The 71,467-nt window shown below is 48.4% G+C and overlaps 1 protein-coding gene and 3 long non-coding RNA genes across 4 annotated transcripts; 3 read left to right on the plus strand and 1 right to left on the minus strand.

Annotated features, from left to right (window-relative positions):
- The first annotated feature begins 11,316 nt into the window (after positions 1-11,316).
- LOC148715754 (uncharacterized) lies at positions 11,317-14,594 on the plus strand. Its single transcript, XR_015995871.1, has 2 exons — positions 11,317-13,859; positions 13,955-14,594. It is a non-coding gene; the product is annotated as an uncharacterized LOC148715754 (long non-coding RNA).
- Positions 14,595-16,602: 2,008 nt separating this feature from the next.
- Positions 16,603-21,358, plus strand: LOC148715755 (uncharacterized). The gene is made up of 2 exons (XR_015995863.1): positions 16,603-16,744; positions 21,065-21,358. It is a non-coding gene; the product is annotated as an uncharacterized LOC148715755 (long non-coding RNA).
- Positions 21,359-21,634: 276 nt separating this feature from the next.
- Positions 21,635-27,151, plus strand: LOC148715756 (uncharacterized). Its single transcript, XR_015995865.1, has 2 exons — positions 21,635-22,694; positions 26,856-27,151. It is a non-coding gene; the product is annotated as an uncharacterized LOC148715756 (long non-coding RNA).
- A 2,310-nt stretch (positions 27,152-29,461) lies between these two features.
- Positions 29,462-33,516, minus strand: LOC148715757 (uncharacterized). The gene is made up of 2 exons (XM_088746541.1): positions 31,482-33,516; positions 29,462-31,268 (listed from the first exon to the last, which is right to left on the minus strand). The coding sequence occupies exons 1-2, from the start codon at positions 33,258-33,260 to the stop codon at positions 30,525-30,527; spliced, it is 2,523 nt and encodes an 840-aa protein (XP_088602667.1). The 5' UTR covers positions 33,261-33,516; the 3' UTR covers positions 29,462-30,524.
- Between the last annotated feature and the right edge of the window lie 37,951 nt (positions 33,517-71,467).

The raw sequence follows: 71,467 nt of genomic DNA on the forward strand, positions 1-71,467 counted from the left end.
AGAAGTGATGTTGGTACAATTAAAAAGCTAAAAGAATTCTACCTGTAGAAAAAGGTTATTTGAAAAGGCTGCTTTGAAAGGATTCATTTGTTTTTAAGACATCCTTGAAGTTCATGAATGGCAACGCTATTTAATGGAAACGGCGCAGAAACGTCATTTATGCTCGATGCGAGAAAACTCACATCTCTCGTTATATCGAGGCTAGAGAAACGATTTCCATATCCTTACAAAGCTAAATTAGTGCTGCACTTAGGAAAAATACATTGCAACGCTCGCGTTGGATCAGTCACATCAAAAACGGGCCATTTCAAAGACCACGGGACATTTGCAGGCTAGAGTCGGGTCGGGGAGCGGGGAGGAGGTGGGGCGACTGGTAACCAGCCAGACCACCAACCCCTTCACGCTACATGAAGCTGATTGTTAAGTGGTGAGGTTCACCGTGCTTTGCTTGCTCTAAGAAATTTAATTTGCTTCGGGCCAAGGTTAGCGTTCTCTGTCTCCGCTCAAGCTCCCGCATCCAGAACGACCAGGGGGGACAAAACACGCACGCACGGTGGAGGAACTCCTCCAGGCCCTCGCGCGGTGGCTGACTTGGTGAGTGCCATTAGATTGCCACTGAAAGCCCCATTAGTGTGATTTAAAGAAAGCCTTGGGCCCCTCTCGCTATATGCGCATTCCATTCCATTCCATTCCATTCCATTCCATTCCATTCCGTCGTGTATGGAAAGCCATACTGGACAAAAGTGGGCGAGAATAGTTTTGTTGGCCGAGAAATCATTTTGTCACGCGATCAAGAAAAACATTTCAGTGCCCGGTGATCGACCCCATTTAATATGGCCTTTCATAATTATAGTACCTGTCCAATCGATCTACGCACTGCTCGCAAAGAGCAATAGATATAGCTTCCCCCGCGGATTCATGAAAACTACTTTTACAGCAACAAATTAAATACCAAACTGGAGAGCCAACTCGAGAGCCAGTTCAAATCCTGCAAGCCTAGTTACTCTTCATTCAAGGCTCACTGATTCAGAAATTCTCAAAATGCATTGACCAAATCGCTTTTGGCACAACCTCTACTCCAACCAATAAATGTATCGATGAATTGATATATTGTTAACGTTCACTTTATTAGCTGTCATCGTGATTGGTCTCCCCTAGACCTTTCATTTGCATAATTATTATTGATATCATTGTATTTATTCATACAGTCATTTCATGCTAATGTCTTTATTTATGCATTATCTGTATTTATAACCATTTTATATTAGGATATATTTTTAAATGTAAGTGTATTATAGTCTACTAAGTAGATAGCAGGTCCACATCAGCAACTGATGCCATCTACTCAACCTGCTTTAACAAATCAAGAATGTATGTCTGTGTGTAACCAATTTTTTATCATATTTCATTCTCATTGCATTGCTTGCTCACCAACTCCAAATCCTCTTCAGCCCTAATTGAAACCCACAACTCCATCAAAAAACTGCATGTCTTATGTGACCATGCCTAGCTGCTAAAGATACTCCTTGTTATACAGCTAGGCTATCCTTAAAAATTCATCCATAAACAGAGCAGTTCTTAACTCCATTCTGCTGCTGGCTAACCCATAGCCCAGAAACTATCACAAGGCTTCTCCGGTCAGTGGTCTTAGGCCACAAATAGTCTGCAAGTAGGTCTATTTCCACTGCAAATTCAACCTTTCATCTATAATTATCATCACAGTGACCCTCACTCCTCCTCCATAAATGCTAAAACCAAAGCAATCCTCTAATATTTTGGACGCGCGAGCACAAAGAGCGCCGCCCTGCGATACTCACAAACAGTCTCCGACCTGTCCTCGTGCCTTCTCAGGCGCGTCCTGCCCAAAACCCTCTGCCAACCCCTTACTCTTTCCATCTCTATATTCTTATAAGCAATTCCCACTCCCTAAGGCCTGGGACCAAAGCAATCCTCTAATATTTTGGACGCGCGAGCACAAAGAGCCCCTCCCTGCGATACTCACAAACAGTCTCCGACCTGTCCTCGTGCCTTCTCAGGCGCGTCCTGCCCAAAACCCTCTGCCAACCCCTTACTCTTTCCATCTCTATATTCTTATAAGCAATTCCCACTCCCTAAGGCCTGGGACCAAAGCAATCCTCTAATATTTTGGACGCGCGAGCACAAAGAGCCCCTCCCTGCGATACTCACAAACAGTCTCCGACCTGTCCTCGTGCCTTCTCAGGCGCGTCCTGCCCAAAACCCTCTGCCAACCCCTTACTCTTTCCATCTCTATATTCTTATAAGCAATTCCCACTCCCTAAGGCCTGGGACCAAAGCAATCCTCTAATATTTTGGACGCGCGAGCACAAAGAGCCCCTCCCTGCGATACTCACAAACAGTCTCCGACCTGTCCTCGTGCCTTCTCAGGCGCGTCCTGCCCAAAACCCTCTGCCAACCCCTTACTCTTTCCATCTCTATATTCTTATAAGCAATTCCCACTCCCTAAGGCCTGGGACCAAAGCAATACTCTAATATTTTGGACGCGCGAGCACAAAGAGCCCCTCCCTGCGATACTCACAAACAGTCTCCGACCTGTCCTCGTGCCTTCTCAGGCGCGTCCTGCCCAAAACCCTCTGCCAACCCCTTACTCTTTCCATCTCTATATTCTTATAAGCAATTCCCACTCCCTAAGGCCTGGGACCAAAGCAATACTCTAATATTTTGGACGCGCGAGCACAAAGAGCCCCTCCCTGCGATACTCACAAACAGTCTCCGACCTGTCCTCGTGCCTTCTCAGGCGCGTCCTGCCCAAAACCCTCTGCCAACCCCTTACTCTTTCCATCTCTATATTCTTATAAGCAATTCCCACTCCCTAAGGCCTGGGACCAAAGCAATACTCTAATATTTTGGACGCGCGAGCACAAAGAGCCCCTCCCTGCGATACTCACAAACAGTCTCCGACCTGTCCTCGTGCCTTCTCAGGCGCGTCCTGCCCAAAACCCTCTGCCAACCCCTTACTCTTTCCATCTCTATATTCTTATAAGCAATTCCCACTCCCTAAGGCCTGGGACCAAAGCAATACTCTAATATTTTGGACGCGCGAGCACAAAGAGCCCCTCCCTGCGATACTCACAAACAGTCTCCGACCTGTCCTCGTGCCTTCTCAGGCGCGTCCTGCCCAAAACCTTCTGCAAACCCCTTACTCTTTCCATCTCTATATTCTTATAAGCAATTCCCACTCCCTAAGGCCTGGGACCAAAGCAATACTCTAATATTTTGGACGCGCGAGCACAAAGAGCCCCTCCCTGCGATACTCACAAACAGTCTCCGACCTGTCCTCGTGCCTTCTCAGCCGCGTCCTGCCCAAAACCCTCTGCCAACCCCTTACTCTTTCCATCTCTATATTCTTATAAGCAATTCCCACTCCCTAAGGCCTGGGACCAAAGCAATCCTCTAATATTTTGGACGCGCGAGCACAAAGAGCGCCGCCCTGCGATACTCACAAACAGTCTCCGACCTGTCCTCGTGCCTTCTCAGGCCCGTCCTGCCCAAAACCCTCTGCCAACCCCTTACTCTTTCCATCTCTATATTCTTATAAGCAATTCCCACTCCCTCAGGCCTGGGACCAAAGCAATCCTCTAATATTTTGGACGCGCGAGCACAAAGAGCCCATCCCTGCGATACTCACAAACAGTCTCCGACCTGTCCTCGTGCCTTCTCAGCCGCGTCCTGCTAAAAACCCTCTGCCAACCCCTTACTCTTTCCATCTCTATATTCTTATAAGCAATTCCCACTCCCTAAGGCCTGGGACCAAAGCAATCCTCTAATATTTTGGACGCGCGAGCACAAAGAGCGCCGCCCTGCGATACTCACAAACAGTCTCCGACCTGTCCTCGTGCCTTCTCAGGCCCGTCCTGCCCAAAACCCTCTGCCAACCCCTTACTCTTTCTATCTCTATATTCTTATAAGCAATTCCCACTCCCTCAGGCCTGGGACCAAAGCAATCCTCTAATATTTTGGACGCGCGAGCACAAAGAGCCCATCCCTGCAATACTCACAAACAGTCTCCGACCTGTCCTCGTGCCTTCTCAGCCGCGTCCTGCCCAAAACCCTCTGCCAACCCCTACTCTTTCCATCTCTATATTCTTATAAGCAATTCCCACTCCCTCAGGCCTGGGACCAAAGCAATCCTCTAATATTTTGGACGCGCGAGCACAAAGAGCCCCTCCCTGGGATACCTACAGACAGTCTGCGGTATCTCCTGGCATCTCGCCAGATGAGTCCTGGCAAAAAACCTGTATCCTATTCTGTTCTGTCCTAACATACCAAACTGCTACTGTGTCACTGCCGAGATGCCCTTGGTGATTCTCCCTACTCTGTTTATTTTTCATGTAACAATGATTGTTTTTTTTTAATTATGTCAAAGGGTACAAATAAAGTTGTTGGTGCTTGATATTGTAAGGAGGATTTCTGCCTTGGTCGCCTCTGGGAGTTAGAGGGTTCACCATGTTATCACATTCTATATGACATGAATTATCTGGTACATCTTTCATCTTTCATCTTTTTTTGTTTACAGGACTTTATTTCAGAGGACCAGAATCAGAAGTTATTACAAGAGCATGAAGGTATGCATAATACTGAATTAGTGGAATTATATCTCTTGAGTTTTCCCAAAATTCCCAGTAATTCTTAAGCCTTTCACTGCCAAGATCTCATTAGTAATTCTTCTTTCTGTCTGCCATACAATCTTTTTCATGTAAGTTTGGAAAATTTGCTATTGGATCCACTAAAAATCCCCTTGACTTGCCTGCTTCAAATGGACTTGATATCATGAGCAGGAAATTCTGTCTTGGTCACTCATGGCAGTGAAATGGTTGATAAATTTCAGTTTGCGGGATCTACAAGAACACTGAAACAGTATACAGTAACATAAAAATATGCTGCTTGACAAATGACATTTGAATTGTAACACATCCAAAGAAGTTACAACCACATTAAATGAACTCAAAGCCTGACCCTGGAAGGAAAGGCTTAAATACCACTTGTATTATCTTACATCCATGATTAAATGACTCATTGATTGGTATTCATGGCAACACACATAATTCAAGCAAGTCATTGTATTTCATGGAAAAGCCAATTGACAGATTCTATTTACATTTGTGTCAAATCCATTTGGATGATTTATTTGGACTATTTTCAATGAGTGGCCATAATGGAGGATAATTGTTTTAAAGTTTTTTTTCTAGTCAGTCAAAACTATTTGACATGTAAAACTGAGTTGAGCATATAAATCAATTTCACTGACCACTTGAATTCTTACTTGGGGGTTAGTGATGCCTATATTTATTTCATACTAGTTGCCTCCAAGTTTTCCTAAGCTTCCCAGTCATTGTTAACACTTTCACCAAGATAGCATTAGCAGTTCTCCTTACTGTCTGCCATACAATTCTTCTCTAAGTTGGAGAATTTGGTATTGGATCAACTAAAAATTCTCTTGTGGATATTTTGTAAGGAAAGATTGAAATGACTTATGTGGAGCCCGACCTTAATCACTCCATGCCTAAAACTATTTCCTTATTTTTTGGTACAGTGTGAACTCAGGATAATCCCCTAACAGATTTTTCCTTCATTCTCCGCCTCACATGTGTGCTTCATATGGAATTCATCCTGTGAGAAGAGAATTTCCTTGTCACTCATGGCTGTGAAAGGGTTAATTATCTCTCAATATTAACAGCTGCCAAGGCCGCCTGCTGTTTGCATTGCGTTGCCATTGGTTTTTTGTAATCGGATGCTTTGGCGTCTTGGCGTCTTGCTTCGCGTCAACAGATTTCGTGTGGCTTTCAGTTTTGTCCACTTTGCACTAAACCTTGCGTTCAAGCTTCACCGATAGGTAAGTACCTTTTTCTCATTTTGTGTAGGCAGTGTCAGATTTATAGTTAGGGGCGGAAGATTGCCGTGAAGATTATTTCGGCTAAGGCGGTGAACTGATTTATAATAACCTAACTGGAAACGTGCTTAACACTCGAGTGAACGCCCTCCGTTTAGCTTGAAGAGCCTCGAGAACAAACTCTTAGGCTTCAAAGGAGATCGAACGTTTGGAGCAGTTAATTTATTTATCACGAGTATATCTGCGTTACTTTTCTAATGTACATTTTGTCGTTGCATTTCTGTTGTCATGGGGCTGACTGTATAATCGCACCCTTGAGCCAGTGTTTAGGCCGTTTACTTTGAAGAGCCTCGAGGCTGTTCGTCAGCAAGTGAGAAACTATAACTTAGATTTAAAAGGACGTGGCATATAGGCGTACTTTTTTAGCACGTTGTTCTGCTTCATTTTTTTTTATCATTACATGTTGGCGTTGCATTTTTGTAAACATGGGGCTAGCTGGTGTAATCGGAGCCTTGAGCGTCCCTAACGCCACCGCGGTTTAGGCGTTTAGCTGGAAGAGCCGAGAAGCTGTTTGTCAATCGGCTCCTTTTCCTTGAGTGAGAAACTGCGGCACACTGCGTTGGTGGGGGGGTCGTGTGAGGCCGTTGCTATGAAATGAATGCTTTGCTTGGAACGGAGCCTCTAATTGATCTTTCGGGAAAAATAGGGTTTGGAAAAAGAGCGACAGAGTCTAGTTTGGAACCTTTCTCAAGATAATTTTGGCTGCAAATTGCGTAGGAGACGTTAAGTAACATGGTAACCACCATTTTGATGTCCAATTGAGTCATGCGCAAAATGAATAGCTCGTGGACTAGTGTTGATGAACCGAGGCAACCATTTGCGTTCAAAATGTCGGAAACTCAATTTGGCCTTCAAAGCTTTGACGCTTGTGAGTTGACGGGATCTCCTTCAGTTTAGTTTCGCCTTGAATACGGGGTTCAAGAGAGTTGACGAGGCATTTGAAGCCGTCCAAAGAAACTGTTTCCCTAGGTGTAATCGTCCTTTTCATTACACTACTTGACACATACCCTGTTAATGAATGTACTTTCCCACTTAGCTAAAGCACCGCACTGAAGTTCATTTACAAAATGGCAGAGGGTCTTCCAAAGTTCCAGGTTGTTGAGTACGACGCCACGTCAAGTTCAGAGGAACTGCCGTCAGACAACGAGGCTGGGTGTTCCTATGTCATCTCCTCGCGCCACCTGAGCCCTCCGCGAGTTCCGCAGAGCTACAACAGCGACAAAGGAGGTGCTAACACCGCACTATATCAACGCGCAAGTAGTGGTAGCGACTGGAGGGACAGTTTCTCCTCTGAGAGCGACACCTCCCCTGAGTTGCCGCCGCCACCACCGCCGCCTAGTCTCAACCCGCCAAGACCACCACCAGAAAAGCGACGAAAACTGGTCAAAAAACGTCACCGCCGCTATAGAGGAGAGAGGCCCTCTCCTTCCCGTAAACTAGCAATGACAAATTATGCGGAAACTGCGGATCAGCCTGCGCCAGTCTGTCAGCAAGAAACACAGCCTCAACGCCCCCCTGATAGGGAAGTGGTCCCGGACGCTCTTGCATGCCAGCCCGGACCTCCGAGTACCGGAAGGTCGCGAAAATATGCAGTGGGCGAATCGGAAATGCCCAACGATCTAAAAGAGTTCCTGCGAAAGGTTGACCATTTTTTCACCCGCAAACACTCACTCGCGCGTCAAGGCATGTACGTGTCAGAAACAACAATGGTGAAAAGCCTTGAAAGGATCTACGGTGAGTTTTATAGTTCGTGAAAACAATACAAACAAACAAACAAGGCAAACAAACGGAGGCCTTTTATTGATGACGGCACTAACCCAAATTTCCCTTAAAATCTTCAGGCTTTCTGGGCTATTGCAAGAGCCGCGGGGAATATCTGTCGCGCAGACTCTTTGAAAAGCGCTCCTTGATCGAGTCATATTTGGACTATCTTAGGGTAGGTGTATGTAGGTGTATGATAAATACTTTGTAGACATAAAGAGCAGCAGAACACCAGGTGAGCTCTCGCACAACAGAAAGAAAAAAATTAGAGAGAGCAAGCACCTGGAAAACAAACTCAGAGCAGCGGTCTCAGCTGTTGCCTTTCCTTTTTCAACAGGATGAGAGAGGTCTTTCGCCAGCAACTATATCTAACCACGCTTCCTCGCTTCTGTACCCGCTGAAGTACATACACCGCCGACAGGCCCCAGATTTCAAAAACGTAGAACTCATTCAACAGCTGCGCAAGATGGCCACTCTTCTTCAGAGACAAGGAGAGCTCGAGCGGCCAAGAACGCAACAGGAACTGGCGGCCCTCAATCGTTGGATTTCATGGTAAGCAAGCGAGTGTCTTTTTTTTTTCTTTTTTTTTTTTTCCGTGTCTCGCCTGGGGTTGACATCTGTCCTTGTTTTTTTTGCTCGATAGGGAGGATGTTCTTAAGGCGCTCGCCCTTCAGCGCGAGAAATTCGAGGCTTGCCTGGTTAGGAAAGCAAAAGCACGCGAAGCCAGTGACTTGGTATTGTTATCGCTGTACGTCCACATTCCGCCAAGTCGTTGCCTAGAGATACGGACTCTGGAGGTAATGAAACAAGAAGAAATCACAGGCCTATTCCAGGCCGCAAGCTTCAGAGAGCGAAACATTCTCCTCTTGAACACAGACCGCTCAGCGACGCTGCATCTCCAACGCTACAAAACTTGGCGTCACCACGGGCACGAAGAAATTCCAATTCAGGTTAGTGGCGAGTTTCTTCTTTGATAACTTAAGTACCTTTTAAGAATCACGCGAGGCTGCCAAAGTCTTAATTGCCTAAGTTGTATCGACAGACAGACAGACAGACAGACCGATAGACAAGTTGCATGAAGAAAAACATGCGAGGGAGCAGTTCATCTAATGTTCTCCTCTCTTGTTTTCCACCTTAGGCGAACAGCGAATTGGCCAGACTGTTGCACAACTTTGTCAAAGATTTCCGACCATTGCTGTCCGACCCTTCACAGAACAGCACGCTACTCGTGGTGAGTTCACCGCACTGCACTGCTTTATAGCTATTCATACCGTAATCGTTTCTCTCTTGTTTCTGTGCTGTTTTTGTCGTTTCAACAATCCTAGGAATGACAGCAGTAACGATAATACCTCTTTGTTGCCTGCAGAATGCCAATGGCCAGCCCTTCACTAGTAGTTCGTATACGTCTCACATCAGAGGACTCTTACAGAGGTTGACTGGCCGTGCGGTCTCAGTCAACGGCCTTCGCTCCGCATTTCTGACCTGGGCGCTCAACCGGGGTGATTGCGATGAGCAAATGAAAGACAGCCTAGCCAAGGCCCTCAGACACACTCGGAGAGAGGCTGAAGAGACGTACGACCGGCGCACTGCTGCCGAAAGGCTGAACTTAGCGCTTGACTTAGCACGTGGGCAGGCGGAGGAGAGCCTCTTGCCAAAAACACTGGAGGCTCCACAGGACAGTGAACAGCACGAAGCGGACGACATTCGGCCAGGACAATTTGTAGCACTGGTAGAGCCGGAAAGCACGCTCCAGGCTCCCAGAATACTGCTTGGGAGAGTACAAACCATACTGGAGAATAGAACGGCTTCGTTGCTTTGGTACGAGGCGGATGCTTCGGGTAGTTATTCGCTCGCACTGGACGGGTCGTTCTGGACAGAGAGTCTGGATGCATTGGTGCCTGTCCGGGTCCAGAATTCCAAAAAGCCACAAGCGTATAGACTCAAGGAGACAACGAGGTCCATTCACAAGAAAGTTCATGATTCCTAGCCCGGAAAAAGAAAATAAAAACAAAAATAAGAGACGATAGACGATGCATGTTGTACTAGTTTCTAGTAGTTTGGTTTTTGTTCGCTCTACTCACTCTAATTAGCCCGTTTGACCGGCAGATTGGAAACCTTACCAAGCTAAATCAGCGGTATATCTGTAAGCCAAGCGTGCCGGTTCATGGCAAAATTGAAGATTAATTTTCGGATTAACAGGAGTGTGGCGTTTACAATATACGTTTCTGTTTTTCTTTTTTTTATGTTGTTGTTGTTGTTGTTTGTTTTCCAATCAATACGCTCAAGAGAGTATTACCGTTACACCATAGATTAGTCATAGCTAGGGGAAACCCCACGCTAAGATGATGAATTTGAGCAAGTTTTGCACACCATCTATTTGGGTAAGCGCAAGTGCTTGGTACTAAGTAATTTTAACATGAACACGCTTTCTAAGAGCACTAAACCGAAAGAGATATCTTAATCTGATCCATTCAGAGGGTTTTAATCGCTTGGTATTCGAGGCAACGTATATAGCTGAAACAAAAGTTAGTTGCTTATATCATGTCCACTCGAATTTTGCCACTTCAAATACAAGTGGAAGTATTGCAGCGGAAATTGCTGACCAATTGCATGTTTTTAGCCTTGTGTACGATCCACATTGTAGCCCCATTCCTGATGCAATGGACGTTAGAGATTCTAAAAAGTTTGACGCGATTTCTTTTCCAAATGCGTTAAAGAACGCAAACTGGCTTCCCGTGTAAATAATAATAATGATACAAATGAGAGTGTGTCGAGATTCCTTCGCATTTTCAACAGAATTAGCAATGGGCATGCATCTTTGAAAATTAACAAAACTAAGAAAAAGTCGGCATTTAAACCCTGGGTAACTGGAGGTTTAAGGAAATCAATTAAAATTCATAATCAGCTTTGTAAGAGAATGAACATGATAAATACAAACTTTATCATCGCAACAAAATAGTGGCCATTAACAAAATATATCGCGCACTTTATGATAATAATAGGTAGTTGAAGATTCCACGAACTCTCAGAAAATGTGCGATAACACGAATGTCACCAAACACAAGTTGCAAGTAAACGACAAAAACTTTGAACGGCCGTTCTCAATATCAAAAGCGATCAAGAAGTACTTCTGCAATGTTTCCGCCGAACTTGCATCTCAACTTGCTTGCCAAATTAAATCGCCGCTCCCCTTCTTACGAGCACAGGGGAACCCTAACATTGAGACTCGTTCCGCTTTATCAGAGTAAATTAAGCTTAATGCGTATTAGGACGATGAACAATTATATGACTCGGATAAAGACCCTAGATTACTGGACAAGTGGCTAATGCATTAAGGTAATATTGCAAGCCAATGGTACAAAAGCAACGGTATGATTGTCAATCCCAAAAAAAAACCAAACCAGCATAATAGGAAAGTTACATCATGTATCCTCTTTTCCACTACAAAAATCAATTGACTTGTTTGGAATTTCTGTGGATGACACACTTTGCTTTGATGAAAACGTCTTTGACGCAGTTAACCATTCCATTCTGGCTTTCCAAACGATCTTTCTGGGTGGAATTTTAGTATCCTAACCCTAACCCGGCTTTTGTCAACCTAGGGTTCGGCTTAGGGATGAACCCTAACCCTAAAATCTAAACACTAACGCTTAGAAAAGCTTGCTATATGGAGCGATTCTATCCTAACCGCTCAAAGCTATCAGTGGGATTTTGGTTCAATACTGCACCACCCTTCGTTAATAGAGGTCAGATCTACACGATTTTTTCCGTAAGTTTCTTTTTCATGGACAAAAAGGGCCTGGGAAGAACTTTTAACGTCACGTGACGTGACCTAACTTCATTAGTTCTCTGAATATAGAAATCCAATAGGTTTATTTCAGTGCCTGCCATTGTTTTCGTTGTTTTATGTGTGTGTGTGTTCCGCTCTCCTTTTTAACCTTAAGTACTTTGTACCTAAATAACGCCAACAAACCTTTTTTCAGTTGTGTAAAATAGGAGAAGCCTGTAGCTCGCATAAGCCTCTTCGTTTCCCTAAAGGTTCCTCGCCTTATTCTAAATCTCCAGTTATTTACATCAATGTATAATCATTTCATTCATTTTGTCTCTACTGAGGTATCAAATATTACAATACTGGCAGAGACAAAGTACCTTATTATCACTTATTTTCGCGATACTTAATTTTCGTGATTTCAACAAATTCGCGAAATGAAAGTCCCGCGAATGAAAGGTGCCGCGAAAATTAAAGACGCCAAGTTTAGAGACCTTTATTTCAAGCTTTCCGTCTGCTAGGAGTTGGAGGGCTCAAACTTCAATTCAAGGCAAACCCTTCTTCCTCATTATGTGACTAATCTTGCTTGTATTGGCTTCTTAAAAAGATGTTACTAAGTTGCTGACATTGTTGAACACTTCAGCCAGTTGTTTGTTGCGTTTAATGTTTCTATTCCGTTGTGGTTAAATAAAATACAGAAATGGAGGTTTATAAAACCAGCACTAGTTACTTGATTCGCAAAATTTAACTACCTCGAAAAATGATGACTCGTCAAAGTCGCAAATATTAAGTCCGCGAAATATTTTTGTTCCAAATATGCGAAAGTAAAGTGGCGCGAAAATAAGTGATAATAATAAGGCATGCAAGAAGACTTAGAAATCAAATGTATAAAAAACGGCTGACAAGCAAAAAATGTTATTTAACGTAGAGCGCATTCTTGTAATTATTCGTTAGTTTCTAATTTTTTTGCAATGGTTTAAATAGAAAAATTACGAAAACAAGGAAACATGATTGTGTGAACTGCCTTGACATGCGCTTCCCGACAAGGGCAGGAGGCTCGGGATGCTTGGGACTGGCTGGCCTTAATTGATTGGCAACAATGACGTAAATAAACGATAGCCGAGCGTAGGGGGTCATGGCTGTTAAAAAGCTACCGAAAAAAGCGTTATAAATTACAAAACACGAATGACTAAATGAATGTGGAACCCGACCTTAATCACACCATGCCTAAAAATATTTCCTTGTCAGTTTTTAGCCCCAGAAATATATCCCTCCCTGCCTATTAAATGTATGAAAGCGATCTTTGTATTTGTTTTTGCGCGATATTTGTACTACACAAGGCACCGCTGGATGATAATTCTCGTCACTCTCTGTAGTACAATTCTTGTGATGTTAGTGCAGAGAAGTTGGTAGAGGATGAACTCAGGATAATCCCCTAACAGATTTTTCCTTCATTCTCCGCGTCACATGTGTGCTCAATATGATATTGATCCTGTGACAAGAGAATTTCCTGGTCGGCTCATGGCTGCGAAAGGGTTAATTATTTCTCAACATTAACGGTTGCCAAGACCGCCTGCTGCTTGCGTTGCATTGCGTTGCCATTGGTTTTTTTGTAATCGGACGCTGTCACATCCCGACGCTGGTATATGAGCTTTGTTCGCGTCCCCATCACGTACAGTTGCGGTAGATTTCGTGTGGCTTTCAGTTTCGTCCACTCTGCACTAAACCTTGGGTTCAAGCTTCACCTATAGGTAAGTACCTTTTTCCCATTTTGTGTAGGCAATCTCACAGTTTTCTAGTTAGGGACGGAAGGGTGCCGTGAACGTTAATGTTCTAGGGCGGTGAACTGATTTGTATTAATCTAATTGAAAATGTGCTTAATTAACACTCGAGTGGACGCCTTCCGTTTAGCTTGAAGAGCCTCGAGGAGAAACTCTTTGATTTCAAAGGAGATCGCACGTTTGGCGCAGTTAATTTATTTATCATGAGTCTATCTGCTTTACTTTTCTAATGTACATTTTGCCGTTGCATTTCTACTGTCATGGGGCTTTCTGTACGTGTGTAATGGGAGCCTTGAGCGTCCCTAACGCCAGTGCGGTTGCGGTTGAAGCCGTTTAGCTTGAAGAGCCGAGAGGCTGTTTGTCAATCGGCTTCTTTTTCTTGAGTGAGGAACTCTTACTTTTCAAAGGAGATCGCATGTTTACACATTTTTCCATGCTTGTCCGGTTATTTTGCTTAATTTTTTGATTTCGTTTTCTTTTTTTTTTTCCAGTTTATCATCATTCAAATAACAACTTTGAACTTCATTCAGACAACATCTTTTAGATTATTGTAAGATATCACATAGCAAGATAAAGATGGCCAAAAGTTTTTCAGAAAATCCGAGGCCTGAGCAACTCCGTAAGTAATTTTTTTTGGGGCAAGAGGTACTTCGCAAAGTATTCGCAAATTTGGTAATGTGAAAACTAACTATTCCAATGTGTTTGATTGTTTAGAAACACGCTGTTTTATCTGTTTGGGTGAGGAAAGTCCTCTACAGCGGACCAGCTGCTGTAAGCAGCTTAGTCACTTTGAAAGCTGCTTGAAGGAATGGTTTAGAAGACAACTGGGAAAAAGAGAAGTCGTTTGTCCACACTGCAAGCAACCAGTCCCAACAGACACCTTACGAAGTCTAAACTTACACCTCATACCAAGTGGCGCGTCAGGGAGATGGCAATCAGCAGAAAGTTGGGCTCGAGATACTGTGCGACAGTGGGATGAAACTACAGGCTATTGGGAAGACCCAGCGTTTTGTAGCATTATGGCGCACCGCCTTCCTGAGGGCGTGAACTTTTTTAGAGATCCAGAAGATCGTTTTTTTATCAATACCTTTGACATTTTAGAAGGCCGGCAAATTGAAATGTTTCTTGGATCTACGAAAAAAATGGCATTTCAGAGGCTACATTTTGCGTTAAATAATTTGGCAGCAAATTAAATTTAGTTGTATTTGTTACTTAAAAGAACTTGTGTACCGTATTTCTTTCATTTTCTTGGGCGCTCTACACTAGGGAGAGCACAGGTCCCAATCAAAAAAGAAGGTGTTCTTTTCTTTTTATTTTTCTAATAAAATAAGTATTATGTTGTGGGATAATATAATTGTTGATTGATTATTTGAGTGGGCGTGGGTAGTTTTATGTGTGTGTGTGTGTGTGTGTGTGTGTGTGTGTGTGTGTGTATGTAAACTCCTCGCAACCATTTTTCCAAAATAGAAAGTAAATAGCGAACTTCGCCGCATGTCAGCTTAGTTTAGTCATCCTTTCACGTCACTATATATATACTTTTTTTAAAGAAAAATTTTACGTTTCGAAGTGGAGATGAGTTCCCGTGACACTTCTGCGGTCTTTCCTTACACTTAGGTGGCACGGAAAGCCGTAAAAATCTTGAACAAAAGCTCATCTTTCAAACCGGCAGTCTAAATCCCACTGGGATCAATGAACGCTTTTCATTCCACTAATTTATTCATGTTTTTCTCGTTGCCATGCACTCACCAATAACGTAGCTCCATTTTCTGCCTTTAAAAGCACACACAACCCACAATTCCTCTATTCGCTCCGACGAAGGGCTAACGCTCGAAACGTCAGCTTTTGTAATCATTACGGTGGCGAATTTACCATTTCAACTTTGTTGATATATCCAAATTATCTCGTTACTCCCACCGACGCAGCCCCAAACAGTTTCTTTCGAAACGATCAGACTTTCTTTTAGACACGAAAGGCACTGACGTGTTATTGCGCAATTTTATTTTTCTGGGAAAAAAAAAACAAAAAAAAAACAGGTATAGGACAAAAACTAGTTGCGTAGATGATGTCCATTCGAATTTTGCGACCTCAAATACAAGTGGAAGTATTGCAGAGGAAATTGTTGACCACTTGCCTCTCTTTAGCCTTGTGTACGATCCACATTGTAGCCCCATTCCTGATGCAATTGACGTTATCAAAATTTCATTCCCTATCGATTGCTTGGCAATAACAAAGAAATTAAACCCTCAACCTAGCCCCAACTTAGCCTTAAGGTTAGACATAGAGTTGGGGTTAGCCGCACAAGTTTCACGGAAGCTTCCGTCGGCCTGACCCTAACCTTAAGGTTAGACACAAGTTTCACAGAAGCTTGCGTGAATAACGAAAACAGCTGAACCATAACCCTAAAATCTAAATAATTCGGATATATCAACAAAGCTGAAATGGTAAATTGGCCACCGTAACGATTACAAAAGCTGACTTTTCGAGCGGTGGCCAATTTACCATTTCAACTTTGTTGATATATCCAAATTATCTCGTTACTCCCACCGACGCAGCCCCAAACAGTTTCTTTCGAAACGATCAGACTTTCTTTTAGACACGAAAGGCACTGACGTGTTATTGCGCAATTTTATTTTTCTGGGAAAAAAGAAACAGGTATAGGACAAAAACTAGTTGCGTAGATGATGTCCATTCGAATTTTGCGACCTCAAATACAAGTGGAAGTATTGCAGAGGAAATTGTTGACCACTTGCCTCTCTTTAGCCTTGTGTACGATCCACATTGTAGCCCCATTCCTGATGCAATTGACGTTATCAAAATTTCATTCCCTATCGATTGCTTGGCAATAACAAAGAAATTAAACCCTCAACCTAGCCCTAACTTAGCCTTAAGGTTAGACATAGAGTTGGGGTTAGCCGCACAAGTTTCACGGAAGCTTCCGTCGGCCTGACCCTAACCTTAAGGTTAGACACAAGTTTCACAGAAGCTTGCGTGAATAACGAAAACAGCTGAACCATAACCCTAAAATCTAAATAATTCGGATATATCAACAAAGCTGAAATGGTAAATTGGCCACCGTAACGATTACAAAAGCTGACTTTTCGAGCGGTGGCCAATTTACCATTTCAACTTTGTTAATATATCCAAATTATTTCGTTACCCCCACCGACGCAGCCTCTTTAGAAACTACCAGCCTAAAATCTAAACACTAACGCTTACAACGAATTTGTATATGGGGCGATTCTACCGCTCAAAGCTACCAGTGGGATTTTGGTTCAACACTGCACCATGGTCGTTCCGTGAAGAGAGGACACTCCATTACGACACCTCCCGTGACTTTTTTCCTAGAGGAAAAGGGCCTGGGAAGAGCTTTTGAGGTCACGCGCCTGGTACTTTTAAATACCAGAGCTGCCATATTTTATAGTATTCGAAGTGTTGGCGTCTTTCCTTCAAGTCTTTTCTTATTTCCTTCGCTTGAAAACAGATCAGATGTGTGGAGAGAAAGAGGTAAGCTCATTTTCTATCTTTAGTTACAAAACACCAGGCAAATGTCGCTTGACCATCCGTTGGTTGGCCACCATCGAACCGCGCGCGCTCGTCGGAAACCATTATTTTTCTCTCGCGGATGGCTTTCCGACGTTCTTCACTTGCAAGAATCCTTCCAATACTCGTCTCTAGGGTGAATTGAGCGGAATATTTGCCCATTGACCGCAACCTGAAGAATGAACTTCTCTTGAGTCGCGGTGTTAACCATAGTTTTCCAAGTGCCTTGCTTATTTTTGGCGAATGTTTTGACTGTGGCGTGGATGATTCCAAATGGCTTGCTGCAGTTTGCGAAACGGAACGAAATGAAAATCTGTGATTTGCAAAAGAGAAATCTGCTAAAAAAAGAAAAAGAAAATCGTACACAAGCCTGAAGCTCAAGAGAATCAAAGCGCTTGGGTCAGTTGCGACATTTTCAACGCGACGCGTAGAATTTTCTGTTCGAATCATTTTTTTGAACTTACATTTCTAAACCATTGCAAGGTTCTTCTGTATTTCTGCGTAGTAAAATTGTTATAAGAAAGAGCTGCATTTTGGAAGAAATGTATGTTATCTGCAAGATGACCTTTGTGTCGATAGGTCCATTGAATGGAATATTAAATTTACCATCATGATAGTTTGTTCGAGTTTTTGGAACATAAATAGTATTCCTAGCTGCACAGCGAGTTTTAACATTATGCTTATCTGAAGTTTTAATAAGAAACGCGTCAAAAACCTTTGTTAATTCGCCGATCAAGAATTGATGCATGAGGTAAAGAGTTTGAAGTTTGATATGATCCTGAAGTTTTAGAAGCTTAAGTTGAAAAAGGTAATCAGACCAACCACTTTCTTTGGTATTCTTTGGAGTGGTTTCATATTAGGATCATAGGTGTTACCCCAGACTATACAACAGTATGAAAAGAAAAAAGGAAGAATGATGGCATGGTGCAATTGAACTAAGGTTAATTTTTGACATGCAGATAGTGCCTAATTTTGTAAAGAACAATGCCTCGTAGATAATTTTGGCCAAAGTTGTTAAAATGTTCTTTCTAACTAAGACATCTGACAGCCTATGAGAATTTCCAAGTACTGAACACTTTTATGTTCATTAATTGCTCTGCCATCGATTTCAATTTTCATAGAGTAATTCAATTTTTTCTGGCAAGGATGGAATATTACAAAATGTGTGTGTGTGTGTGTGTGTGTGTGTGTGTTTTTTTCTATCAATATTAAGAGATAGTTTGTTTAAGCACAAAGCCATGTATTAATTTCACCGAGTTGCTTAATGACCGTTTCCTCAAGATGCTGTAAATCTTTATCAGAATAAAACAGATTTGAGTCGTCTGCGAACAGATGAAAATCACAAGTGGATGAAGAATTTACGAAATCACTGATATACATATCTACTCATTGGTATACTCCAATTATTGTATTTGGGTTTTGTGGGACTGAATTTTCAATAAAAAAAAAAAGCACAGAAAAATTCATTTGAGGCAGGTGAATGTGGGGCTACAAAATTCATGGAAGAATCTAGGGAAAATAAGAAAGGTGCATAACAAGATAAGGACACAATTAACAATATTCCAATAAATCGCATGTTGGGTAGTACTCTGAAGTAACGTTACACTAAGACTGCTAATAATTTTTAACCCAATAAGATTCACAATTTGACCTGGAGGTTTGGTCTGACAGAAAGTTCAATTAAGAGACGACAAGTGTCACCAAGATAGGTTTCAGGAAAAGTCATCGGAGACATGACTTAAACAATGTACGGGCAAGCGCATGGTGGTATATCCTATAATTTAAAGTAGCGGAATCTGTCAAATTTTCTCATTATGGATGTTGTTGTTTCATGCCAGTGTGTTTCCCAAATTCAAGCTACGTGGAGACATGAAATGAAAAGGTCAACTCCACGCCATCCTGCAAATGGTCGACGTGACGTGCTATCAAAATTCGTCCTTCTGCCGAAATCTTACTCAGCAATGAAATTTTGTCAGTGTCTGTCAATGTACCTAAAAACAATTGAAGCTTCTGTTTATTTTGGTCAGCTACTATGTGTATCAATCAGCACAACCTACTTTAATTTGTGTAAATCTGATTGGTTTCTAGTGTGATCTATTGTTGCTGAGCCTACAAGTGGTTTACATTTGGACTTGATAGGGTAAAGACTTTTGCACTAGGGATGCATGAAAAAGACACCCGGCTGTCTTCCGCCGGTCAAGAGTGTAATTTTTCACGTATGTGCGCGTTATAGTCTGCCCAATAAGGGCCTGGTACACATGTATTGTTGCAAGGTATTTTTATCAGTTACATGTATTGTCTTTCGTGTTTTATCCATCGCTCCTTTTAATTTGTCCGTGACCTTGAGTACGGCTCGTCGGGTAGAGCAGTTCTATCGGAAGCCAAATTGATATTCGCGTAGAATTTCCTTTTTTTTTTTTTTTTCTAGGAAGGAATAGAGTTGGTCATGTTCCAAGCTCCAGAGAATACCGATTTCAACCTTTTGTCGTGTGTAAATTTTTAGGACACCTACACTATAACATCAGAAAATAGTAGTGGAGTTACACTGCTTAAAGGCCTTTTTCAAAACTGATGTTTTCAAGTTTTCTCTCCTCAATCATATTGTAGGCCGAGCTGTGGAATTGCCTACCACTAGATGTCAGAACAATTGAACATTTCTCATCGTTTAAAAACAGCATTAACAAGTTTTCTCTTAATTAACTTGATGTAAACAAGGATAGATTTTTGTAGTTGATCAATGTATCTTTGGTCAATTCCACGTTGCGGACGTGACATTTAGAGGCGAAATTTGAGTATTAAATGTCTCCTAAAGCCAGATCCGAACTATTTGAATTGTAATGAGTCGTGTCATAAAATTACCCCTGAAGTACCTTTTTATTTTGCCAATGTTCAGGAAAGAGCTTTTCATTCACCACTAATAATGTTCAGAGTAATGCCACTGAAGTAAAAATGCTGTTTTTATTGCTTTTATCTGTAAATTGGGAAATAAATAACAAATCACATATAAAAACTCTGACGATCTAGCCCATTTTGGGCATCAAAGGGCATTTTTACTTTGGAAAATTGTAAAAAAATTGATAGCCTTACATATATCATAATATGTCTATAACTATCATTTGTGTCACTAAATATCCACGTATCTTCTCATGTTTGAAAAGTTTATGAGGTTTTCTGGGTTTTTACAAATGTGTCAAGCTGGGGTATCAAAATTATCATAACACTTAACCATAAGAGCAGCATAAATAAGACCTGAAACAGTTGACAACCTAGACAGAAATTAAATAAATGTTGCTCTGAATCATACCCTGGAGGTCGTGTCCGCAACACCTTTTATGTCTTTGTGTCTTTTATGTCTTTGTCTTTTGTCTGAGGCATCAAATGTTTGATAATTTTTTTCTTTTGCCATTGAAAGGCCCATCCTAGTGAGTAGTTAAGATCTCAAAATCTGATTCATAGCAATCAATTTCTTTGAGATATGGCAATTTAGATATTGGTATGTAAAATGGCTTATTCGGTTAATAAAAAACCCTAAAAAACAATGGCGTCACACACCCTGGGCGTGACCAATACTGCCAGGGTAGATTTGGATTCTTATAGAACTATGTATAAGCTTTCATTAGAAATAAGTTTGGCTCTCATATTTTGAATTGGAAAATCTGTCAAATTCTCATGTCTCATATGGAATAGCCCCTTTGTTTTTTTGTTTTGTTTTGTTTTCTTTTTTCTTTAACCAAGGCAGTGTATTTTAACAAGGAATCATCCTGTCCGCTTTGAACTGGCCTAATCATGGAGAGGTTGCGATTTTTCCTTCTTTTCATTTATCTTAATTGTTCATTTGTCTACAACTTCACTAGGGAGATCTCCTTAAATTGATTCTCCTTACTGTCTGCCATAGAGTTCTCATGATGTCGGTTTGGAGAATTTTGTATTGCATCAACCTGAAACCCCCTGATTGATGATTTCATCTATTCTCAATACTTCTCTGCTAGCTATTGTAAGGAGAAATTCTGTCTTGGTCACTTACGGGAGTCAAAGGACAAAAATCCAGCCAGGAGAAGATTTCCTGTATTTAAGGGGGTTGCCCACATGATTCCCTAGGGAGCTGGCAAGTGTAGGGCTTACACGTTGAAAATATTGATGAAGCCAGCAGCAATATCCAAAGTTTTTCGTATGGAATTGATTGTCGGGCCGGATTACCCTTTAGTGCTGGGATGAACGAGTGTTGCGATCGATTTCCACATTGATCTCATGTTGACCTATGATTTTCTTGTCCTCTTTACACAGTACACGGTGGAGCATTTGTCGACGGAATGAGGTGGTTGCAAAGCTTGAAAGGTAGTGCGGAGCCAAGAATAGTATTTTTTTGAGGGAGCAAGAAGAACTAATGACAGTTGTATATGTGTATGTGTGTGTGTGCGTGCGCGCATAGTAATTTTAGATATGTTTGTATTTATATTTATAAATTTGGCTGTATTTTACTCGGATATACTAGCTCTCTCGAGCTACACTAAATCCAAGTTTAAATAAAGTGATACGTATGCATGCATGCATGTATGTGTGGAAGTTTCAGTGTGAGAATTGTCGTTTCGCCGTTGCTGTTTCCTCAGTTACGAGCAGCCCTGATTCAAATTTGCATGGGCCCCTGACCTTCTTTGCAGATCTGCGGTGAATGCATGCGGGAACCATGGCAAATGTGCGCCTGTCGTCTGATCTGGACCCGCTGGTTTGAAAGGCATTTAGCCCTAGTGCAGGATTCAAAGTTGCACTGGTCCTTGATTTCTGTCGAAATGTTTAAGCGCCTATTATAGTGGGGCTTGTGTTTTGCTCGGGTGTTAGAGGAAACTAAGCACGAAGATGTACTCCCTGTGTTCAAACTGCACGCAGAGCTAAATCAAAAATTGTGTTGCCTCCCCTGACCAAGAGAGAATTTCTCCCTACAATATCGATACGTTATCAAGGGGACAAGTGATGAGAATAACGAAAGGTATTAGTTTAGGGGATTGCTAGTCGCTTCCAGCTCCAAATTCTCGGAACTGACATGGCGAGAATTGTATGGCAGACAGTAATCGTAGTCAGGTTGAGGACACGGACACTCTCACGGCAACTCCACCGATGAGAACCTGACTTGAAATTTCAGTCTAAGTAGGTTGTCGTGTGAGGGGGGCTTCAAATGCAACTCTCGGCCCGACGGGTTCTAAATGACAAGCAAAACTCGCCTGCGAGAACGGGAGACGAGGAAAAGGTGCTGATGATGCGCTCTTGACCCCGAAACTCCCAAGATGTGATTGTCAAGTGTCCCCTCTAGCCGCTAGACATTTCCTTGTAGACAGGTTATGGGAATTGGGTGCCCGATCGAGGCGACATCATCTACCTGACGAGTTTGAGTATTCTCATTAGCTGTTTGTTGGATCGTGCATGAATATTATAGGGAGAAGTAACAGTTCAATCACTTCTGGCAGTTTAATTAGAGAGGAGGTTGAGATATGCTTAGCCTCCAAGTTCCGTGTCGATAGGAGATGTATGGTTCGATTACTTTTTAATTTTAATTTTTATTTTTCGGCTGTCCTCCCTCGCGTGGGTTCGGGTAGATTCTTGGGAAATGTGCGCTTGCCCAAAGTCCATCATCTCTCCACTACGAGAGTCCAGCCATGGAAATCCTCCAAATATGGTCAACCATTGTTCTGGCGCAGAATTCTGCGCCAGAACAATGGGACGATAGCTGGACCAGAGAACTGGACCGAGAAAATGGCGGCCAACCAGCCAGGAACGTTTCACTTCTGGCCGAGAATAGCTTTTTTTATTTCTTAACCAGTATGCGACTCCAACTGCAAAGTCGGACGGACATTCCGAGGAATTTCTGGACTCACTGGAGTACTTGTGGATGAAACGAGGTGTTTCAAGAAAAGCTTGAAAGGTAAGTAACTGCTGTTTCATTTTTGTGCCTGCAAGGCTCTCTGTTTGGTAGCATTTCCAGCATGGACGTGGTAGTGAGTTTTGTAGGTACTGCAAAGGCAACAGAGTTGACCAGTTAAGGGATTTTCGAATGCCCTATGCAGTTTGTGAAACGGAACGAAATGAAAATCTGTGATTTGCAAAAGAGAAATCTGCTAGAAAAAGAAAAAGAAAATCGTACACTAGCCTGAAGCTCAAGAAAAATCAAAGCGCTTGGGTCAGTTGCGACATTTTCAACGCGACGCGTAGAATTTTCTGTTCGAATCATTTTTTTGAACTTACATTTCTAAACCATTGCAAGGTTCTTCTGTATTTCTGCGTAGTAAAATTGTTATAAGAAAGAGCTGCATTTTGGAAGAAATGTATGTTATCTGCAAGATGACCTTTGTGTCGATAGGTCCATTGAATGGAATATTAAATTTACCATCATGATAGTTTGTTCGAGTTTTTGGAACATAAATAGTATTCCTAGTTGCACAGCGAGTTTTAACATTATGCTTATCTGAAGTTTTAATAAGGAACGAGTCATAAAGCTTTGTTAATTTGCCGATCAAGAATTGGTGCATGAGGTAAAGAGTTTGAAGTTTGATATGATCCTGAAGTTTTAGAGGTTTAAGTTGAAAAAACAAAGTACTTCTACGAGTATAAAAATCAGAGTAGGTAATCAGACGAACCATTTTCTTTGGTATTCTCTGGACTGGTTTCATATTAGGGTCATAGGTGTTACCCCAGACTATACAACAGTATGAAAAGAAAAAAGGAAGAATGATGGCATGGTGTAATCGAACTAAAGTTAATCTTTGACATGCAGATAATGCCCAATGTTGTAAAGAACAATGCGTCGTAGATAATTTTGTCCAAAGTTGTTAAAATGTTCTTTCTAACTAAGACAGCTGATAGCCTATGAGAATTTCCAAGTACTGAACACTTTTATGCTCATTAATTGCTTTGCCATCTATTTCAATTTTCATAGAGTAATTCAATTTTTTCTGGTAAGGATGGAATATTACAAAATGTGTGTGTGTGTGTGTTTTTTTTTCTATCAATATTAAGAGACAGTTTGTTTAAGCACAAAGCCATGTATTAATTTCACCGAGTTGCTTAATGACCGTTTCCTCAAGATGCTGTAAATCTTTATCAGAATAAAACAGATTTGAGTCATCTGCGAACAGATGAAAATCACAAGTGGATGAAGAATTTACGAAATCACCGATATACATATCTACTCATTGGTATACTCCAATTATTGTATTTGGGTTTTGTGGGACTGAATTTTCAATAAAAAAAGAAAGCACAGAAAAATTCATTTGAGGCAGGTGAATGTGGGGTTACAAAATTCATGGAAGAATCTAGGGAAAATAAGAAAGGTGCATAACAAGATAAGGACACAATTAACAATATTCCAATGAATCGCATGTTGGGTAGTACTCTGAAGTAACGTTACACTAAGACTGCTAATAATTTTTAACCCAATAAGATTCACAATTTGACCTGGATGTTTTGTTCTGACAGAAAGTTCAATTAAGAGACGACAAGTGTCACCAAGATAGGTTTCAGGAAAAGTCATCGGAGACGTGACTTAAACAATGTACGGGCAGGCGCATGGTGGTATATCCTATAATTTAAAGTAGCAGAATCTGTCAAATTTTCTCATTATGGATGTTGTTGTTTCATGCCAGTGTGTTTCCCAAATTCAAGCTACGTGGAGACATGAAATGAGAAGGTCAACTCCACGCCATCCTGCGAATGGTCGACGTGACGTGCGATCAAAATTCGTGCCTCTGCCGAAATCTTACTCGGCAATGAAATTTTGTCAGTGTCTGTCAATGTACCTAAAAACAATTGAAGCGTCTGTTTATTTTGGTCAGCTACTATGTGTATCAATCAGCACAACCTACTTTAATTTGTGTAAATCTGATTGGTTTCTAGTCTGATCTATTGTTGCTGAGCCTACAAGTGGTTTACATTTGGACTTGATAGAGTAAAGGCTTTTGCACTAGGGATGCATGAAAAAGACACCCGGCTGTCTTCCGCCGGTCAAGAGTGTAATTTTTCACGTATGTGCGCGTTGTAGTCTGCCCAGTAAGGGCCTGGCACACATGTATTGTTGCAAGGTATTTTTATCAGTTACATGTATTGTCTTTCGTGTTTTATCCATCGCTCCTTTTAATTTGTCCGTGACCTTGAGTACGGCTCGTCGGGTAGGGCGGTTCTATCGGAAGCCAAATTGATATTCGCGTAGAATTTCCTTTTTTTTCTTTTTTTCTAGGAAGGAATAGAGTTGGTCATGTTCCAAGCTCCAGAGAATACCGATTTCAACCTTCTGTCGTGTGTAAATTTTTAGGACACCTACACTATAACATCAGAAAATAGTAGTGGAGTTACACTGCTTAAAGGCCTTTTTCAAAACTGATGTTTTCAAGTTTTCTCTCCTCAATCATATTGTAGGCCGAGCTGTGGAATTGCCTACCACTAGATGTCAGAACAATTGAACATTTCTCATCATTTAAAAACAGCATTAACAAGTTTTCTCTTAATTAACTTGACGTAAACAAGGATAGATTTTTGTAGTTGATCAATGTATCTTTGGTCAATTCTACGTTGCGCACGTGACATTTAGAGGCGAAATTTGAGTATTAAATGTCTCCTAAAGCCAGATCCGAACTATTTGAATTGTAATGAGTCGTGTCATAAAATTACCCCTGAAGTACCTTTTTATTTTGCCAATGTTCAGGAAAGAGCTTTTCATTCACCACTAATAATGTTCAGAGTAATGCCACTGAAGTAAAAATGCTGTTTTTATTGCTTTTATCTGTAAATTGGGAAATAAATAACAAATAACATATAAAAACTCTGACGATCTAGCCCATTTTGGGCATCAAAGGCCATTTATACTTTAGAAAATTGTAAAAAAATTGATAGCCTTACATATATCGTAATATGTCTATAACTATCATTTGTGTCACTAAATATCTACGTATCTTCTCATGTTTGAAAAGTTTATGAGGTTTTCTGGGTTTTTACAAATGTGTCAAGCTGGGGTATCAAAATTACCATAATACTCAACCATAAGAGCAGCATAAATAAGACCTGAAACAGTTGACAACCTAGACAGAAATTAGATAAATGTTGCTCTGAATCATACCCTGGAGGTCGTGTCCGCAACACCTTTTGTGTCTTTGTGTCTTTTATGTCTTTGTCTTTTGTCTGAGGCATCAAATGTTTGAGAATTTTTTTTTTTTGCCATTGAAAGGCCCATCCTAGTGAGTAGTTGAGATCTCAAAATCTGATTCATAGCAATCAATTTCTTTGAGATATGGCAATTTAGATATTGGTATGTAAAATGGCTTATTCGGTTAATAAAAAACCCTAAAAAACAATGGCGTCACACACCCTGGGCGTGACCAATACTGCCAGTGTAGATTTGGATTCTTATAGAACTATGTATAAGCTTTCATTAGAAATAAGTTTGGCTCTCATATTTTGAATTGGAAAATCTGTCAAATTCTCATGTCTCATATGGAATAGCCCCCTTATGTTTTTTTTTTTTTCTTTTCTTTTTTCTTTAACCGAGGCAGTGTATTTTAACAAGGAATCATCCTGTCCGCTTTGAACTGGCCTAATCATGGAGAGGTTGCGATTTTTCCTTCTTTTCATTTATCTTAATTGTTCATTTGTCTTCAACTTCACTAGGGAGATCTCCTTAAATTGATTCTCCTTACTGTCTGCCATAGAGTTCTCATGATGTCGGTTTGGAGAATTTTGTATTGCATCAACCTGAAACCCCCTGATTGATGATTTCATCTATTCTCAGTACCTCTCTGCTAGCTATTGTAAGGAGAAATTCTGTCTTGGTCACTTACGGGAGTCAAAGGACAAAAATCCAGCCAGGAGAAGATTTCCTGTATTTAAGGGAGTTGCCCACATGATTCCCTAGGGAGCTGGCAAGTGTAGGGCTTACACGTTGAAAATATTGATGAAGCCAGCAGCAATATCCAAAGTTTTTCGTATGGAATTGATTGTCGGGCCGGATTACCCTTTAGTGCTGGGATGAACGAGTGTTGCGATCGATTTCCACAATGATCTCATGTTGACCTATGATTTTCTTGTCCTCTTTACACAGTACACGGTGGAGCATTTGTCGACGGAATGAGGTGGTTGCAAAGCTTGAAAGGTAGTGCGGAGCCAAGAATAGTATTTTTTTGAGGGAGCAAGAAGAACTAATGACAGTTGTATATATATGTATGTGTGTGTGTGCGTGCGCGCGTAGTAATTTTAGATATGTTTGTACTTATATTTATAAATTTGGCTGTATTTTACTCGGATATACTAGCTCTCTCGAGCTACACTAAATCCAAGTTTAAATAAAGTGATACGTATGCATGCATGCATGTATGTGTGGAAGTTTCAGTGTGAGAATTGTCGTTTCGCCGTTGCTGTTTCCTCAGTTACGAGCAGCCCTGATTCAAATTTGCATGGGCCCCTGACCTTCTTTGCAGGTCTGCGGTGAATGCGTGCGGGAACCATGGCAAATGTGCGTCTGTCGTCTGATCTGGACCCGCTGGTTTGAAAGGCATTTAGCCCTAGTGCAGGATTCAAAGTTGCACTGGTCCTTGATCTCTGTCGAAATGTTTAAGCGCCTATTATAGTGGGGCTTGTGTTCTGCTCGGGTGTTAGAGGAAACTAAGCACGAAGATGTACTCGCTGTGTTCAAACTGCACGCAGAGCTAAATCAAAAATTGTGTTGCCTCCCCTGACCAAGAGAGAATTTCTCCCTACGATATCGATACATTATCAAGGGGACAAGTGATGAGAATAAAGGAAGGTATTAGTTTAGGGGATTGCTAGTCGCTTCCAGCTCCAAATTCTCGGAACTGACATGGTGAGAATTGTATGGCAGACAGTAATCGTAGTCAGGTTGAGGACACGGACACTCTCACGGCAACTCCACCGATGAGAACCTGGCTTGAAATTTCAGTCTAAGTAGGTTGTCGTGTGAGGGGGGCTTCAAATGCAACTCTCAGCCCGACCGGTTCTAAATGACAAGCAAAACTCGCCTGCGAGAACGGGAGACGAGGAAAAGGTGCTGATGACGCGCTCTTGACCCCGAAACTCCCAAGATGTGATTGTCAAGTGTCCCCTCTAGCTGCCAGACATTTCCTTGTAGACAGGTTATGGGAATTGGGTGCGCGATCGAGGGGACATCATCTACCTGACGAGTTTGAGTATTCTCATTAGCTGTTTGTTGGATCGTGCATGAATATTATAGGGAGAAGTAACAGTTCAATCACTTCTGGCAGTTTAATTAGAGAGGAGGTTGAGATATGCTTGGCCTCCAAGTTCCGTGTCGATAGAGGATGTATGGTTCGATTACTTTTTAATTTTTATTTTTATTTTTCGGCTGTCCTCCCTCGCGTGGGTTCGGGTAGATTCTTGGGAAATGTGCGCTTGCCCAAAGTCCATCATCTCTCCACTACGAGAGTCCAGCCATGGAAATCCTCCAAATATGGTCAACCATTGTTCTGGCGCAGAATTCTGCGCCAGAACAATGGGACGATAGCTAGACTAGAGAACTGGACCGAGAAAATGGCGGCCAACCAGCCAGGAACCTTTCATTTTTCGCCGAGAATAGCTTTTTTTATTTCTTAACCAGTATGCGACTCCAACTTCAAAGTCGGACGGGCATTCCGAGGAATTTCTGGACATTGTTGTACTTGTGGATGAAACGAGGTGTTTCAAGAAAAGCTTGAAAGGTGAGTAACTGCTGGTTCATTGTTGGGCCGGCAAGGCTTTTTGGTAGCATGTCCAGCATGGACATGGTAATGATTTTTGTAGGTACGGCAAAGCCGACAGAGTAGACCAGTTAAGGGATTTTTTCGAATGCCCTATGAAGCAATCTTTTTCTTTTTTTTTTTTTTTTTTTTTTCCTCGATGTTCAAGAGTGTTTTGCAAGTTTTCCACCTCGAGACAGGGGCACTGGTTTTTAAATCCTTGCAAATGACTTTGAGGGTAGTGATGATCGATGGTGATGATCTCAGCAATGGCCCCAACAAGTTTAATAATAGTGATGCAAAAAGCGAGGGGGAAAAAAAAGACAAAACAAAAACAAAACAAAACAAAACAGTCCTTGGACTTTGGAAAGTGCCCACGATACAGACCAGTACTAATGAGAGCACTATTTGCCACAAAAACACAAACTCGTTTTATTGCCTTTCCACTTACGAGTTATTGTACAGCTGCCACGAAATCTAGAACTTGTTGAGTTAGAAGTCTTTGCCTGACAAAATCACTACCCAAATGTCAACAGTCGATAAAAGAGAGCCAAATTCCTTTTTGCTACCTCTAAGGCCTCTTTTTCCAATTTCTGTCGGTGTGGGAAGAATATTTTCCTCTAATATCAAACATTGCAACTACAGTAAAAACCCGCGTGTAAGAATGTCTGGCAAGACAGGTTCTTAAAATGTCTTCAATGAAAATGCCATTAAATAGTTATAGTGTACAAAATCAAAATCTAGAACCTGTTGAGTTAGAAGTCTTAAAATATCTTAAATGAAAGTGCCATTAAATAATTATACAGTACAAAATCGAAATCTAGAACTTGTTGAGTTAGAAGTCTTTGCCTGACAAAAACCCTACCCAAATGTCAACAGTTGATAGAAGAGAGCCAATTTCCTTTTTGCTTCTTCTAAGACCTCTTCTTCCAATTTCTGTCGGTGTCGGAAGAATATTTTCCTCTAATTTCAAACATTGCAACTACAGTAGAAACCCGCGTGTAAGAATGTCTGGCAAAACAGGTTCTTAAAATATCGTCAATGAAAATGCCATTAAATAATGATACTGTACCATACAATGTGTACTGAACAATGTACTTAATTGTACAGTTTAGAAGTTTACAGCCAGGAGGGCATTTTTTTTTTTTTTCTTTTTTTAAACTTGCTTTGATACATGACTGGGAGCCATGAATACAGTGGGAGAACTGTATTGTTTTTTTACACATGTTTTACAGAAGTATCAGATGTATAGAAAACATTTGTTTTATGGTTAGAGACATATTTTGCTACGACATTGTTGAATCGTTATTCAGAATGACTCTTCTTATAAGAGCCATGCGGGTTTTGCTGAATAAACAGGTTCTGACATTTTTGGGTATCGACATCCAAAATTTCTGCCAAAAAAGGCTCTTAATTACTAGGTTCTTACACGCGGGTTTTAGCTGTATTCCAAAAACACTTGAACTTCAATTGCAGTTTTTTGTTTTGTTTTTTTTTTCTTTCCTTCTTTCGCTTTTTGTGTGTCTGGTTTTTGTTTGTTTTCAGAACCTTGTGAATTTCGAATCGGCTTTTTTTTTTTTTCTTTTCTTTTTCCTTTTTTTTTTTTTAAAACCTGAAACGTTTGCACTTGCGAGAGTCATTGCCCGGCAAAAACGCGACTCGAATGTCGGCACTTGACGAGCAAAAGACACAGCAGAAACATTCTTGTTTACAGCCTAGCCGCCAAGCGGTCTACAGTTCGCTCCTGTCGGTGTTCGAACACAGTGTCTTTTTTTACTCTCCGATCGAACCCTTTACACCCTGACGACGACGGTATCCGAATCTCTCTATACGTTTCTTTTGGCACCGGCAAGGAGAATCGGTTTCCCTAGCAGAGTTAGTTTTCAGGGTTGGCAATCGTTTCCTACCTTCTCGTGATGTTCTCGAATGACTCGGCTCTACCACCGTGGGGAGAAATCGGATGCTCGTCGCTCTCGGGGTTGGAAAGGGTTCGAATGTGCGCGGTCTGCTGAGGTCGGCTCTCAGGTGGCAGTCTGCTCAGAAAAGCAGCCAGCGAAGACCTGGGCGAGAATTCTCTGTTGCTCCTCGGGGTCGTCCGGCTGCAAATACCACAACCATCTCTGGTCCTCGCCACGAACACATCTTCGAAGGAGAAAGACCAGGGCGGCCAGCTGGCTCTGGCGGTCCTCGTGGTGACCGATGGCCGTGCCCAGCTTGGACAGGTGACTCCAGACATCTCCCCAGCCTCTCTCGAGTTGCAAGTGCTTCAGCCGCGGACACAGCATGCAGAGGAAACCCGCGTTGGCCACGCTTCGAAGCTTGGTCGAGGAACAGCCAAGAAGCTCGCGCAATGCGTTGACAAGGGACGGCCTTCTCTCCTCGGGGGTTTGGCCAGAGTTCAGCAGATGTGCGATGGAGGGCGCAAGTTCCAGCATGGCAGCCAAGCGCTGGTTGCGCTTCAGGCCGAGTCCCACTAGTGTGGGTCGGTCCAATTTGTTCATGAACTGGCACACGAGGCAGTCCTGGTTTAAGCACTGTTCCGCGACTCGCTCGACGTCCCCGCCTTCCTCGTCGCACAGACAGTACGGGCAGTTTTGATCTTCTTCGCCTTGCGAGGGGCGCACTGCCGGTTCTCCCAGGCACGTGCAGTTTCGTTTGGAAGTGGTCCACAACGAGCAGACTTTGGCTGCGACCGTCTGATCGCGTACCTCTCGGTAGCTCTCCTCTGCCGTACTCTGCCTCTCCTCCTTGGCGGCTCGTGCGACCTACGGCAGGAGAAAGAGAGAAAGGAAATGAAAACATGGGTCCATCTAGTCTCCCAGTGACTCGGTCTAGCCACAAACCCCCTCTAGACCCAAGATCTCGCCCATAAATTCTCCTTACTCTCTGACGTACAGTTCCCCATCACAAATTTGGTGTCGTGTGTCATATCATGATTCCTTCAGTGACTCGTTTCTTTTATTCTCATTACAGCTTACCGGTGTGGGGTCACAGGGCTGGTTGGCTCTCAAGAACCGTTCAAGCCTGTCCAGGGATTCCTCACTGGGAAGGCGCGAAGCACGGATTCCTGGCAGGGCTAGCAGGGCTCGTCGAGGATCTCCTGCAGGGGGCGGCGGAGGGCTGGCCTCTCCTGGCTCTTGGCCGCTGACGCGCGAGGTGCTCGTCTCCTGGGGGAGCACGGTCCGCCGCCGAGCCGTCGGTCTCCTACTCTGTCGATAGCCGGAGCTGCCGCTCTGCGGGCCTTGCCGGCTCTGCCGGCCTCGCCGGCTCTGCCGCTGCGGCTCTGTTCCTGGCCCTGGCCCTGGCCCAGCCCCGACGCCGAGCTCTTCGATGACAGTGGTGGTAGACACAAAGCGCCGAAGCAGACTCTCCATGTGCTGCCTGACGGCGGTGTCGTGCCCCTCTGTACCCGGTCCGCCCGGCGGCAAGGTCTGCGATTCTCCAGCAGTGTCCCAGCCCACCGACAATTGGGACTCTGTGCCAGAACTGCTTCCTGCCTCGTCTTCCTCTGACGTTGGTGGAGAATGGAGCAGGAGTTGCTGCCAGCGATCTGTGGAGGTCCTCCTCAGGCCTTGTGCCTGCTCAGCCGTCAGTGCTGTTAGGGTCAAGAAGTCTATGCCGAATCGCGTCATCAGATCGACCAGGCGGGCCGGTTTGTCGCGTCTGCCAGCGTGTTTTATCGCACTGGTGCGAGCCAACATCAGTTCGGATGTGGTCAGCCCCAGCCCCTCGATCATCGTTCGCGAAGTGAAGGCAGCTATGTCTCCTGCATGATTGAAGCAAGAAAAAGAATGAAAAATGAAAATCAAAGCAAGACGCAATGAGAGAGAGAGAGAGAGAGAGAGAGAGAGAGAAAAAAAAAACAACAGAAAAAAAAAACAAAAACAAAAAACAGAAAAATCGAAAAAACCGCGGGAAAAACACACAGAAAAACGTAAAAACCACGGGAAAAGAAAAGAAAAACAAAAAAAGAAACCAGAAAAGAGAGACAGACGAACAAGCAAGAGGGCTTCTCTTTTTACAGGGGCCCTGTATAAGAAAACCATCAGAGATGGAGAGACTGATTGTGGACTGTTTTTGTTTGTCTCACCTGTAGACATGCTACGCACTGCCTGATTGGAGATGCGCGCTGCAACCACAACGTTTCCTGGCAGCAGACCCCCGTGAGAGTGGGCTATCAGCCGACGTGGGAAGCCGTGCGTGAATTGCGCGGAGATGTCGCTCCAGTGAGGGGCCCGGAGGTGCATGACGTTGCCGAAATCGTCCACGCGCAGATCTTCCAAATGACGGTCGAACCACTCGTTCCCCGTTCTCATTTTATCGCTCAGGGCATGGCCCGCCTGGTGGAACATGGTCTCTTTGGAGAGCTCGCCCCTCATCTCCTGGCTTCTGTCGGTGGAGCGCGGCTGTTGCTCGCACCATTCTTCTCGGCTGGCCACGTAGCGGGCGCAATAGTCCCGGCACTGGTCTAGGTCTCCGAATTGGACCTGTTCGTCAACATCCTCTGGGAAAAGCCCCCGTGGCAGCCTTAAGCTGTCGAAGAGGAACAGCTGGAAGTTGAATGCCGTGGGTTCTTCTGGAGATACGGCAAGACCAACTGGGAAGTACGGTCCGATCAGCCGGCTGGTAGACGGGCGTTCCTGCCTTGCTCTAATGCTGTTGTCGAGGGCCATGTGGGTGGCCGGTGAATCCCCCTCCACGATCGAACTGTCGTCAAGAAACTCTTGGCTGTGGGTGAGAATAAACAAAAAAGACATTGAAAAGACATCAGCGCTAGGGTACCCCGCTGGTGACTATTGTTAGTAGATTCTTAGTTGCTTGTCTCGTTTTTGTGTTTCCTTCGGGCTTTTTTAATACGCTGTCGGTCGTTCGCACGCGTAACGAGTCTCTCCTTGTTGAAAATCCATGAACCCTTCCGCTCCCACGATGTCTGTCTGCTCAACAATTCTCACGGCGTCGGCGCGGCCAGCAGAAAATGTCTACTCTTAGATCGATGTTAGAATGACGTGGCTGATCCACAGGTTGTTATTAGGAACCGTCACTAGTACTGTTGTTGCTATCACCATCGTCACTGGAGTGAAAGGGTTCATTCTAACTCCAGAAACGCAGTGGGTTTCTGTGAGCGTCAAGTTTATCGAGCCAAGTTAGCCTTCAAATGCCTCGGACATCCCTCGCTAGCAACTAAACGACTGCCTGAATTAGCCCTTGGACTCTCCCAGAGGTGATTTGCATTGAACTTCTCCCTATAGTATCCCATACATTTATCCCGTTAACCCAGCTGGTGAGAATACTGCAATGAATTAAGGTTGGGTTCCCTTGATTGAGCGCCAAATTCTCGTCACCAATTGACAAGGAAATGTGTCGCAGCTAGAGGGGAGAATTAACAATCAGATCTGGAGAGTCCAAGGGTTGGGGTGCATTTCTGCGGTGACAGTTCATAAATAAAAGTTCTGACGTATCACAAACTGAAATACAGGGATGTGAATACTCTAACTTCTAGTGGCGAGTCAAACTGGTCGGCGACAGGACCGACTGACCCGGTGACTAAGGGGCCGACCATTTAACTTCTGAGCTGGGGGGAGATTTTTGAAAACAAATTTCCTGCAAGCGCTTGTTGGAATAAAGAAAAAAGACATTTCATGCAGCCCAAATGTAACAGAAAAAAATGTAGCCAAAAATCGGGAAAAAAACAAAACAAAAAAACGCTATCCTGCACAGCAGATTGCTTGAAAAAAAGGGGGAAAAAAAAAATTCTTGATGACCCCGCCCCCCTCAACAGTTAAATGGTCGGCCCCTAAAGGTGTCATGAACGAACAGGGCTGGGTTGTTCAAAGGCGGGTTACAATAACCAAGGATTAGTTTGAAATTTGATTTCAGATCTGAAAGCTTTCAAAAGAAAACTTCCGTTTAATTCCATTTGTCTACAGTTTGATAATTGAATGCTCTAATAAAATGGGAAAAATCAGCCCGAAACCACTTTTGAACAGAGAAATATAGAAACCCGGATTAAATTTTAAACCTGGGTTAGCACTAATCAGCCTTCGAACAACTGGGCCCAGTTCTTCACCAACGCGTCATTACCGCCAAATTCGCTCCACTGTTGTCGAATGGCGCTTTGTGTCGATGGAATTGCGCATTAAAAAAAATTATTTCAAATGGTAAAATGTACCTTGCTTCTCCCATGACATCATCATCTGGCCCCTCCTTGTCACTATCGCGCCGAGTCGCACGGCCGCTGCTGTAAGAGAAGACAGGAGTGCTGTTTGAGATCGACCTACATCATATTTTGATGTTCCACTCGTCTCCAGTGCCGAATTAAATTTGGTAAGCAAATCAAAGGAGTCGGTGCCGTGCCGGGAATCAAAAGCGAGAGCCATCGAGTCGTTGAAAAGAAAAACAACACAACAAAACAAAACAAAAATGTTTGAAAAATGAGATAAGAAAAAAAAAAAAAGAAAAGGTGATTTGGAATTGAAATGCTTTTGATTTCAGTTTTTGCCCTTGCCTCCGCTTCTCCCTTGAGCACAAGTCATCCGAGAATTAAGTTAAGATCGGCACAAACACGCCAATTACCACGGATTAATACAGAACGTTTTAAGAATTGCCATTTGAATGGAATCAGGCTAAGTAACAATCTACATCCTATGTTTTCATTGATTTTATATCATTATTGTAAACGATCTTTACTCTCTGTAACGTTCGTCGTGTATTTTAACGAGCGAACTAAAGACACATCAACATCAACATTACCATTACAATTACAATGACAATTAATGGCACAAGAAGAAAATCGAGGCTGAATCCTAACCTTGTGGCCTCGGTAGCTTCTGTCTGCAGGAAATCGGCGCCGGAGTAGGTGGCTCTTTGGCTTCTTGGAGTCGCAGACGCACTTTCGCCCCTCGATGTCTTTGTCCGTTTGCTTCTTGGGGGCATGTGGAAATCTTCTTGCTCCCTTGGAGCGCACTTGGCAATATGAACTCTTGATCGCGCAGCTTATTGACCTCACTCGGAGCGTACGATCTCTCGTAGTCGAGAACACAATTATTTGCACTACGCGACAGTGAGCGTGCAAGGTATTTACAGTCCTTCACCTGTCGCGCATAACTGTATCGCGTGTCGAATGACAGGAAACGAGCTCAGATATGCGGAAGGAAGCAAATGCGCTCTTAGCTGGAAAGGAAACACGGTCTCAAAACAAAAGCAAACGCGCCATTGGCACCGGAAGACAGATTCTCCCCCGGTGTTTCTTCCAGTTTCGTTTGTGTTTTCTGCCTGCCTGCCTGCCTGCCTGCCTGCCTGCCTGCCTGCCTGCCTGTTTTGTTTGTCTGTTTGTTTGTTTGTTTGTTTGTTTTGTTGGTTTGTTTTTCTTTCTTTGAAACCCAGGTCTGTTCCCCTCTTTTAATTTCCTTTTAAACGCAGCTTCTTTGGTTGTGTTTACTTCACTTTTGAAACTCGATCCGATTAATTTTAAAACAGGAAGGCCAATATGCGCTCTTGGACAGGCAGGAAGTGAAAAGAAAAATAGCAGGATCTGCATTTCAAAATGAATCTGCCGTATTTACCTAGTTACAAATGTGTTCTTAGTAGCGTAGATGTAGATGTTACGCTCAACTCGAAGCGTCTGTCTAAAAATTGCTGCAGGACATAAACTTCCGCGTACAAACAATTAAACCACAAACAGGAAGCCAATACGGTCTTCAATAGGAAGTGAACGTGGCCGCTTGTTATTCATTCATTTTTTTGTTTGTTTTTTTTTTTTGTTCTCTTCAAAAGGCAACCTTTTCAAGGAGATTTAGGAGGTCAGAGGTCAGGTTTTCTCGTACATTCTCTGTCGAGTTTCGATGAATGTTGGACCTCACGGGATCAAGTTGAAACTTGGACACATCTCTCTGGTTATATTCGGGCTAAAGAAATCATTTCGGTAGTATATTACAAAGCTAAGATACTGCGGCATGTAGGAAAAATAAATTCCCATAGCTGCCTTTGAAGCTTTTTTCTTTTTTTTTTTTTTCCCTTCTCCTTCTTAATCTTCTTCTTCAAGTTCGACACTGGCAGAATTAGAATGCACGATTTCAACAAAAATGCGGGAAACTACATGTATAGTTGATGCTTAAGAATTCATATCTCTCGTTAGCAAGTCAAGGCTAGAGAAGTGATGTTGGTACAATTAAAAAGCTAAAAGAATTCTACCTGTAGAAAAAGGTTATTTGAAAAGGCTGCTTTGAAAGGATTCATTTGTTTTTAAGACATCCTTGAAGTTCATGAATGGCAACGCTATTTAATGGAAACGGCGCAGAAACGTCATTTATGCTCGATGCGAGAAAACTCACATCTCTCGTTATATCGAGGCTAGAGAAACGATTTCCATATCCTTACAAAGCTAAATTAGTGCTGCACTTAGGAAAAATACATTGCAACGCTCGCGTTGGATCAGTCACATCAAAAACGGGCCATTTCAAAGACCACGGGACATTTGCAGGCTAGAGTCGGGTCGGGGAGCGGGGAGGAGGTGGGGCGACTGGTAACCAGCCAGACCACCAACCCCTTCACGCTACATGAAGCTGATTGTTAAGTGGTGAGGTTCACCGTGCTTTGCTTGCTCTAAGAAATTTAATTTGCTTCGGGCCAAGGTTAGCGTTCTCTGTCTCCGCTCAAGCTCCCGCATCCAGAACGACCAGGGGGGACAAAACACGCACGCACGGTGGAGGAACTCCTCCAGGCCCTCGCGCGGTGGCTGACTTGGTGAGTGCCATTAGATTGCCACTGAAAGCCCCATTAGTGTGATTTAAAGAAAGCCTTGGGCCCCTCTCGCTATATGCGCATTCCATTCCATTCCATTCCATTCCATTCCATTCCGTCGTGTATGGAAAGCCATACTGGACAAAAGTGGGCGAGAATAGTTTTGTTGGCCGAGAAATCATTTTGTCACGCGATCAAGAAAAACATTTCAGTGCCCGGTGATCGACCCCATTTAATATGGCCTTTCATAATTATAGTACCTGTCCAATCGATCTACGCACTGCTCGCAAAGAGCAATAGATATAGCTTCCCCCGCGGATTCATGAAAACTACTTTTACAGCAACAAATTAAATACCAAACTGGAGAGCCAACTCGAGAGCCAGTTCAAATCCTGCAAGCCTAGTTACTCTTCATTCAAGGCTCACTGATTCAGAAATTCTCAAAATGCATTGACCAAATCGCTTTTGGCACAACCTCTACTCCAACCAATAAATGTATCGATGAATTGATATATTGTTAACGTTCACTTTATTAGCTGTCATCGTGATTGGTCTCCCCTAGACCTTTCATTTGCATAATTATTATTGATATCATTGTATTTATTCATACAGTCATTTCATGCTAATGTCTTTATTTATGCATTATCTGTATTTATAACCATTTTATATTAGGATATATTTTTAAATGTAAGTGTATTATAGTCTACTAAGTAGATAGCAGGTCCACATCAGCAACTGATGCCATCTACTCAACCTGCTTTAACAAATCAAGAATGTATGTCTGTGTGTAACCAATTTTTTATCATATTTCATTCTCATTGCATTGCTTGCTCACCAACTCCAAATCCTCTTCAGCCCTAATTGAAACCCACAACTCCATCAAAAAACTGCATGTCTTATGTGACCATGCCTAGCTGCTAAAGATACTCCTTGTTATACAGCTAGGCTATCCTTAAAAATTCATCCATAAACAGAGCAGTTCTTAACTCCATTCTGCTGCTGACTAACCCATAGCCCAGAAACTATCACAAGGCTTCTCCGGTCAGTGGTCTTAGGCCACAAATAGTCTGCAAGTAGGTCTATTTCCACTGCAAATTCAACCTTTCATCTATAATTATCATCACAGTGACCCTCACTCCTCCTCCATAAATGCTAAAACCAAAGCAATCCTCTAATATTTTGGACGCGCGAGCACAAAGAGCCCCTCCCTGCGATACTCACAAACAGTCTCCGACCTGTCCTCGTGCCTTCTCAGGCGCGTCCTGCCCAAAACCCTCTGCCAACCCCTTACTCTTTCCATCTCTATATTCTTATAAGCAATTCCCACTCCCTAAGGCCTGGGACCAAAGCAATCCTCTAATATTTTGGACGCGCGAGCACAAAGAGCCCCTCCCTGCGATACTCACAAACAGTCTCCGACCTGTCCTCGTGCCTTCTCAGGCGCGTCCTGCCCAAAACCCTCTGCCAACCCCTTACTCTTTCCATCTCTATATTCTTATAAGCAATTCCCACTCCCTAAGGCCTGGGACCAAAGCAATACTCTAATATTTTGGACGCGCGAGCACAAAGAGCCCCTCCCTGCGATACTCACAAACAGTCTCCGACCTGTCCTCGTGCCTTCTCAGGCGCGTCCTGCCCAAAACCCTCTGCCAACCCCTTACTCTTTCCATCTCTATATTCTTATAAGCAATTCCCACTCCCTAAGGCCTGGGACCAAAGCAATACTCTAATATTTTGGACGCGCGAGCACAAAGAGCCCCTCCCTGCGATACTCACAAACAGTCTCCGACCTGTCCTCGTGCCTTCTCAGGCGCGTCCTGCCCAAAACCCTCTGCCAACCCCTTACTCTTTCCATCTCTATATTCTTATAAGCAATTCCCACTCCCTAAGGCCTGGGACCAAAGCAATCCTCTAATATTTTGGACGCGCGAGCACAAAGAGCCCCTCCCTGCGATACTCACAAACAGTCTCCGACCTGTCCTCGTGCCTTCTCAGGCGCGTCCTGCCCAAAACCCTCTGCCAACCCCTTACTCTTTCCATCTCTATATTCTTATAAGCAATTCCCACTCCCTAAGGCCTGGGACCAAAGCAATCCTCTAATATTTTGGACGCGCGAGCACAAAGAGCCCCTCCCTGCGATACTCACAAACAGTCTCCGACCTGTCCTCGTGCCTTCTCAGGCGCGTCCTGCCGAAAACCCTCTGCCAACCCCTTACTCTTTCCATCTCTATATTCTTATAAGCAATTCCCACTCCCTAAGGCCTGGGACCAAAGCAATCCTCTAATATTTTGGACGCGCGAGCACAAAGAGCCCCTCCCTGCGATACTCACAAACAGTCTCCGACCTGTCCTCGTGCCTTCTCAGGCGCGTCCTGCCCAAAACCCTCTGCCAACCCCTACTCTTTCCATCTCTATATTCTTATAAGCAATTCCCACTCCCTCAGGCCTGGGACCAAAGCAATCCTCTAATATTTTGGACGCGCGAGCACAAAGAGCCCCTCCCTGGGATACCTACAGACAGTCTGCGGTATCTCCTGGCATCTCGCCAGATGAGTCCTGGCAAAAAACCTGTATCCTATTCTGTTCTGTCCTAACATACCAAACTGCTACTGTGTCACTGCCGAGATGCCCTTGGTGATTCTCCCTACTCTGTTTATTTTTCATGTAACAATGATTGTTTTTTTTTAATTATGTCAAAGGGTACAAATAAAGTTGTTGGTGCTTGATATTGTAAGGAGGATTTCTGCCTTGGTCGCCTCTGGGAGTTAGAGGGTTCACCATGTTATCACATTCTATATGACATGAATTATCTGGTACATCTTTCATCTTTCATCTTTTTTTGTTTACAGGACTTTATTTCAGAGGACCAGAATCAGAAGTTATTACAAGAGCATGAAGGTATGCATAATACTGAATTAGTGGAATTATATCTCTTGAGTTTTCCCAAAATTCCCAGTAATTCTTAAGCCTTTCACTGCCAAGATCTCATTAGTAATTCTTCTTTCTGTCTGCCATACAATCTTTTTCATGTAAGTTTGGAAAATTTGCTATTGGATCCACTAAAAATCCCCTTGACTTGCCTGCTTCAAATGGACTTGATATCATGAGCAGGAAATTCTGTCTTGGTCACTCATGGCAGTGAAATGGTTGATAAATTTCAGTTTGCGGGATCTACAAGAACACTGAAACAGTATACAGTAACATAAAAATATGCTGCTTGACAAATGACATTTGAATTGTAACACATCCAAAGAAGTTACAACCACATTAAATGAACTCAAAGCCTGACCCTGGAAGGAAAGGCTTAAATACCACTTGTATTATCTTACATCCATGATTAAATGACTCATTGATTGGTATTCATGGCAACACACATAATTCAAGCAAGTCATTGTATTTCATGGAAAAGCCAATTGACAGATTCTATTTACATTTGTGTCAAATCCATTTGGATGATTTATTTGGACTATTTTCAATGAGTGGCCATAATGGAGGATAATTGTTTTAAAGTTTTTTTTCTAGTCAGTCAAAACTATTTGACATGTAAAACTGAGTTGAGCATATAAATCAATTTCACTGACCACTTGAATTCTTACTTGGGGGTTAGTGATGCCTATATTTATTTCATACTAGTTGCCTCCAAGTTTTCCTAAGCTTCCCAGTCATTGTTAACACTTTCACCAAGATAGCATTAGCAGTTCTCCTTACTGTCTGCCATACAATTCTTCTCTAAGTTGGAGAATTTGGTATTGGATCAACTAAAAATTCTCTTGTGGATATTTTGTAAGGAAAGATTGAAATGACTTATGTGGAACCCGACCTTAATCACTCCATGCCTAAAACTATTTCCTTATTTTTTGGTACAGTGTGAACTCAGGATAATCCCCTAACAGATTTTTCCTTCATTCTCCGCCTCACATGTGTGCTTCATATGGAATTCATCCTGTGAGAAGAGAATTTCCTTGTCACTCATGGCTGTGAAAGGGTTAATTATCTCTCAATATTAACAGCTGCCAAGGCCGCCTGCTGTTTGCATTGCGTTGCCATTGGTTTTTTGTAATCGGATGCTTTGGCGTCTTGGCGTCTTGCTTCGCGTCAACAGATTTCGTGTGGCTTTCAGTTTTGTCCACTTTGCACTAAACCTTGCGTTCAAGCTTCACCGATAGGTAAGTACCTTTTTCTCATTTTGTGTAGGCAGTGTCAGATTTATAGTTAGGGGCGGAAGATTGCCGTGAAGATTATTTCGGCTAAGGCGGTGAACTGATTTATAATAACCTAACTGGAAACGTGCTTAACACTCGAGTGAACGCCCTCCGTTTAGCTTGAAGAGCCTCGAGAACAAACTCTTAGGCTTCAAAGGAGATCGAACGTTTGGAGCAGTTAATTTATTTATCACGAGTATATCTGCGTTACTTTTCTAATGTACATTTTGTCGTTGCATTTCTGTTGTCATGGGGCTGACTGTATAATCGCACCCTTGAGCCAGTGTTTAGGCCGTTTACTTTGAAGAGCCTCGAGGCTGTTCGTCAGCAAGTGAGAAACTATAACTTAGATTTAAAAGGACGTGGCATATAGGCGTACTTTTTTAGCACGTTGTTCTGCTTCATTTTTTTTTATCATTACATGTTGGCGTTGCATTTTTGTAAACATGGGGCTAGCTGGTGTAATCGGAGCCTTGAGCGTCCCTAACGCCACCGCGGTTTAGGCGTTTAGCTGGAAGAGCCGAGAAGCTGTTTGTCAATCGGCTCCTTTTCCTTGAGTGAGAAACTGCGGCACACTGCGTTGGTGGGGGGGTCGTGTGAGGCCGTTGCTATGAAATGAATGCTTTGCTTGGAACGGAGCCTCTAATTGATCTTTCGGGAAAAATAGGGTTTGGAAAAAGAGCGACAGAGTCTAGTTTGGAACCTTTCTCAAGATAATTTTGGCTGCAAATTGCGTAGGAGACGTTAAGTAACATGGTAACCACCATTTTGATGTCCAAATGAGTCATGCGCAAAATGAATAGCTCGTGGACTAGTGTTGATGAACCGAGGCAACCATTTGCGTTCAAAATGTCGGAAACTCAATTTGGCCTTCAAAGCTTTGACGCTTGTGAGTTGACGGGATCTCCTTCAGTTTAGTTTCGCCTTGAATACGGGGTTCAAGAGAGTTGACGAGGCATTTGAAGCCGTCCAAAGAAACTGTTTCCCTAGGTGTAATCGTCCTTTTCATTACACTACTTGACACATACCCTGTTAATGAATGTACTTTCCCACTTAGCTAAAGCACCGCACTGAAGTTCATTTACAAAATGGCAGAGGGTCTTCCAAAGTTCCAGGTTGTTGAGTACGACGCCACGTCAAGTTCAGAGGAACTGCCGTCAGACAACGAGGCTGGGTGTTCCTATGTCATCTCCTCGCGCCACCTGAGCCCTCCGCGAGTTCCGCAGAGCTACAACAGCGACAAAGGAGGTGCTAACACCGCACTATATCAACGCGCAAGTAGTGGTAGCGACTGGAGGGACAGTTTCTCCTCTGAGAGCGACACCTCCCCTGAGTTGCCGCCGCCACCACCGCCGCCTAGTCTCAACCCGCCAAGACCACCACCAGAAAAGCGACGAAAACTGGTCAAAAAACGTCACCGCCGCGATAGAGGAGAGAGGCCCTCTCCTTCCCGTAAACTAGCAATGACAAATTATGCGGAAACTGCGGATCAGCCTGCGCCAGTCTGTCAGCAAGAAACACAGCCTCAACGCCCCCCTGATAGGGAAGTGGTCCCGGACGCTCTTGCATGCCAGCCCGGACCTCCGAGTACCGGAAGGTCGCGAAAATATGCAGTGGGCGAATCGGAAATGCCCAACGATCTAAAAGAGTTCCTGCGAAAGGTTGACCATTTTTTCACCCGCAAACACTCACTCGCGCGTCAAGGCATGTACGTGTCAGAAACAACAATGGTGAAAAGCCTTGAAAGGATCTACGGTGAGTTTTATAGTTCGTGAAAACAATACAAACAAACAAACAAGGCAAACAAACGGAGGCCTTTTATTGATGACGGCACTAACCCAAATTTCCCTTAAAATCTTCAGGCTTTCTGGGCTATTGCAAGAGCCGCGGGGAATATCTGTCGCGCAGACTCTTTGAAAAGCGCTCCTTGATCGAGTCATATTTGGACTATCTTAGGGTAGGTGTATGTAGGTGTATGATAAATACTTTGTAGACATAAAGAGCAGCAGAACACCAGGTGAGCTCTCGCACAACAGAAAGAAAAAAATTAGAGAGAGCAAGCACCTGGAAAACAAACTCAGAGCAGCGGTCTCAGCTGTTGCCTTTCCTTTTTCAACAGGATGAGAGAGGTCTTTCGCCAGCAACTATATCTAACCACGCTTCCTCGCTTCTGTACCCGCTGAAGTACATACACCGCCGACAGGCCCCAGATTTCAAAAACGTAGAACTCATTCAACAGCTGCGCAAGATGGCCACTCTTCTTCAGAGACAAGGAGAGCTCGAGCGGCCAAGAACGCAACAGGAACTGGCGGCCCTCAATCGTTGGATTTCATGGTAAGCAAGCGAGTGTCTTTTTTTTTTCTTTTTTTTTTTTTCCGTGTCTCGCCTGGGGTTGACATCTGTCCTTGTTTTTTTTGCTCGATAGGGAGGATGTTCTTAAGGCGCTCGCCCTTCAGCGCGAGAAATTCGAGGCTTGCCTGGTTAGGAAAGCAAAAGCACGCGAAGCCAGTGACTTGGTATTGTTATCGCTGTACGTCCACATTCCGCCAAGTCGTTGCCTAGAGATACGGACTCTGGAGGTAATGAAACAAGAAGAAATCACAGGCCTATTCCAGGCCGCAAGCTTCAGAGAGCGAAACATTCTCCTCTTGAACACAGACCGCTCAGCGACGCTGCATCTCCAACGCTACAAAACTTGGCGTCACCACGGGCACGAAGAAATTCCAATTCAGGTTAGTGGCGAGTTTCTTCTTTGATAACTTAAGTACCTTTTAAGAATCACGCGAGGCTGCCAAAGTCTTAATTGCCTAAGTTGTATCGACAGACAGACAGACAGACAGACCGATAGACAAGTTGCATGAAGAAAAACATGCGAGGGAGCAGTTCATCTAATGTTCTCCTCTCTTGTTTTCCACCTTAGGCGAACAGCGAATTGGCCAGACTGTTGCACAACTTTGTCAAAGATTTCCGACCATTGCTGTCCGACCCTTCACAGAACAGCACGCTACTCGTGGTGAGTTCACCGCACTGCACTGCTTTATAGCTATTCATACCGTAATCGTTTCTCTCTTGTTTCTGTGCTGTTTTTGTCGTTTCAACAATCCTAGGAATGACAGCAGTAACGATAATACCTCTTTGTTGCCTGCAGAATGCCAATGGCCAGCCCTTCACTAGTAGTTCGTATACGTCTCACATCAGAGGACTCTTACAGAGGTTGACTGGCCGTGCGGTCTCAGTCAACGGCCTTCGCTCCGCATTTCTGACCTGGGCGCTCAACCGGGGTGATTGCGATGAGCAAATGAAAGACAGCCTAGCCAAGGCCCTCAGACACACTCGGAGAGAGGCTGAAGAGACGTACGACCGGCGCACTGCTGCCGAAAGGCTGAACTTAGCGCTTGACTTAGCACGTGGGCAGGCGGAGGAGAGCCTCTTGCCAAAAACACTGGAGGCTCCACAGGACAGTGAACAGCACGAAGCGGACGACATTCGGCCAGGACAATTTGTAGCACTGGTAGAGCCGGAAAGCACGCTCCAGGCTCCCAGAATACTGCTTGGGAGAGTACAAACCATACTGGAGAATAGAACGGCTTCGTTGCTTTGGTACGAGGCGGATGCTTCGGGTAGTTATTCGCTCGCACTGGACGGGTCGTTCTGGACAGAGAGTCTGGATGCATTGGTGCCTGTCCGGGTCCAGAATTCCAAAAAGCCACAAGCGTATAGACTCAAGGAGACAACGAGGTCCATTCACAAGAAAGTTCATGATTCCTAGCCCGGAAAAAGAAAATAAAAACAAAAATAAGAGACGATAGACGATGCATGTTGTACTAGTTTCTAGTAGTTTGGTTTTTGTTCGCTCTACTCACTCTAATTAGCCCGTTTGACCGGCAGATTGGAAACCTTACCAAGCTAAATCAGCGGTATATCTGTAAGCCAAGCGTGCCGGTTCATGGCAAAATTGAAGATTAATTTTCGGATTAACAGGAGTGTGGCGTTTACAATATACGTTTCTGTTTTTCTTTTTTTTATGTTGTTGTTGTTGTTGTTTGTTTTCCAATCAATACGCTCAAGAGAGTATTACCGTTACACCATAGATTAGTCATAGCTAGGGGAAACCCCACGCTAAGATGATGAATTTGAGCAAGTTTTGCACACCATCTATTTGGGTAAGCGCAAGTGCTTGGTACTAAGTAATTTTAACATGAACACGCTTTCTAAGAGCACTAAACCGAAAGAGATATCTTAATCTGATCCATTCAGAGGGTTTTAATCGCTTGGTATTCGAGGCAACGTATATAGCTGAAACAAAAGTTAGTTGCTTATATCATGTCCACTCGAATTTTGCCACTTCAAATACAAGTGGAAGTATTGCAGCGGAAATTGCTGACCAATTGCATGTTTTTAGCCTTGTGTACGATCCACATTGTAGCCCCATTCCTGATGCAATGGACGTTAGAGATTCTAAAAAGTTTGACGCGATTTCTTTTCCAAATGCGTTAAAGAACGCAAACTGGCTTCCCGTGTAAATAATAATAATGATACAAATGAGAGTGTGTCGAGATTCCTTCGCATTTTCAACAGAATTAGCAATGGGCATGCATCTTTGAAAATTAACAAAACTAAGAAAAAGTCGGCATTTAAACCCTGGGTAACTGGAGGTTTAAGGAAATCAATTAAAATTCATAATCAGCTTTGTAAGAGAATGAACATGATAAATACAAACTTTATCATCGCAACAAAATAGTGGCCATTAACAAAATATATCGCGCACTTTATGATAATAATAGGTAGTTGAAGATTCCACGAACTCTCAGAAAATGTGCGATAACACGAATGTCACCAAACACAAGTTGCAAGTAAACGACAAAAACTTTGAACGGTCGTTCTCAATATCAAAAGCGATCAAGAAGTACTTCTGCAATGTTTCCGCCGAACTTGCATCTCAACTTGCTTGCCAAATTAAATCGCCGCTCCCCTTCTTACGAGCACAGGGGAACCCTAACATTGAGACTCGTTCCGCTTTATCAGAGTAAATTAAGCTTAATGCGTATTAGGACGATGAACAATTATATGACTCGGATAAAGACCCTAGATTACTGGACAAGTGGCTAATGCATTAAGGTAATATTGCAAGCCAATGGTACAAAAGCAACGGTATGATTGTCAATCCCAAAAAAAAACCAAACCAGCATAATAGGAAAGTTACATCATGTATCCTCTTTTCCACTACAAAAATCAATTGACTTGTTTGGAATTTCTGTGGATGACACACTTTGCTTTGATGAAAACGTCTTTGACGCAGTTAACCATTCCATTCTGGCTTTCCAAACGATCTTTCTGGGTGGAATTTTAGTATCCTAACCCTAACCCGGCTTTTGTCAACCTAGGGTTCGGCTTAGGGATGAACCCTAACCCTAACCCTAACCCTAACCCTAACCCTAACCCTAACGCGCGCTTTGTGCGCCGTAATACCCATCCCGCTGGACTACAAGCTCAGTGAGTTTCAGCCTCCCTGCCCACGTATCCCATCTTTGCCAGGCCTCTCAACATGCCACCAGCGCGCGTTTTCTCGGATTTTGCAGGCATGCCACGCGGCCGTGCCTATTGTTTGAGACGCGCGCTTTGTGCGCCGTAATACCCATCCCGCTGGACTACAAGCTCAGTGAGTTTCAGCCTCCCTGCCCACGTATCCCATCTTTGCCAGGCCTCTCAACATGCCACCAGCGCGCGTTTTCTCGGATTTTGCGGGCATGCCACGCGGCCGTGCCTATTGTTTGAGACGCGCGCTTTGTGCGCCGTAATACCCATCCCGCTGGACTACAAGCTCAGTGAGTTTCAGCCTCCCTGCCCACGTATCCCATCTTTGCCAGGCCTCTCAACATGCCACCAGCGCGCGTTTTCTCGGATTTTGCGGGCATGCCACGCGGCCGTGCCTATTGTTTGAGACGCGCGCTTTGTGCGCCGTAATACCCATCCCGCTGGACTACAAGCTCAGTGAGTTTCAGCCTCCCTGCCCACGTATCCCATCTTTGCCAGGCCTCTCAACATGCCACCAGCGCGCGTTTTCTCGGATTTTGCGGGCATGCCACGCGGCCGTGCCTATTGTTTGAGACGCGCGCTTTGTGCTCCGTAATACCCATCCCGCTGGACTACAAGTTCAGTGAGTTTCAGCCTCCCTGCCCACGTATCCCATCTTTGCCAGGCCTCTCAACATGCCACCAGCGCGCGTTTTCTCGGATTTTGCGGGCATGCCACGCGGCCGTGCCTATTGTTTGAGACGCGCGCTTTGTGCGCCGTAATACCCATCCCGCTGGACTACAAGCTCAGTGAGTTTCAGCCTCCCTGCTCACGTATCCCATCTTTGCCAGGCCTCTCAACATGCCACCAGCGCGCGTTTTCTCGGATTTTGCGGGCATGCCACGCGGCCGTGCCTATTGTTTGAGACGCGCGCTTTGTGCGCCGTAATACCCATCCCGCTGGACTACAAGCTCAGTGAGTTTCAGCCTCCCTGCTCACGTATCCCATCTTTGCCAGGCCTCTCAACATGCCACCAGCGCGCGTTTTCTCGGATTTTGCGGGCATGCCACGCGGCCGTGCCTATTGTTTGAGACGCGCGCTTTGTGCGCCGTAATACCCATCTCGCTGGACTACAAGCTCAGTGAGTTTCAGCCTCCCTGCCCACGTATCCCATCTTTGCCAGGCCTCTCAACATGCCACCAGCGCGCGTTTTCTCGGATTTTGCAGGCATGCCACGCGGCCGTGCCTATTGTTTGAGACGCGCGCTTTGTGCGCCGTAATACCCATCTCGCTGGACTACAAGCTCAGTGAGTTTCAGCCTCCCTGCCCACGTATCCCATCTTTGCCAGGCCTCTCAACATGCCACCAGCGCGCGTTTTCTCGGATTTTGCGGGCATGCCACGCGGCCGTGCCTATTGTTTGAGACGCGCGCTTTGTGCGCCGTAATACCCATCCCGCTGGACTACAAGCTCAGTGAGTTTCAGCCTCCCTGCCCACGTATCCCATCTTTGCCAGGCCTCTCAACATGCCACCAGCGCGCGTTTTCTCGGATTTTGCGGGCATGCCACGCGGCCGTGCCTATTGTTTGAGACGCGCGCTTTGTGCGCCGTAATACCCATCCCGCTGGACTACAAGCTCAGTGAGTTTCAGCCTCCCTGCTCACGTATCCCATCTTTGCCAGGCCTCTCAACATGCCACCAGCGCGCGTTTTCTCGGATTTTGCGGGCATGCCACGCGGCCGTGCCTATTGTTTGAGACGCGCGCTTTGTGCGCCGTAATACCCATCCCGCTGGACTACAAGCTCAGTGAGTTTCAGCCTCCCTGCTCACGTATCCCATCTTTGCCAGGCCTCTCAACATGCCACCAGCGCGCGTTTTCTCGGATTTTGCGGGCATGCCACGCGGCCGTGCCTATTGTTTGAGACGCGCGCTTTGTGCGCCGTAATACCCATCTCGCTGGACTACAAGCTCAGTGAGTTTCAGCCTCCCTGCCCACGTATCCCATCTTTGCCAGGCCTCTCAACATGCCACCAGCGCGCGTTTTCTCGGATTTTGCAGGCATGCCACGCGGCCGTGCCTATTGTTTGAGACGCGCGCTTTGTGCGCCGTAATACCCATTCCGCTGGACTACAAGCTCAGTGAGTTTCATCCTCCCTGCTCACGTATCCCATCTTTGCCAGGCCTCTCAACATGCCACCAGCGCGCGTTTTCTCGGATTTTGCGGGCATGCCACGCGGCCGTGCCTATTGTTTGAGACGCGCGCTTTGTGCGCCGTAATACCCATCTCGCTGGACTACAAGCTCAGTGAGTTTCAGCCTCCCTGCCCACGTATCCCATCTTTGCCAGGCCTCTCAACATGCCACCAGCGCGCGTTTTCTCGGATTTTGCGGGCATGCCACGCGGCCGTGCCTATTGTTTGAGACGCGCGCTTTGTGCGCCGTAATACCCATCTCGCTGGACTACAAGCTCAGTGAGTTTCAGCCTCCCTGCCCACGTATCCCATCTTTGCCAGGCCTCTCAACATGCCACCAGCGAGCGTTTTCTCGGATTTTGCGGGCATGCCACGCGGCCGTGTTTATTGTTTGAGACGCGCGCTTTGTGCGCCGTAATACCCATCCCGCTGGACTACAAGCTCAGTGAGTTTCAGCCTCCCTGCCCACGTATCCCATCTTTGCCAGGCCTCTCAACATGCCACCAGCGCGCGTTTTCTCGGATTTTGCGGGCATGCCACGCGGCCGTGCCTATTGTTTGAGACGCGCGCTTTGTGCGCCGTAATACCCATCCCGCTGGACTACAAGCTCAGTGAGTTTCAGCCTCCCTGCTCACGTATCCCATCTTTGCCAGGCCTCTCAACATGCCACCAGCGCGCGTTTTCTCGGATTTTGCGGGCATGCCACGCGGCCGTGCCTATTGTTTGAGACGCGCGCTTTGTGCGCCGTAATACCCATCCCGCTGGACTACAAGCTCAGTGAGTTTCAGCTTCCCTGCTCACGTATCCCATCTTTGCCAGGCCTCTCAACATGCCACCAGCGCGCGTTTTCTCGGATTTTGCGGGCATGCCACGCGGCCGTGCCTATTGTTTGAGACGCGCGCTTTGTGCGCCGTAATACCCATCTCGCTGGACTACAAGCTCAGTGAGTTTCAGCCTCCCTGCTCACGTATCCCATCTTTGCCAGGCCTCTCAACATGCCACCAGCGCGCGTTTTCTCGGATTTTGCAGGCATGCCACGCGGCCGTGCCTATTGTTTGAGACGCGCGCTTTGTGCGCCGTAATACCCATCCCGCTGGACTACAAGCTCAGTGAGTTTCAGCCTCCCTGCCCACGTATCCCATCTTTGCCAGGCCTCTCAACATGCCACCAGCGCGCGTTTTCTCGGATTTTGCGGGCATGCCACGCGGCCGTGCCTATTGTTTGAGACGCGCGCTTTGTGCGCCGTAATACCCATCCCGCTGGACTACAAGCTCAGTGAGTTTCAGCCTCCCTGCCCACGTATCCCATCTTTGCCAGGCCTCTCAACATGCCACCAGCGCGCGTTTTCTCGGATTTTGCGGGCGTGCCACGCGGCCGTGCCTATTTTTTGAGACGCGCGCTTTGTGCGCCGTAATACCCATCCCGCTGGACTACAAGCTCAGTGAGTTTCAGCCTCCCTGCCCACGTATCCCATCTTTGCCAGGCCTCTCAACATGCCACCAGCGCGCGTTTTCTCGGATTTTGCGGGCATGCCACGCGGCCGTGCCTATTGTTTGAGACGCGCGCTTTGTGCGCCGTAATACCCATCCCGCTGGACTACAAGCTCAGTGAGTTTCAGCCTCCCTGCCCACGTATCCCATCTTTGCCAGGCCTCTCAACATGCCACCAGCGCGCGTTTTCTCGGATTTTGCGGGCATGCCACGCGGCCGTGCCTATTGTTTGAGACGCGCGCTTTGTGCGCCGTAATACCCATCCCGCTGGACTACAAGCTCAGTGAGTTTCAGCCTCCCTGCCCACGTATCCCATCTTTGCCAGGCCTCTCAACATGCCACCAGCGCGCGTTTTCTCGGATTTTGCGGGCGTGCCACGCGGCCGTGCCTATTTTTTGAGACGCGCGCTTTGTGCGCCGTAATACCCATCCCGCTGGACTACAAGCTCAGTGAGTTTCAGCCTCCCTGCCCACGTATCCCATCTTTGCCAGGCCTCTCAACATGCCACCAGCGCGCGTTTTCTCGGATTTTGCGGGCATGCCACGCGGCCGTGCCTATTGTTTGAGACGCGCGCTTTGTGCGCCGTAATACCCATCCCGCTGGACTACAAGCTCAGTGAGTTTCAGCCTCCCTGCTCACGTATCCCATCTTTGCCAGGCCTCTCAACATGCCACCAGCGCGCGTTTTCTCGGATTTTGCGGGCATGCCACGCGGCCGTGCCTGTTGTTTGAGACGCGCGCTTTGTGCGCCGTAATACCCATCCCGCTGGACTACAAGCTCAGTGAGTTTCAGCCTCTCTGCTCACGTATCCCATCTTTGCCAGGCCTCTCAACATGCCACCAGCGCGCGTTTTCTCGGATTTTGCGGGCATGCCACGCGGCCGTGCCTATTGTTTGAGACGCGCGCTTTGTGCGCCGTAATACCCATCCCGCTGGACTACAAGCTCAGTGAGTTTCAGCCTCCCTGCCCACGTATCCCATCTTTGCCAGGCCTCTCAACATGCCACCAGCGCGCGTTTTCTCGGATTTTGCGGGCATGCCACGCGGCCGTGCCTATTGTTTGAGACGCGCGCTATGTGCGCCGTAATACCCATCCCGCTGCATTACAAGCTCAGTGAGTTTCAGCCTCCCTGCCCACGTATCCCATCTTTGCCAGGCCTCTCAACATGCCACCAGCGCGCGTTTTCTCGGATTTTGCGGGCATGCGACGCGGCCGTGCCTATTGTTTGAGACGCGCGCTTTGTGCGCCGTAATACCCATCCCGCCGGACTACAAGCTCAGTGAGTTTCAGCCTCCCTGCTCACGTATCCCATCTTTGCCAGGCCTCTCAACATGCCACCAGCGCGCGTTTTCTCGGATTTTGCGGGCATGCCACGCGGCCGTGCCTATTGTTTGAGACGCGCGCTTTGTGCGCCGTAATACCCATCCCGCCGGACTACAAGCTCAGTGAGTTTCAGCCTCCCTGCTCACGTATCCCATCTTTGCCAGGCCTCTCAACATGCCACCAGCGCGCGTTTTCTCGGATTTTGCGGGCATGCCACGCGGCCGTGCCTATTGTTTGAGACGCGCGCTTTGTGCGCCGTAATACCCATCCCGCTGGACTACAAGCTCAGTGAGTTTCAGCCTCCCTGCTCACGTATCCCATCTTTGCCAGGCCTCTCAACATGCCACCAGCGCGCGTTTTCTCGGATTTTGCGGGCATGCCACGCGGCCGTGCCTATTGTTTGAGACGCGCGCTTTGTGCGCCGTAATACCCATCTCGCTGGACTACAAGCTCAGTGAGTTTCAGCCTCCCTGCCCACGTATCCCATCTTTGCCAGGCCTCTCAACATGCCACCAGCGCGCGTTTTCTCGGATTTTGCGGGCATGCCACGCGGCCGTGCCTATTGTTTGAGACGCGCGCTTTGTGCGCCGTAATACCCATCCCGCTGGACTACAAGCTCACTGAGTTTCATCCTCCCTGCTCACGTATCCCATCTTTGTTAGGCCTCTCAACATGCCACCAGCGCGCGTTTTCTCGGATTTTGCGGGCATGCCACGCGGCCGTGCCTATTGTTTGAGACGCGCGCTTTGTGCGCCGTAATACCCCCCCGCTGGACTACAAGCTCAGTGAGTTTCAGCCTCCCTGCCCACGTATCCCATCTTTGCCAGGCCTCTCAACATGCCACCAGCGCGCGTTTTCTCGGATTTTGCGGGCATGCCACGCGGCCGTGCCTATTGTTTGAGACGCGCGCTTTGTGCGCCGTAATACCCATCCCGCTGGACTACAAGCTCAGTGAGTTTCAGCCTCCCTGCCCACGTATCCCATCTTTGCCAGGCCTCTCAACATGCCACCAGCGCGCGTTTTCTCGGATTTTGCGGGCATGCCACGCGGCCGTGCCTATTGTTTGAGACGCGCGCTTTGTGCGCCGTAATACCCATCTCGCTGGACTACAAGCCCAGTGAGTTTCAGCCTCCCTGCTCACGTATCCCATCTTTGCCAGGCCTCTCAACATGCCACCAGCGCGCGTTTTCTCGGATTTTGCGGGCATGCCACGCGGCCGTGCCTATTGTTTGAGACGCGCGCTTTGTGCGCCGTAATACCCATCTCGCTGGACTACAAGCCCAGTGAGTTTCAGCCTCCCTGCTCACGTATCCCATCTTTGCCAGGCCTCTCAACATGCCACCAGCGCGCGTTTTCTCGGATTTTGCGGGCATGCCACGCGGCCGTGCCTATTGTTTGAGACGCGCGCTTTGTGCGCCGTAATACCCATCCCGCTGGACTACAAGCTCAGTGAGTTTCAGCCTCCCTGCCCACGTATCCCATCTTTGCCAGGCCTCTCAACATGCCACCAGCGCGCGTTTTCTCGGATTTTGCGGGCATGCCACGCGGCCGTGCCTATTGTTTGAGACGCGCGCTTTGTTCGCCGTAATACCCATCCCGCTGGACTACAAGCTCAGTGAGTTTCAGCCTCCCTGCTCACGTATCCCATCTTTGCCAGGCCTCTCAACATGCCACCAGCGCGCGTTTTCTCGGATTTTGCGGGCATGCCACGCGGCCGTGCCTATTGTTTGAGACGCGCGCTTTGTGCGCCGTAATACCCATCCCGCTGGACTACAAGCTCAGTGAGTTTCAGCCTCCCTGCTCACGTATCCCATCTTTGCCAGGCCTCTCAACATGCCACCAGCGCGCGTTTTCTCGGATTTTGCGGGCATGTCACGCGGCCGTGCCTATTGTTTGAGACGCGCGCTTTGTGCGCCGTAATACCCATCCCGCTGGACTACAAGTTCAGTGAGTTTCAGCCTCCCTGCTCACGTATCCCATCTTTGCCAGGCCTCTCAACATGCCACCAGCGCGCGTTTTCTCGGATTTTGCGGGCATGCCACGCGGCCGTGCCTATTGTTTGAGACGCGCGCTTTGTGCGCCGTAATACCCATCCCGCTGGACTACAAGTTCAGTGAGTTTCAGCCTCCCTGCTCACGTATCCCATCTTTGCCAGGCCTCTCAACATGCCACCAGCGCGCGTTTTCTCGGATTTTGCGGGCATGCCACGCGGCCGTGCCTATTGTTTGAGACGCGCGCTTTGTGCGCCGTAATACCCATCCCGCTGGACTACAAGCTCAGTGAGTTTCAGCCTCCCTGCTCACGTATCCCATCTTTGCCAGTCCTCTCAACATGCCACCAGCGCGCGTTTTCTCGGATTTTGCGGGCATGCCACGCGGCCGTGCCTATTGTTTGAGACGCGCGCTTTGTGCGCCGTAATACCCATCCCGCTGGACTACAAGCTCAGTGAGTTTCAGCCTCCCTGCTCACGTATCCCATCTTTGCCAGGCCTCTCAACATGCCACCAGCGCTCGTTTTCTCGGATTTTGCGGGCATGCCACGCGGCCGTGCCTATTGTTTGAGACGCGCGCTTTGTGCGCCGTAATACCCATCCCGCTGGACTACAAGCTCAGTGAGTTTCAGCCTCCCTGCTCACGTATCCCATCTTTGCCAGGCCTCTCAACATGCCACCAGCGCTCGTTTTCTCGGATTTTGCGGGCATGCCACGCGGCCGTGCCTATTGTTTGAGACGCGCGCTTTGTTCGCCGTAATACCCATCCCGCTGGACTACAAGGTCAGGGAGTTTCAGCCTCCCTGCTCACGTATCCCATCTTTGCCAGGCCTCTCAACATGCCACCAGCGCGCGTTTTCTCGGATTTTGCGGGCATGCCACGCGGCCGTGCCTATTGTTTGAGACGCGCGCTTTGTGCGCCGTAATACCCATCCCGCTGGACTACAAGCTCAGTGAGTTTCAGCCTCCCTGCTCACGTATCCCATCTTTGCCAGGCCTCTCAACATGCCACCAGCGCTCGTTTTCTCGGATTTTGCGGGCATGCCACGCGGCCGTGCCTATTGTTTGAGACGCGCGCTTTGTTCGCCGTAATACCCATCCCGCTGGACTACAAGGTCAGGGAGTTTCAGCCTCCCTGCTCACGTATCCCATCTTTGCCAGGCCTCTCAACATGCCACCAGCGCGCGTTTTCTCGGATTTTGCGGGCATGCCACGCGGCCGTGCCTATTGTTTGAGACGCGCGCTTTGTGCGCCGTAATACCCATCCCGCTGGACTACAAGCTCAGTGAGTTTCAGCCTCCCTGCTCACGTATCCCATCTTTGCCAGGCCTCTCAACATGCCACCAGCGCGCGTTTTCTCGGATTTTGCGGGCATGCCACGCGGCCGTACCTATTGTTTGAGACGCGCGCTTTGTGCGCCGTAATACCCATCCCGCTGGACTACAAGTTCACTGAGTTTCAGCCTCCCTGCTCACGTATCCCATCTTTGCCAGGCCTCTCAACATGCCACCAGCGCGCGTTTTCTCGGATTTTGCGGGCATGCCACGCGGCCGTGCCTATTGTTTGAGACGCGCGCTTTGTGCGCCGTAATACCCATCCCACTGGACTACAAGCTCAGTGAGTTTCAGCCTCCCTGCTCACGTATCCCATCTTTGCCAGGCCTCTCAACATGCCACCAGCGCGCGTTTTCTCGGATTTTGCGGGCATGCCACGCGGCCGTGCCTATTGTTTGAGACGCGCGCTTTGTGCGCCGTAATACCCATCCCGCTGGACTACAAGCTGAGTGAGTTTCAGCCTCCCTGCTCACGTATCCCATCTTTGCCAGGCCTCTCAACATGCCACCAGCGCGCGTTTTCTCGGATTTTGCGGGCATGCCACGCGGCCGTGCCTATTGTTTGAGACGCGCACTTTGTGCGCCGTAATACCCATCCCACTGGACTACAAGCTCAGTGAGTTTCAGCCTCCCTGCTCACGTATCCCATCTTTGCCAGGCCTCTCAACATGCCACCAGCGCGCGTTTTCTCGGATTTTGCGGGCATGCCACGCGGCCGTGCCTATTGTTTGAGACGCGCGCTTTGTGCGCCGTAATACCCATCCCGCTGGACTACAAGCTCCGTGAGTTTCAGCCTCCCTGCTCACGTATCCCATCTTTGCCAGGCCTCTCAACATGCCACCAGCGCGCGTTTTCTCGGATTTTGCGGGCATGCCACGCGGCCGTGCCTATTGTTTGAAACGCGCGCTTTGTGCGCCGTAATACCCATCCCGCTGGACTACAAGCTCAGTGAGTTTCAGCCTCCCTGCTCACGTATCCCATCTTTGCCAGGCCTCTCAACATGCCACCAGCGCGCGTTTTCTCGGATTTTGCGGGCATGCCACGCGGCCGTGCCTATTGTTTGAGACGCGCGCTTTGTGCGCCGTAATACCCATCCCGCTGGACTACAAGCTCAGTGAGTTTCAGCCTCCCTGCTCACGTATCCCATCCTTGCCAGGCCTCTCAACATGCCACCAGCGCGCGTTTTCTCGGATTTTGCGGGCATGCCACGCGGCCGTGCCTATTGTTTGAGACGCGCGCTTTGTGCGCCGTAATACCCATCCCGTTGGACTACAAGCTCAGTGAGTTTCAGCCTCCCTGCTCACGTATCCCATCTTTGCCAGGCCTCTCAACATGCCACCAGCGCGCGTTTTCTCGGATTTTGCGGGCATGCCACGCGGCCGTGCCTATTGTTTGAGACGCGCGCTTTGTGCGCCGTAATACCCATCCCGCTGGACTACAAGCTCAGTGAGTTTCAGCCTCCCTGCTCACGTATCCCATCTTTGCCAGGCCTCTCAACATGCCACCAGCGCGCGTTTTCTCGGATTTTGCGGGCATGCCACGCGGCCGTGCCTATTGTTTGAGACGCGCGCTTTGTGCGCCGTAATACCCATCCCGCTGGACTACAAGCTCAGTGAGTTTCAGCCTCCCTGCTCACGTATCCCATCTTTGCCAGGCCTCTCAACATGCCACCAGCGCGCGTTTTCTCGGATTTTGCGGGCATGCCACGCGGCCGTGCCTATTGTTTGAGACGCGCGCTTTGTGCGCCGTAATACCCATCCCGCTGGACTACAAGCTCAGTGAGTTTCAGCCTCCCTGCCCACGTATCCCATCTTTGCCAGGCCTCTCAACATGCCACCAGCGCGCGTTTTCTCGGATTTTGCGGGCCTGCCACGCGGCCGTGCCTATTGTTTGAGACGCGCGCTTTGTGCGCCGTAATACCCATCCCGCTGGACTACAAGCTCAGTGAGTTTCAGCCTCCCTGCCCACGTATCCCATCTTTGCCAGGCCTCTCAACATGCCACCAGCGCGCGTTTTCTCGGATTTTGCGGGCATGCCACGCGGCCGTGCCTATTGTTTGAGACGCGCGCTTTGTGCGCCGTAATACCCATCCCGCTGGACTAAAAGCTCAGTGAGTTTTAGCCTCCCTGCTCACGTATCCCATCTTTGCCAGGCCTCTCAACATGCCACCAGCGCGCGTTTTCTCGGATTCTGCGGGCATGCCACGCGGCCGTGCCTATTGTTTGAGACGCGCGCTTTGTGCGCCGTAATACCCATCCCGCTGGACTACAAGCTCAGTGAGTTTCAGCCTCCCTGCCCACGTATCCCATCTTTGCCAGGCCTCTCAACATGCCACCAGCGCGCGTTTTCTCGGATTCTGCGGGCATGCCACGCGGCCGTGCCTATTGTTTGAGACGCGCGCTTTGTGCGCCGTAATACCCATCCCGCTGGACTACAAGCTCAGTGAGTTTCAGCCTCCCTGCCCACGTATCCCATCTTTGCCAGGCCTCTCAACATGCCACCAGCGCGCGTTTTCTCGGATTTTGCAGGCATGCCACGCGGCCGTGCCTATTGTTTGAGACGCGCGCTTTGTGCGCCGTAATACCCATCCCGCTGGACTACAAGCTCAGTGAGTTTCAGCCTCCCTGCTCACGTATCCCATCTTTGCCAGGCCTCTCAACATGCCACCAGCGCGCGTTTTCTCGGATTTTGCGGGCATGCCACGCGGCCGTGCCTATTGTTTGAGACGCGCGCTTTGTGCGCCGTAATACCCATCCCGCTGGACTACAAGCTCAGTGAGTTTCAGCCTCCCTGCTCACGTATCCCATCTTTGCCAGGCCTCTCAACATGCCACCAGCGCGCGTTTTCTCGGATTTTGCGGGCATGCCAAGCGGCCGTGCCTATTGTTTGAGACGCGCGCTTTGTGCGCCGTAATACCCATCCCGCTGGACTACAAGCTCAGTGAGTTTCAGCCTCCCTGCTCACGTATCCCATCTTTGCCAGGCCTCTCAACATGCCACCAGCGCGCGTTTTCTCGGATTTTGCGGGCATGCCACGCGGCCGTGCCTATTGTTTGAGACGCGCGCTTTGTGCGCCGTAATACCCATCTCGCTGGACTAGAAGCTCAGTGAGTTTCAGCCTCCGTGCTCACGTATCCCATCTTTGCCAGGCCTCTCATCATGCCACCAGCGCGCGTTTTCTCGGATTTTGCGGGCATGCCACGCGGCCGTGCCTATTGTTTGAGACGCGCGCTTTGTGCGCCGTAATACCCATCCCGCTGGACTACAAGCTCAGTGAGTTTCAGCCTCCCTGCTCACGTATCCCATCTTTGCCAGGCCTCTCAACATGCCACCAGCGCGCGTTTTCTCGGATTTTGCAGGCATGCCACGCGGCCGTGCCTATTTTTTGAGACGCGCGCTTTGTGCGCCGTAATACCCATCCCGCTGGACTACAAGCTCAGTGAGTTTCAGCCTCCCTGCCCACGTATCCCATCTTTGCCAGGCCTCTCAACATGCCACCAGCGCGCGTTTTCTCGGATTTTGCGGGCATGCCACGCGGCCGTGCCTATTGTTTGAGACGCGCGCTTTGTGCGCCGTAATACCCATCCCTTGGACTACAAGCTCAGTGAGTTTCAGCCTCCCTGCCCACGTATCCCATCTTTGCCAGGCCTCTCAACATGCCACCAGCGCGCGTTTTCTCGGATTTTGCGGGCATGCCACGCGGCCGTGCCTATTGTTTGAGACGCGCGCTTTGTGCGCCGTAATACCCATCCCGCTGGACTACAAGCTCAGTGAGTTTCAGCCTCCCTGCTCACGTATCCCATCTTTGCCAGGCCTCTCAACATGCCACCAGCGCGCGTTTTCTCGGATTTTGCGGGCATGCCAAGCGGCCGTGCCTATTGTTTGAGACGCGCGCTTTGTGCGCCGTAATACCCATCCCGCTGGACTACAAGCTCAGTGAGTTTCAGCCTCCCTGCTCACGTATCCCATCTTTGCCAGGCCTCTCAACATGCCACCAGCGCGCGTTTTCTCGGATTTTGCGGGCATGCCACGCGGCCGTGCCTATTGTTTGAGACGCGCGCTTTGTGCGCCGTAATACCCATCCCGCTGGACTACAAGCTCAGTGAGTTTCAGCCTCCCTGCTCACGTATCCCATCTTTGCCAGGCCTCTCAACATGCCACCAGCGCGCGTTTTCTCGGATTTTGCGGGCATGCCACGCGGCCGTGCCTATTGTTTGAGACGCGCGCTTTGTGCGCCGTAATACCCATCCCGCTGGACTACAAGCTCAGTGAGTTTCAGCCTCCCTGCTCACGTATCCCATCTTTGCCAGGCCTCTCAACATGCCACCAGCGCGCGTTTTCTCGGATTTTGCGGGCATGCCAAGGGGCCGTGCCTATTGTTTGAGACGCGCGCTTTGTGCGCCGTAATACCCATCCCGCTGGACTACAAGCTCAGTGAGTTTCAGCCTCCCTGCTCACGTATCCCATCTTTGCCAGGCCTCTCAACATGCCACCAGCGCGCGTTTTCTCGGATTTTGCGGGCATGCCACGCGGCCGTGCCTATTGTTTGAGACGCGCGCTTTGTGCGCCGTAATACCCATCTCGCTGGACTAGAAGCTCAGTGAGTTTCAGCCTCCGTGCTCACGTATCCCATCTTTGCCAGGCCTCTCATCATGCCACCAGCGCGCGTTTTCTCGGATTTTGCGGGCATGCCACGCGGCCGTGCCTATTGTTTGAGACGCGCGCTTTGTGCGCCGTAATACCCATCCCGCTGGACTACAAGCTCAGTGAGTTTCAGCCTCCCTGCTCACGTATCCCATCTTTGCCAGGCCTCTCAACATGCCACCAGCGCGCGTTTTCTCGGATTTTGCAGGCATGCCACGCGGCCGTGCCTATTTTTTGAGACGCGCGCTTTGTGCGCCGTAATACCCATCCCGCTGGACTACAAGCTCAGTGAGTTTCAGCCTCCCTGCCCACGTATCCCATCTTTGCCAGGCCTCTCAACATGCCACCAGCGCGCGTTTTCTCGGATTTTGCGGGCATGCCACGCGGCCGTGCCTATTGTTTGAGACGCGCGCTTTGTGCGCCGTAATACCCATCCCTTGGACTACAAGCTCAGTGAGTTTCAGCCTCCCTGCCCACGTATCCCATCTTTGCCAGGCCTCTCAACATGCCACCAGCGCGCGTTTTCTCGGATTTTGCGGGCATGCCACGCGGCCGTGCCTATTGTTTGAGACGCGCGCTTTGTGCGCCGTAATACCCATCCCGCTGGACTACAAGCTCAGTGAGTTTCAGCCTCCCTGCTCACGTATCCCATCTTTGCCAGGCCTCTCAACATGCCACCAGCGCGCGTTTTCTAGGATTTTGCGGGCATGCCATGCGGCCGTGCCTATTGTTTGAGACGCGCGCTTTGTGCGCCGTAATACCCATCCCGCTGGACTACAAGCTCAGTGAGTTTCAGCCTCCCTGCCCACGTATCCCATCTTTGCCAGGCCTCTCAACATGCCACCAGCGCGCGTTTTCTCGGATTTTGCAGGCATGCCACGCGGCCGTGCCTATTGTTTGAGACGCGCGCTTTGTGCGCCGTAATACCCATCCCGCTGGACTACAAGCTCAGTGAGTTTCAGCCTCCCTGCCCACGTATCCCATCTTTGCCAGGCCTCTCAACATGCCACCAGCGCGCGTTTTCTCGGATTTTGCGTGCATGCCACGCGGCCGTGCCTATTGTTTGAGACGCGCGCTTTGTGCGCCGTAATACCCATCCCGCTGGACTACAAGCTCAGTGAGTTTCAGCCTCCCTGCCCACGTATCCCATCTTTGCCAGGCCTCTCAACATGCCACCAGCGCGCGTTTTCTCGGATTTTGCGGGCATGCCACGCGGCCGTGCCTATTGTTTGAGACGCGCGCTTTGTGCGCCGTAATACCCATCCCGCTGGACTACAAGCTCAGTGAGTTTCAGCCTCCCTGCCCACGTATCCCATCTTTGCCAGGCCTCTCAACATGCCACCAGCGCGCGTTTTCTCGGATTTTGCGGGCATGCCACGCGGCCGTGCCTATTGTTTGAGACGCGCGCTTTGTGCGCCGTAATACCCATCCCGCTGGACTACAAGCTCAGTGAGTTTCAGCCTCCCTGCTCACGTATCCCATCTTTGCCAGGCCTCTCAACATGCCACCAGCGCGCGTTTTCTCGGATTTTGCGGGCATGCCACGCGGCCGTGCCTATTGTTTGAGACGCGCGCTTTGTGCGCCGTAATACCCATCCCGCTGGACTACAAGCTCAGTGAGTTTCAGCCTCCCTGCCCACGTATCCCATCTTTGCCAGGCCTCTCAACATGCCACCAGCGCGCGTTTTCTCGGATTTTGCGGGCATGCCACGCGGCCGTGCCTATTGTTTGAGACGCGCGCTTTGTGCGCCGTAATACCCATCGCGCTGGACTACAAGCTCAGTGAGTTTCAGCCTCCCTGCTCACGTATCCCATCTTTGCCAGGCCTCTCAACATGCCACCAGCGCGCGTTTTCTCGGATTTTGCGGGCATGCCACGCGGCCGTGCCTATTGTTTGAGACGCGCGCTTTGTGCGCCGTAATACCCATCCCGCTGGACTACAAGCTCAGTGAGTTTCAGCCTCCCTGCTCACGTATCCCATCTTTGCCAGGCCTCTCAACATGCCACCAGCGCGCGTTTTCTCGGATTTTGCGGGCATGCCACGCGGCCGTGCCTATTGTTTGAGACGCGCGCTTTGTGCGCCGTAATACCCATCCCGCGGGACTACAAGCTCAGTGAGTTTCAGCCTCCCTGCCCACGTATCCCATCTTTGCCAGGCCTCTCAACATGCCACCAGCGCGCGTTTTCTCGGATTTTGCGGGCATGCCACGCGGCCGTGCCTATTGTTTGAGACGCGCGCTTTGTGCGCCGTAATACCCATCCCGCTGGACTACAAGCTCAGTGAGTTTCAGCCTCCCTGCCCACGTATCCCATCTTTGCCAGGCCTCTCAACATGCCACCAGCGCGCGTTTTCTCGGATTGTGCGGGCATGCCACGCGGCCGTGCCTATTGTTTGAGACGCGCGCTTTGTGCGCCGTAATACCCATCGCGCTGGACTACAAGCTCAGTGAGTTTCAGCCTCCCTGCCCACGTATCCCATCTTTGCCAGGCCTCTCAACATGCCACCAGCGCGCGTTTTCTCGGATTCTGCGGGCATGCCACGCGGCCGTGCCTATTGTTTGAGACGCGCGCTTTGTGCGCCGTAATACCCATCCCGCTGGACTACAAGCTCAGTGAGTTTCAGCCTCCCTGCTCACGTATCCCATCTTTGCCAGGCCTCTCAACATGCCACCAGCGCGCGTTTTCTCGGATTTTGCAGGCATGCCACGCGGCCGTGCCTATTGTTTGAGACGCGCGCTTTGTGCGCTGTAATACCCATTCCGCTGGACTAAGAGCTCAGTGAGTTTCAGCCTCCCTGCCCACGTATCCCATCTTTGCCAGGCCTCTCAACATGCCACCAGCGCGCGTTTTCTCGGATTTTGCGGGCATGCCACGCGGCCGTGCCTATTGTTTGAGACGCGCGCTTTGTGCGCCGTAATACCCATCCCGCTGGACTACAAGCTCAGTGAGTTTCAGCCTCCCTGCTCACGTATCCCATCTTTGCCAGGCCTCTCAACATGCCACCAGCGCGCGTTTTCTCGGATTTTGCGGGCATGCCACGCGGCCGTGCCTATTGTTTGAGACGCGCGCTTTGTGCGCCGTAATACCCATCCCGCTGGACTACAGGCTCAGTGAGTTTCAGCCTCCCTGCTCACGTATCCCATCTTTGCCAGGCCTCTCAACATGCCACCAGTGCGCGTTTTCTCGGATTTTGCGGGCATGCCACGCGGCCGTGCCTATTGTTTGAGACGCGCGCTTTGTGCGCCGTAATACCCATCCCGCTGGACTACACGCTCAGTGAGTTTCAGCCTCCCTGCCCACGTATCCCATCTTTGCCAGGCCTCTCAACATGCCACCAGCGCGCGTTTTCTCGGATTTTGCGTGCATGCCACGCGGCCGTGCCTATTGTTTGAGACGCGCGCTTTGTGCGCCGTAATACCCATCCCGCTGGACTACAAGCTCAGTGAGTTTCAGCCTCCCTGCCCACGTATCCCATCTTTGCCAGGCCTCTCAACATGCCACCAGCGCGCGTTTTCTCGGATTTTGCGGGCATGCCACGCGGCCGTGCCTATTGTTTGAGACGCGCGCTTTGTGCGCCGTAATACCCATCCCGCTGGACTACAAGCTCAGTGAGTTTCAGCCTCCCTGCCCACGTATCCCATCTTTGCCAGGCCTCTCAACATGCCACCAGCGCGCGTTTTCTCGGATTTTGCGGGCATGCCACGCGGCCGTGCCTATTGTTTGAGACGCGCGCTTTGTGCGCCGTAATACCCATCCCGCTGGACTACAAGCTCAGTGAGTTTCAGCCTCCCTGCCCACGTATCCCATCTTTGCCAGGCCTCTCAACATGCCACCAGCGCGCGTTTTCTCGGATTTTGCGGGCATGCCACGCGGCCGTGCCTATTGTTTGAGACGCGCGCTTTGTGCGCCGTAATACCCATCCCGCTGGACTACAAGCTCAGTGAGTTTCAGCCTCCCTGCCCACGTATCCCATCTTTGCCAGGCCTCTCAACATGCCACCAGCGCGCGTTTTCTCGGATTTTGCGGGCATGCCACGCGGCCGTGCCTATTGTTTGAGACGCGCGCTTTGTGCGCCGTAATACCCATCCCGCTGGACTACAAGCTCAGTGAGTTTCAGCCTCCCTGCTCACGTATCCCATCTTTGCCAGGCCTCTCAACATGCCACCAGCGCGCGTTTTCTCGGATTTTGCGGGCATGCCACGCGGCCGTGCCTATTGTTTGAGACGCGCGCTTTGTGCGCCGTAATACCCATCCCGCTGGACTACAAGCTCAGTGAGTTTCAGCTTCCCTGCTCACGTATCCCATCTTTGCCAGGCCTCTCAACATGCCCCCAGCGCGCGTTTTCTCGGATTTTGCAGGCATGCCACGCGGCCGTGCCTATTGTTTGAGACGCGCGCTTTGTGCGCCGTAATACCCATCCCGCTGGACTACAAGCTCAGTGAGTTTCAGCCTCCCTGCCCACGTATCGCATCTTTGCCAGGCCTCTCAACATGCCACCAGCGCGCGTTTTCTCGGATTTTGCGGGCATGCCACGCGGCCGTGCCTATTGTTTGAGACGCGCGCTTTGTGCGCCGTAATACCCATCTCGCTGGACTACAAGCTCAGTGAGTTTCAGCCTCCCTGCTCACGTATCCCATCTTTGCCAGGCCTCTCAACATGCCACCAGCGCGCGTTTTCTCGGATTTTGCGGGCATGCCACGCGGCCGTGCCTATTGTTTGAGACGCGCGCTTTGTGCGCCGTAATACCCATCTCGCTGGACTACAAGCTCAGTGAGTTTCAGCCTCCCTGCTCACGTATCCCATCTTTGCCAGGCCTCTCAACATGCCACCAGCGCGCGTTTTCTCGGATTTTGCGGGCATGCCACGCGGCCGTGCCTATTGTTTGAGACGCGCGTTTTGTGCGCCGTAATACCCATCCCGCTGGACTACAAGCTCAGTGAGTTTCAGCCTCCCTGCTCACGTATCCCATCTTTGCCAGGCCTCTCAACATGCCACCAGCGCGCGTTTTCTCGGATTTTGCGGGCATGCCACGCGGCCGTGCCTATTGTTTGAGACGCGCGCTTTGTGCGCCGTAATACCCATCCCGCTGGACTACAAGCTCAGTGAGTTTCAGCCTCCCTGCCCACGTATCCCATCTTTGCCAGGCCTCTCAACATGCCACCAGCGCGCGTTTTCTCGGATTTTGCGGGCATGCCACGCGGCTCTGCCTATTGTTTGAGACGCGCGCTTTGTGCGCCGTAATACCCATCCCGCTGGACTACAAGCTCAGTGAGTTTCAGCCTCCCTGCCTACGTATCCCATCTTTGCCAGGCCTCTCAACATGCCACCAGCGCGCGTTTTCTCGGATTTTGCGGGCATGCCACGCGGCCGTGCCTATTGTTTGAGACGCGCGCTTTGTGCGCCGTAATACCCATCCCGCTGGACTACAAGCTCAGTGAGTTTCAGCCTCCCTGCTCACGTATCCCATCTTTGCCAGGCCTCTCAACATGCCACCAGCGCGCGTTTTCTCGGATTTTGCGGGCATGCCACGCGGCCGTGCCTATTGTTTGAGACGCGCGCTTTGTGCGCCGTAATACCCATCCCGCTGGACTACAAGCTCAGTGAGTTTCAGCCTCCCTGCTCACGTATCCCATCTTTAACAGGCCTCTCAACATGCCACCAGCGCGCGTTTTCTCGGATTTTGCGGGCATGCCACGCGGCCGTGCCTATTGTTTGAGACGCGCGCTTTGTGCGCCGTAATACCCATCTCGCTGGACTACAAGCTCAGTGAGTTTCAGCCTCCCTGCCCACGTATCCCATCTTTGCCAGGGCTCTCAACATGCCACCAGCGCGCGTTTTCTCGGATTTTGCGGGCATGCCACGCGGCCGTGCCTATTGTTTGAGACGCGCGCTTTGTGCGCCGTAATACCCATCCCGCTGGACTACAAGCTCAGTTAGTTTCAGCCTCCCTGCTCACGTATCCCATCTTTGCCAGGCCTCTCAACATGCCACCAGCGCGCGTTTTCTCGGATTTTGCGGGCATGCCACGCGGCCGTGCCTATTGTTTGAGACGCGCGCTTTGTGCGCCGTAATACCCATTTCGCTGGACTACAAGCTCAGTGAGTTTCAGCCTCCCTGCTCACGTATCCCATCTTTGCCAGGCCTCTCAACATGCCACCAGCGCGCGTTTTCTCGGATTTTGCGGGCATGCCACGCGGCCGTGCCTATTGTTTGAGACGCGCGCTTTGTGCGCCGTAATACCCATCCCGCTGGACTACAAGCTCAGTGAGTTTCAGCCTCCCTGCTCACGTATCCCATCTTTGCCAGGCCTCTCAACATGCCACCAGCGCGCGTTTTCTCGGATTTTGCAGGCATGCCACGCGGCCGTGCCTATTGTTTGAGACGCGCGCTTTGTGCGCCGTAATACCCATCCCGCTGGACTACAAGCTCAGTGAGTTTCAGCCTCCCTGCCCACGTATCCCATCTTTGCCAGGCCTCTCAACATGCCACCAGCGCGCGTTTTCTCGGATTTTGCGGGCATGCCACGCGGCCGTGCCTATTGTTTGAGACGCGCGCTTTGTGCGCCGTAATACCCATGCCGCTGGACTACAAGCTCAGTGAGTTTCAGCCTCCCTGCCCACGTATCCCATCTTTGCCAGGCCTCTCAACATGCCACCAGCGCGCGTTTTCTCGGATTTTGCGGGCATGCCACGCGGCCGTGCCTATTGTTTGAGACGCGCGCTTTGTGCGCCGTAATACCCATCCCGCTGGACTACAAGCTCAGTGAGTTTCAGCCTCCCTGCCCACGTATCCCATCTTTGCCAGGCCTCTCAACATGCCACCAGCGCGCGTTTTCTCGGATTTTGCGGGCATGCCACGCGGCCGTGCCTATTGTTTGAGACGCGCGCTTTTTGCGCCGTAATACCCATCCCGCTGGACTACAAGCTCAGTGAGTTTCAGCCTCCCTGCCCACGTATCCCATCCTTGCCAGGGCTCTCAACATGCCACCAGCGCGCGTTTCCTCGGATTTTGCGGGCATGCCACGCGGCCGTGCCTATTGTTTGAGACGCGCGCTTTGTGCGCCGTAATACCCATCCCGCTTGAATACAAGCTCAGTGAGTTTCAGCCTCCCTGCCCACGTATCCCATCTTTGCCAGGGCTCTCAACATGCCACCAGCGCGCGTTTCCTCGGATTTTGCGGGCATGCCACGCGGCTGTGCCTATTGTTTGAGACGCGCGCTTTGTGCGCCGTAATACCCATCCCGCTGGACTACAAGCTCAGTGAGTTTCAGCCTCCCTGCCCACGTATCCCATCTTTGCCAGGGCTCTCAACATGTCACAAGCGCGCGTTTCCTCGGATTTTGCGGGCATGCCACGCGGCCGTGCCTATTGTTTGAGACGCGCGCTTTGTGCGCAGTAATACCCATCCCGCTGGACTACAAGCTCAGTGAGTTTCAGCCTCCCTGCCCACGTATCCCATCTTTGCCAGGGCTCTCAACATGCCACCAGCGCGCGTTTTCTCGGATTTTGCGGGCATGCCACGCGGCCGTGCCTATTGTTTGAGACGCGCGCTTTGTGCGCCGTAATACCCATCCCGCTGGACTACAAGCTCAGTGAGTTTCAGTCTCCCTGCCTACGTATCCCATCTTTGCCAGGGCTCTCAACATGCCACCAGCGCGCGTTTCCTCGAATTTTGCGGGCATGCCACGCGGCCGTGCCTATTGTTTGAGACGCGCGCTTTGTGCGCCGTAATACCCATCCCGCCGGACTACAAGCTCAGTGAGTTTCAGCCTCCCTGCCCACGTATCCCATCTTTACCAGGGCTCTCAACATGCCACCAGCGCGCGTTTTCTCGGATTTTGCGGGCATGCCACGCGGCCGTGCCTATTGTTTGAGACGCGCGCTTTGCGCGCCGTAATACCCATCCCGCTGGACTACAAGCTCAGTGAGTTTCAGCCTCCCTGCCCACGTATCCCCTCTTTGCCAGGGCTCTCAACATGCCACCAGCGCGCGTTTTCTTGGATTTTGCGGGCATGCCACGCGGCCGTGCCTATTGTTTGAGACGCGCGCTTTGCGCGCCGTAATACCCATCCCGCTGGACTACAAGCTCAGTGAGTTTCAGCCTCCCTGCCCACGTATCCTTTCTTTGCCAGGGCTCTCAACATGCCACCAGCGCGCGTTTTCTCGGATTTTGCGGGCATGCCACGCGGCCGTGCCTATTGTTTGAGACGCGCGCTTTGCACGCCGTAATACCCATCTCGCTGGACTACAAGCTCAGTGAGTTTCAGCCTCCCTTCCCACGTATCCCCTCTTTGCCAGGGCTCTCAACATGCCACCAGCGCGCGTTTTCTCGGATTTTGCGGGCATGCCACGCGGCCGTGCCTATTGTTAGAGACGCGCGCTTTGCGCGCCGTAATACCCATCCCGCTGGACTACAAGCTCAGTGAGTTTCAGCTTCCCTGCCCACGTATCCCCTCTTTGCCAGGGCTCTCAACATGCCACCAGCGCGCGTTTTCTCGGATTTTGCGGGCATGCCACGCGGCCGTGCCTATTGTTTGAGACGCGCGCTTTGCGCGCCGTAATACCCATCCCGCTGGACTACAAGCTCAGTGAGTTTCAGCCTCCCTGCCCACGTATCCCCTCTTTGCCAGGGCTCTCAACATGCCACCAGCGCGCGTTTTCTCGGATTTTGCGGGCATGCCACGCGGCCGTGCCTATTGTTTGAGACGCGCGCTTTGCGCGCCGTAATACCCATCCCGCTGGACTACAAGCTAAGTGAGTTTCAGCCTCCCTGCCCACGTATCCCCTCTTTGCCAGGGCTCTCAACATGCCACCAGCGCGCGTTTTCTCGGATTTTGCGGGCATGCCACGCGGCCGTGCCTATTGTTTGAGACGCGCGCTTTGCGCGCCGTAATACCCATCTCGCTGGACTACAAGCTCAGTGAGTTTCAGCCTCCCTGCCCACGTATCCCCTCTTTGCCAGGGCTCTCAACATGCCACCAGCGCGCGTTTTCTCGGATTTTGCGGGCATGCCACGCGGCCGTGCCTATTGTTTGAGACGCGCGCTTTGCGCGCCGTAATACCCATCCTGCTGGACTACAAGCTCAGTGAGTTTCAGCCTCCCTGCCCACGTATCCCCTCTTTGCCAGGGCTCTCAACATGCCACCAGCGCGCGTTTTCTCGGATTTTGCGGGCATGCCACGCGGCCGTGCCTATTGTTTGAGACGCGCGCTTTGCGCGCCGTAATACCCATCCCGCTGGACTACAAGCACAGTGAGTTTCAGCCTCCCTGCCCACGTATCCCCTCTTTGCCAGGGCTCTCAACATGCCACCAGCGCGCGTTTTCTTGGATTTTGCGGGCATGCCACGCGGCCGTGCCTATTGTTTGAGACGCGCACTTTGCGCGCCGTAATACCCATCCCGCTGGACTACAAGCTCAGGGAGTTTCAGCCTCCCTGCCCACGTATCCCCTCTTTGCCAGGGCTCTCAACATGCCACCAGCGCGCGTTTTCTCGGATTTTGCGGGCATGCCACGCGGCCGTGCCTATTGTTTGAGACGCGCGCTTTGCGCGCCGTAATACCCATCCCGCTGGACTACAAGCTCAGTGAGTTTCAGCCTCCCTGCCCACGTATCCCATCTTTGCCAGGGCTCTCAACATGCCACCAGCGCGCGTTTTCTCGGATTTTGCAGGCATGCCACGCGGCCGTGCCTATTGTTTGAGACGCGCGCTTTGCGCGCCGTAATACCCATCCCGCTGGACTACAAGCTCAGTGAGTTTCAGCCTCCCTGCCCACGTATCCCATCTTTGCCAGGGCTCTCAACATGCCACCAGCGCGCGTTTTCTCGGATTTTGCAGGCATGCCACGCGGCCGTGCCTATTGTTTGAGACGCGCGCTTTGCGCGCCGTAATACCCATCCCACTGGACTACAAGCTCAGTGAGTTTCAGCCTCCCTGCCCACGTATCCCATCTTTGCCAGGGCTCTCAACATGCCACCAGCGCGCGTTTTCTCGGATTTTGCAGGCATGCCACGCGGCCGTGCCTATTGTTTGAGACGCGCGCTTTGCGCGCCGTAATACCCATCCCGCTGGACTACAAGCTCAGTGAGTTTCAGCCTCCCTGCCCACGTATCCCATCTTTGCCAGGGCTCTCAACATGCCACCAGCGCGCGTTTTCTCGGATTTTGCAGGCATGCCACGCGGCCGTGCCTATTGTTTGAGAGGCGCGCTTTGCGCGCCGTAATACCCATCCCGCTGGACTACAAGCTCAGTGAGTTTCAGCCTCCCTGCCCACGTATCCCATCTTTGCCAGGGCTCTCAACATGCCACCAGCGCGCGTTTTCTAGGATTTTGCAGGCATGCCACGCGGCCGTGCCTATTGTTTGAGACGCGCGCTTTGCGCGCCGTAATACCCATCCCGCTGGACTACAAGCTCAGTGAGTTTCAGCCTCCCTGCCCACGTATCCCATCTTTGCCAGGGCTCTCAACATGCCACCAGCGCGCGTTTTCTCGGATTTTGCAGGCATGCCACGCGGCCGTGCCTATTGTTTGAGACGCGCGCTTTGCGCGCCGTAATACCCAACTCGCTGGACTACAAGCTCAGTGAGTTTCAGCCTCCCTGCCCACGTATCCCATCTTTGCCAGGGCTCTCAACATGCCACCAGCGCGCGTTTTCTCGGATTTTGCAGGCATGCCACGCGGCCGTGCCTATTGTTTGAGACGCGCGCTTTGCGCGCCGTAATACCCATCCCGCTGGACTACAAGCTCAGTGAGTTTCAGCCTCCCTGCCCACGTATCCCATCTTTGCCAGGGCTCTCAACATGCCACCAGCGCGCGTTTTCTCGGATTTTGCAGGCATGCCACGCGGCCGTGCCTATTGTTTGAGACGCGCGCTTTGCGCGCCGTAATACCCATCCCGCTGGACTACAAGCTCAGTGAGTTTCAGCCTCCCTGCCCACGTATCCCATCTTTGCCAGGGCTCTCAACATGCCACCCGCGCGCGTTTTCTCGGATTTTGCAGGCATGCCACGCGGCCGTGCCTATTGTTTGAGACGCGCGCTTTGCGCGCCGTAATACCCATCCCGCTGGACTACAAGCTCAGTGAGTTTCAGCCTCCCTGCCCACGTATCCCATCTTTGCCAGGGCTCTCAACATGCCACCCGCGCGCGTTTTCTCGGATTTTGCAGGCATGCCACGCGGCCGTGCCTATTGTTTGAGACGCGCGCTTTGCGCGCCGTAATACCCATCCCGCTGGACTACAAGCTCAGTGAGTTTCAGCCTCCCTGCCCACGTATCCCATCTTTGCCAGGGCTCTCAACATGCCACCCGCGCGCGTTTTCTCGGATTTTGCAGGCATGCCACGCGGCCGTGCCTATTGTTTGAGACGCGCGCTTTGCGCGCCGTAATACCCATCCCGCTGGACTACAAGCTCAGTGAGTTTCAGCCTCCCTGCCCACGTATCCCATCTTTGCCAGGGCTCTCAACATGCCACCCGCGCGCGTTTTCTCGGATTTTGCAGGCATGCCACGCGGCCGTGCCTATTGTTTGAGACGCGCGCTTTGCG

This window comes from Stylophora pistillata, unplaced genomic scaffold (genome assembly GCF_964205215.1).
Source record: "Stylophora pistillata unplaced genomic scaffold, jaStyPist1.2 SCAFFOLD_93, whole genome shotgun sequence".
In the NCBI taxonomy this organism is placed as follows: Eukaryota; Metazoa; Cnidaria; class Anthozoa; order Scleractinia; family Pocilloporidae; genus Stylophora; species Stylophora pistillata.

Bases quoted from the DNA above. Each gene is read 5' to 3' on its own strand.
- LOC148715757 (XM_088746541.1), bottom strand. From the start codon at position 33,260: ATGTCTTTTTTGTTTATTCTCACCCACAGCCAAGAGTTTCTTGACGAC. The intron at 31,269-31,481 runs GTAAGCTGTAAT...CTCCTGCCGTAG, and splicing joins AGCCCTGTGACCCCACACCG to GTCGCACGAGCCGCCAAGGA.